Here is a 72,089-nt window from a genome sequence, read left to right as displayed (position 1 = left end):
TAATTAACTATCGAAACGTTAAAATTTTTCAATGAAACTTTAATACCACCTTAATGACACTCCATAGTTATTTATAAAAATATTTACGGCTCAGTTTATAGAAACAAGGTCCTGATACCTCATTTTTTAAAACTACTTGACCTTAGGGTCTTACCATTTGAACTTGATAAATCACTTATAAAACAAAAATCACTTTATCAAAAACCTTTTCAAAGTCACAATTAACTCGTAAATATTATATTTAATATTTACGAACTTACTCGTCGAATTTAGTGGCATCGAAACTACTATTTTCGACACCACTAAAAAACGAACTGTTACATAATCAATTACATATTCATTGCACAATCTCATCCTATTCCTAAATTGTTTAGAATAGGAAAGTAAGAATAACCAAGGGTAATTACCTTTTGGATGCAAATTTACTCAAAACTAAGCTTCCAAAGACATGATTCCATTTTTATCCTTGTTTGAAATATCAATATCCATCATTTCCTAATTTTCTACACACAAAGACGTAATTAAAAATTAGCATCTAAGCTCGCTAGGCCTTCTCATAACAATCCATGACAAATATAAAGTTAAGAAAGGTGGAGAACACCATTATTAACACTTATGAAACTTTCTCTCTACCTTCAATTTTTCTTTCTCAAGAACCATCAAAACCCTTGCTAAAAATGATGCATTTGAAGGTGGATTTAAGCTTATTAAGGAGTTTTCTTGTAGGTTTTAGCAAAAATTCAAAATGGGTGTTGAGACTTTTGAAGATATTTAGAGAAAATTGCAAGAAAATGGAGAATGGAAGAAAGCTTCCATGGAGAGAGAGCTGCCAATTGTAACAAGCTAGTCGTATGGGTTTTCTCATCCTTTTTTCCTTTTAACCGATTAAAAAAAATACAATGTTAAGCCAAAGTAACACTTTATTTTTAAATGTGTTGTCCACAACTCATCTCAGTCCATAATTCTCAACAAATTGTCCAATTAACTCCAAATGCAAAATATCTTATCAAAATAATATTTATAATATTTACTTCTTGAGGATTGACCAAAATGTCCCCTTAACTAACAAAATTATCAATTTATCCTATTTTACCCTTTTTGCTCAAATCTTCATAACGGATAGTCATATACCAATTCAAATATCATAATTCACATTTAATGCTTAATAATACATCTTGTATGGTGGAAATTAAACTTTTATTCTTTTCTCAACTAAATGAAAATTTTATTATTTAGTGTTTGTATTTTTCAATCTTTCCAATTTGGTCTCAAAAGTGATTTTCTTCACACCATTACATTTTTCAACTTTTTATTAAGCCAATTAATCAATACTAACTCACTTTTTCTCATTTTGGTCAAAATTTCACTTTAGTCCTCAAGCTTTTTGAAATATTTAATTGAGTCCTTTTTGCCACATTCTAACTTCTAAAATTCTTTTCATTAATTCTCATTTCCAAAATCAAGTTTGCTATGATAAGAATTATTTATATGGCTTATTTTCTAAATTTGCTTGCAATTTCACCATATCCAATTTAGGAGTAGTGTCATATGTCTTATTGAAATTTTTGGGGTGTTAAAAGAAAAGCCCTATTGAGTCAAATGTTTTTCTTACAAATCATCCACTGGCTAGATCCATAACTTGGGACTATAATAAGATACTAGAGCCACGCCAGACTTTCAGAATTTCACTCAACTTGTAACGCCCCAATTTTCGAGGATTCTGTGAATGTTGGCATAGGTTTAATTATGTTAGTGGGCCTCTAGAAGGCCCAAGCTTAAGATAGAACCCATCAATTTTAGTTAACTTTTGTTCCATAAGAAAAAGGGGGTGAAATTATGAAATAGGACCTATGTGAAAATGTTTGAAAATGCTATAGGCTAAATTGAAGTGGCCAAATAAATAGGAGTGCAAAATAGGAGGATTTGCATGACAAACCTCCCATTTTACATGTAGTGGCTGGTCATCATGTTGTTGTAGACAAAATGTGCACTTGATATCCATAATTTATGGTACAAATTGATACAAATTGATAATGGGTTAGGTAAATGTTCCATGATAATAGGTTAGGTAAATGTTTCATGATAATGGGTTACGTAAATGTTCCATGATAATGGTTTAGGTAAATGTTCCATGATAATGGTTTAGGTAAATGTTCCATGATGGGAATTTCATGTCTTTTGTATTAAAGAATTAAATGGATGAAATAGGAAATTTTATTAAAAAAAAAAGGGGTGAAAATAACAAAGTTTTGTCCATCTTTGTTCATCATAGCCTAAAGTTAGAGAAGAGAAAGGAGAAGAGAAAGCTCTTGAATGTTCGGTCACTTGGGGAAGAAAATTGAAGGTAAGTTCATGGTAGTTTGCTTTTATTTTGAGGTTCATGAGTTCATCTTGATTCTACCTTAACTCTTGAAGCATATTTTGGTTTTTAGTTGTGTTGTGAGCATTTAGTGATGAATTAAAATGAAGGAAATGGTTGTTGTTTCATGTTCTTTTGATGAAAAATGGAAGATAGGTGAAGTTGAGCCAAACAAATGAGCATGCATGAGCCTTAGATGTTAAGGGGAAAATCGGCTAACATGTTGTGCTTTAAAATGATGAAATGGAGATTATACTTAAGTAAAATCATAGATATGTAATGATTGATTGGTGATATACATGTTTAAATAACAAGCATGCAAGTTAGGTGTGAAAGAGTGATTTGGTAATAAATCTGCTTGGGACAGCCGCAGTAATGTGACTTTGGAAAATCACCATAAATTGTGGGAGATGAGTTAGAAGTTGCATAAATTATGCATTAAAGCTTAATGAGTCTAGTTTCAAATGGAATAAACGAGAACATATTTTGAGTTCTGTACAATGAGAAATTTGATTCGTAATAAAGAGTGGTCAGATTAGTCAAACAGTGAAACGTGAGAAACTTTAAGAAAAATCTGGTATTGATTGGCCATACCAAAAATTCTGAAAATTTAATGCATAGAAGATATATGAGTCTATTTTCAGGGAAAATTAATGGCACTTGATTTGGAATTTCGTAGCTCGAGTTATAAATAATTTAGTGACTGTTGCTCAGGAAGACAGCTTGCAGTGAAATTATGATTATGTGGTAAACATTGACAAAAATTTGTTAATGAGTTGCTTATTGATTTCTTATAAGCTTACTATGATCTGTAGGTGTGGTTGGCCGAATATTGTAAGGGGTTAATACGTAGTTTGTATTTGAATAGTTAGATTAACGTGTTAGTAATCCAATTGTAGGCGGTTCGTGTATGGATCTCGCCGATATCGTCGCAAGCATGTGTGTAACTAACACCCTCTTTCTTAGTCTGGATCGGCAAAAGTCGAAAAGCGAAATCTTCAAAACCGGTATTTTGTAGATTTGCGAGTGTGCAAATGCTCGTGAGGTAAATCGATTAATGTTTTTGGTAAGCTGCAAAATTTGGACCGCAAAGTGCATGATTTACGTGCCTCAATATTTTTGGGCTTAATGGGCCAAAATTGGAATGATGGGCCAAGGGCCCAATTCGTAAGAACCCTCGAGACGTGATTACGTTAGTACGTAAAAAGTAGGAATATGCATAAAAAACCCTAAAATAGATAAATTATGAAATACCTTTAAAAGTGGAAAATTTACGTTTTACCCCTAGTAGATAAATTACCAAATACCCTTAGGGTTAAATTGACTTAAATGCATGTTTGATGTTGTTATTTATCGCATGCCATGTTGTTATTATTTGATGCATGGGATGGGATATTGACGGAGGAAGTACTGAAAGTGGCTTGTCCACGATTGGAGGCTTTGCCTCAATTTATCGTTAATCGAGCGAGAAGGTCAAGAATCGTGGAGTGTTCAATTTGGGTGGGTTGAGCTATTCCCCACATGGAGTGTATGGGTGGTACGGTGGAGTGTAGTGGTTGGTGGGTTGAGTAGTCTCCCAAATGGGCTTGCATATGTTTCTTGATGTTGCATGTATTTTGAAATGGGCCTATGGGCCATCTTGTTATCTGAATAAGGGCTAAGGCCCGTTTATTGTGTCTGAAAAGGGCTTTCCTTGATATCCTTTATTACTGAATGGGCTTAGGCCCAATGGGCTTGAGTGACTTGGGCTTTGAATGGGTTTTCTTTACACTGAGTTTCCCCAAATTCACCCTTCTTTAACCTTGCAGTGAGCCTTGATGTGGGTGACTTGGAGCCGGAGGGGATTGAGTGGCCACAGTGAATACTTTTGGGTTTGAAAAAGAGACTGGTTTTCTTAAGTTATTTTTAATTACTATTTAATTTTGGGTTGTAAAAGGCCATTTTAACTTTATTTTCTTCTTTGATTTTCTGGGATTATATTATTTTAAACAACTTTAAATTGATGGATACTAATTCAAATGGGCTAGACTTAGGGCGTGATTTCAAAACGATACTTTTTTTTTTTAAATAACACGACGTCACGAATATTCGATTTGCCAAAGATAATCACTCAAAGAAATTTCAACTTGTTATAACCAAGTGTGGCAATGGATGTGGGCATGTTTAGGATTGGATCCAATCGGCGAGCTTGGTACTTAAGCAGCCTTCATGGCTTACCTCCTCTGTTATGGATACCTACCTGGTGCCCAGCTTCTATTCACTTTAACCTATAATGAAATTATCTTTTAAAACACTAAGTAGGTTTTTCTGGATCAACAATATAAAATGTTTTAAACGCTTCGATGTGGCATGTCAGATCCGGCCATAACTTCTGGGCCGGGTTTGGGGTGTTACACAACTAAATGCCAATTTCCTTAAGCATGACAAGCAATCATATTACTTCAAATGTAGTGTTCATTATGCTATTATACTTAGCCTTTGTAATAGACCTAGCTATCATTTTCTTTTTTTGCTTCTTAGAACTCCATTACACAAGTTTGTTATCAAAATAAACATATTAGCTTGACATTGACCTATGGTTACTCCCCAGTCAACATTAAAGAAAACCATCAAATTTAATGATTGTGTTGGCATGAACATAAGTCAACCATCAACAGTTCCCTTTAAATACCTTAGAATCCTTTTGATTGCTTTCTAATGTGTGATCAAAGGTGCCTGCATGAGCAACCTTATTAACACTAAATGAGATATCGTGTTGATGATGATTCACTTAACTAACTAAAATCACAACAAAGGCAAGTGCACCTATCGAATAATAGTATATCTATGGTGAGTCGGGAATATTGTATCCATGAGGACTACAAGTACTAGTACTTACTATCTTTCTATTATCTAGCCAGAAAATTGAAGAAGTTTGTTTTTAATCTAAAATTATCTAAACTAATTATTAAGAACTCGACAGATAATAAAGTAAGAAAATAATCAAATAAACCAATATGAGAGAGAACACCCAGGAAAGACTCCACCTAGACTTCACTTATTATTCTGAATCTGAATTAAATGATTTATTCAATTGCTTTGATTCGTAGAAATCCCTAAATTATATTAATATCTCTTTCGAGAGCTAAAATAATTGACTCTAGGTTGATTAATTGAAATATCTTTCTAATTAAAACCCCTATTGTCGTATTAACTTGATCTATGGATTCCCCTATTAGATTTGACTCTAATCCAGTAGATTTATGTCGTCCTATTTCTAAGATTGCATACAGCTCCACTCAATTATGCCAGATCTACTATTAAACAGAGACTTTTGCTCCATTGAATTAAGCACATCAATCATGAATTAATATCCTGAAAACATTAAAACATGGAATAAGTACACATAATTGAGATCAAGAAATCAAGTATTTATCATGTAATTTAGAAAATTAAATAACAAGATCCATCATAGGTTTCATCTTCCCTAGGTATTTAGGGAGTTTAGTTCATAACTTGGGAAGAAAACATATTAAAATTAGGAAAACAACAAAACATAAACAAACCCAAAAACTTCTAGAGAAGTTGACTGGAGATCTTCAATCTTGAAGGAGATCTTGCTTCTGAGTTGATTCCGACAGCGTTCTTCAAGTAATTGCTTTGTTCTTCTCTGTATGCTTCTTTAGGTCCTTTTCTAGTGTCTTTATAGACTTTAGAATGCTCAGAAACCCTAAAAATTGGCTTTTTTCGAGTGTTTGGGAAACGGGGAGCGATATCCACATGGGTTGGCACATGGGCGTGTGCTCAGCCCGTATGGGAATGGCCAGGTAGTATGGATCCTAAAAGTATCTCATTTTGTCCAATTTTGCCCGGTTTTTTGCTCCTTTTGCTCCCCTATGCTCTCCTAAGTATAAAAACACGAAATTAAAGGATTAGGAGCATCAAATTCACTAAATTAAATAATAAATCATCCAAAAATGCATCAAGAATGGGATTAAAATACTTTTATGGCTTATCAAATATCTCCACACTTAAACGTTTGTTTGTCCTCAAGAAAAATCCTCAACTCACAATTAAAAATTAAACTTTCTCAATTCATAATTCTTATCGATAATGTTTTGTCATAATTTACAAATAATCATACATTAATAATTCAACTAGAAGAACACTAAAGATTCAGACAATTCAAGTCACACATTTTTAAAGCATGAAAACATAGGTATTTCCGCTTATCTAAGTAATTACCTTTAATTCAAAACCGACAAGAATTGACATCCTCAATAAAGATTCAATCAAATCGCTCAAAGTGTTTAAGATTCAAAGATAAGCACTTAATAGTCAAACATGAAAAGTTATTACCATAGGCTTGCATGAAAATCAAATCTCCACCACTATAAAATGATATGATACACAAATCAAAAGGTCTTTAAAATGTTGTAATGTGGCTTAGATAAGGGGGTGGATAAAGGCTGAAAAAAAGGGTTAGAATTGAGATCAAATTTTGATAATTTACCTAACTAGAAAAAATAAACTAATACTAAAAAATTATATCCATTGAAAACTTATCAATAATAACACGAGCTTTTTCTCAAAATGTGAAATTAACCGTTTAAGCTCAAATAACATAGAACTAGTAATAATTAAAATAAATGTACATATTTTTTTCACTTTTTTTTTGAATTATGGATAATAAGAGATAATTTAACAATGGAAACAAAAGAACATAGTTAGGTAACTGACCAAATCAAATGTCAACAAAAAGGGAGTCAATACAATAGGAAAAATTCTCAATGAATGAAAAAGAATGAGTTATGGGTTAATATTAAAGGTAGATCAAGAAACAATTTACTAGACTCAAAGGGGTTCACTAAGGGTTAGTTATGAAGGTAGGCTTTTTGGGATAAGTGGGTTAAAACCTAGGTGCCTTTATCATCTCAGTATACCAAATCAAAGGTGTGGTCTCGACATGTATAATTGAAGCAAGTTCTAGAGTAACCAATCAATATTGACACACTCATAACCAATAATAAAGTGAGCAAGAAAAGTCTATGCTCTTAAGGCTCAAAATCTCACAAAAATTATGGTGTTTGATATCAATCTTGCAAATCTCAAACTTCAAGGTAATACCTCAATTTAGGGAAACAACCTAGCAATTTTTTTATTCTAAAAATAGACTTATCATGCTTGATTCTCTCATGTCTTAAAGTTTAAAAAATCAATGCACGATTACCTATGAATTTAATCTAAAACACATCAATGATAATCACAAATTGATAAGAATTCTGTAACACCCCAAACCTTACCCAGACGCTATGGCCGAATCTGGTATGTCACATTGAAGTGTTTTAGCGAAAACCGTGTTTTCATTGAAAACCCTTCTTAAAATAAAAGAACATCTTAAAAAATAAACACCTTTCAATCACTTGGTTGAAACATAAGGTTTGATGAAAACATGTCACTTAAAAATTTAGTTGCGGAACGTAGAAAACATACTATAATTTAAGAAATCCATGTTCAACTTCTCGTAATTACAATGAAAATAATAATAATAATTCGAGTAATAATAACATAATGAAAATCTTATTACAATCTGATCTGAACACACTTAAAAAGAAATAAAAACTTAAATGCTTAAAAAAACCAAGACCGAATTATCTTGCTAGTCGACCACCCAGAGTCCTTCCAAACATCGAACCTTCTACTGAGCATCACCTAAAAATAAAATAAAAAAGGGGGTGAGTTTTCGCAAACTCAGTGTGTACAACCCTCGAAGAAAAACAAGCATTCAAAGAGAAATCATCAAACATGCAATGCAATCCCATCCAAATTATCCATCTCTACACACCACTTCGTTCCCGTCACACCATGTGGGATATAAATATCGAACCACCACCTTACACACCAATGGTAGCCTGGTTGCAGAACTACCTTCATTTACATATTGAGCTTTAAAAGCTGTCGGTGGATCCATAATTGTCAGGCAACCATGCGATCCTCATATACTTTCTCCGTTCCATAGTTCCCACCCTATATGCAACCTAAGCAGAACATCGTATGTATGCATGTCACATCCATAAAGCTTACATTCAACACCTAGGGGTATTTTGGCCGTTTTCACCCTTAGGGGCATTTCGGTAATTTTCCCTTAATTATGGTTTTCACTTACCTTGACCCGTTAACAAGTCTCACGAGCTAAGGTGAACAAATACTATGCACCAGGTAGGATTCCAGAGAAGAGGAGGTGGGTCATTAAGACCGCTTAAGTACCAAGCTCTCCCTAGATCTAGTCTTAGACATGCATATACCCATTGCCATACCTTAACCCTTTGACTCGTCCAAGGTCGCAATATATTAATTAAGTCTTATGTAGTTATCATATACTAGGCCTAAAACCCCTTACAACGCCCAAACAAATTCACATACCTGTATCTAGCCCATTAAGCCCAATCATATTCATATGGCCCATTAGGCCCAAATCACCTGTATATGGCCCATTAGGCCCAAATCACATTTATATGGCCCGTTAGGCCTAGTCACATTCATATTGATGCTCACATACAAATTCCTATCACATAGCATCAATTTTTAGTTTTTCCTATTATGGGCCCAATAGACCATCGGGCCCATTTAGCCCATTTTGGCCCGTATGACCAAATCATAGCCTAAGTCCACGGAATCACCCTTGGGTCTCAGGAAACCTATTGGTCTCCCCCTTATGAGTGTTCGTGCACTCGTAAGACTACCGTAGCCAAACTTTCGGCTTTTCGGCATTTCGACTTTTGCTGATTCATAGTGCGTGTGCAGTGTATGTACACACCTGGTAAGCAAGCATGCCGCGATTCCCTTAGTCACCAACCTAAAATGATATCACCCTTCCATTAATCGTATGTTTAATCCATATTCTACCCAAAAACTGAAACCTCACCTTAACCTTACCTTGAACACCAATCCTTAATAGCTTTCTTTGATCACGTACTCCCTAGATCTGCATTAATCTTACTCATTAAAACCAGAATAATAGATGACTCGTATCCAACACAAGTCCCCTTACCTTAACTATGAACATTCGGCCACCTTAGCCAATGGGAGAGGAATACTTACCAATACCGCAACACCTAAGGAGCAATTCGACAATGAGCTAAGATCCGAGATCCGATACTAATTCCCTACCACAGTTGATTAGAAAGAGTGAGGGAAAAAATTCGATACTTAGCAAAGAAAATAGATTAGAAGAGTAACACTTACACTAGATTCAGTCAAAGAGTATTCGCCTCTAGAGATTTGAATGGCAACAATTGCTTATTCGGCACCAAGGGAGAGAGGAAGAAGAATCGGCTAAACCCAAAAGTGAGACAAAGAAATCGGCACAAGGAAAATAAAAAGGAGAACAAGGGTTTTCGACTTTTGGAGAAATTGGCAGAAAGAAAATGAAGAAAATAAAGGGGTTTTCAGCTTTTATAGAAGAGGGTTTCTGGCAACAAGGTGAGAAAAAGATTTCAGCATTAGCCTCATACCCTTGCATTCGACACCCTTATGACTGAACTCCTCAAGCCCAAGTTCCCATTTCGGCTCCACTTGCTCCTCATATCTCCTCGTTTTTCTCCCTGATAACCCCTTGATCTTTTCCTCAGATTTCTCTCCTGAATACTTCCCTTGGAGTCCATTTCCACGCCACTTCTAACCTTCTAGAAGGCCAAAATTAAACTTCTAAAAACACTAAGCTAGGATTCGAACCTTGGACCTTCTTGCTACCTTTTAACACCACCTCCCTACACTCTAAGTGGCATCACTTAGCCACTCCTCCACAAGGTTTTTTTATGCTATTTTTCCTTATTTTTATTTAAAAGCCCAACTACTCCCAACCCTATTCTTTTAATAATTAAATTAAAATTCCTCCACCTTAAAAATCGAACCAAGAACTTCTCCAAAATACCTAGACACTCCAAATTCCTTAAACCCTTATAGCCAACATGTCATTTGTCATTTTCTTTCTTATTTAAAAATTTTATGAGACCCAAAGCCCAAAGCCCAAAGCCCAATTCATCTAGGCCCAAAATTCGGGGCGTTACAAATTCATTCTAATAGTAATATTAGAAAATTACTTAAACACAAGGCATAATTCAGAGATTTTCAAATAATCATATAAATAACCTCCCCACACGTAAGATGTACATTGTCCTCAATGTACAAAAATATATAATCACAGTAGAAACAAAATATCATAAGAGAGGGAGAGAGTTGAAACTGCCCTGAATATTGGATGAACTTCCTAGAATAGTGAAAAATGAAATTGCAGATAAATGTAGATTTAGGGAATGATTCTGAGCACCTGATAAGAAAATAAACACAAAGCTGAAGAAGATAAAAGTGTTACTCAATTAGAAACAACCATAATAGATAAAATATAGTTCAAAATATAAAAGCAAAAAAGTTTAAGAAAATACAAATAAACAGAAAAATAAAAATAAAAACTAAAAATAAAAATAAAAATAAAATAAAATAAAATAAAATAAAATGGACTCAATGGTCCTCATCATCAGACAGATCAATATCGTGAGTCATCGGCTTTAAAAGAGCAATATGGGAATGCTGACAAATCTGTTGCAATGCCGCATCAATACTGTCGAACCTCTGAACATAGTATTGACGGAAGTTAGTGAACTCCTCGGATGCTAGCATCAGAAGAAATTGGTCGGTGACTTAAAGGGAGAGGCTGTGGTGGGTCCTCGTGATAAGGAGGAACATCATCAAGAAAGTCCTCGGGTTCATTCTGAGCGTCAGAATGAAACAATCAGTACTGAGGAGGATCCACTCTACGACACCGCTTGATCATCCTCATGTATACCATGCTCGAGATGCCTTGAGGTGACATCTAGCTGACTAGTGTGAGTGTAGAGGACTGCTCCAGTGTGTCAAGGAGACTGAAGTGTCGAGTGAGGCGAGTCACGTATAGGCCTAAGCAGATAGGGCCCTTCCTGTAGCGGTTAGTCTCATGGCAGAGGTATAGAGTGATGAAGTATGCCAAATCAATGATATGGCCGGTGGCCATGCTATATAATAAGTAAGCGTCGTGAGTGCTAACGACTCTAATGCTCTCTCACCAACCTGTCAAAGTGTGAGCTAAAAGGGCATGAATATACCCTAAGGCCAGAGAGAGAAGTTGCCTTCGAGTGACTCACGTCATATGGTGTCTGACTCCCTGTAAGCTCAGTCTAACATCGTGATGGCGAGTGATGGATGTGCCTATGAAGTCTAAGAAAGTCCTCGACGCTCATAAATTCCTCCATGTAAAGTCCTATAGCCGCACCGAACTTGGGGATACTCATATGTCGCACTAAACCACCAAGTTTAAAACTAATGGTGCCTGGCTCGTCATGCACTATCATGACCTGCTGTAACAAAAATGTCCCGCAAAACTCAAAGGTTAGCTCTATGTAGGTGGGCTTGATAATGGAAAAGAATTTGTCCTATGGAGCTATGGCGATAATGGTGCACACATCATCAGCGAGTCAGATCTGCTCCAACGCGGCCCAATCAATGCAGCAGCCTAGGCCGAGTAGACGTACTCAAAGGAGCTGATATAAATCCTCCTAAGGGCCTACCGAGAATCAAAGATAGAGGTGGTGGGCCTTGGCGGAAGCACTCGACGAGGAAGTCGCGCTAGGGCCCTTCCGCTTTTTCAAAGCGGGGACAGCGGTCTTAGTCTTTCCACGAGTGTTCGTCATGGTGTGCCTGAAAAAATAGAACAATCCAATATCAGTAAACAGGAATGACAAAATCACCAATCAAACATATTGAGAAGCCTATGAATAAACATGTGAATAAGACAAAAGTATGACTTGAAGGACTTTAGTGTGATAAAATAAAAGTGGCTAAGATGTAGAATTTATTCCTATATGTAAAAACTAACAATATATTAATCTAAACCAACAGAATACGAACTAACTAGCTATAATAATAGCAAAAAGAAATAGCAACTAAACTAACAGGAACAAGCCAATGCTTCTAATAATGAAAATAAGTAAATAATAACGAAAATCCTAAGAAGACTAATCAAATCCACAGAACTACTAAAAGGAACTATAATCAGCAGCGAAAAGAATGAATGACAAGATGCAGCATGGCAAAATGATTAATTAAGTAGAATTCAATACTATTCCTAACAAAGGTAGAATAATAGTAAGAACAAGAAGCAGAAGATTACCAATAAAATAGAATAATAATAAATCTAAAACTAACAAAATAATAAAAAAAATCAATGGAAAATGGCAAGAATCAAAGGAATAAATAAAATAAAATAAAAGAAAAGAAAATAAAGAAAGTAAAGAAAATGCGGAAAACTAATTTATCGATCGAGGGTGATTGGAGGGAAGGTCAAAGGGTGGGTCAACGGAGCTGTAAGGGGCTTGGTGGTTGGTTGGTTTAGATCGGTGTAAAGGATAAAGGTCAGGGGACGAGACTGGTGCGGGTGTGTAGGAGTGGAAAAAGGGAAGGGAAGGGGAGTCAGGGAAAAAGATGGGGAGGGACGAGAGGTTTGAGGGTTGTGGGCTTGGGCGTGGGTGTGGGCGTTTGGGACCGGTGTGCGGAGGAAAGGCGAATCAGGTGTATGTGTCGGGGCTTGGGTGGCTGGTCAGGGCTAGGTGTGTGTGTGTACGACATAGGTTTTTTTCAAGGGGAGGGGGAAAAAGGGAAAGGGGAATTGAAGAAGGTGGGGGATGGTTGTGAAGGGAAGGAAGGAGAGGAAAAGGGAAGGTCGGGACTGCGTGTTATGTATGAGTGAACGGTGACCGTGAAAAGGGGCGGTTAGAGGGTGCGGCGGCTAGGGTTTGTTAGTAGGATTTTAGTAGGAAGAAGACAAACTAAAAAAAAAAATTAAAATATGGGTTAGAGATTTATGGGTTGACAAGGTCGTGTAAAGGCTCGTGTTGGGCCACACGACCGTGTCACACGCCCATGTACCTTCTGTTTAGCCCATGTCGATTAATAATTAAAGCCCAGTCTTCACACGACCTTGGACATGCCCGTGTGTCCAGGCTGTGTGGTTCATACGGTCGTGTCGCACGGCCGTATGCAATCTCCTTTGCTTCTCCCACGCCCGTGTGGCACGGTCGTGTCTCGCACATGGCTGTGTGCCTTGCTCATGTAACTCTTTGACTTGTTTTAAAATTTAAAAATTTAGCTTTAGGTTTAACACAACCTAGGACAAGCCCGTGTGTCTAGGCCGTATGGTCCACACGGTCATGTCACACACTCATGTGGACTGTTTTAGGCCGTGTATCTATCGATTTTTAGAAAAATTAAGTCCCATAACCCTCATGGCCAAGGACACGCCCGTGTGTCCAGGCCGTGTGGGTTACATGGACATGTTGCCAAGCCGTGTAACCCACTGTCGAATTTTTTCAAATTTTAAAACTAAGTCAAAGGATCCACATGGCCAAGGACACGCCTGTATGTCCAGGTCGTGTGGGTTTTTTAAAAACCTATTTTTTTAATTAACTTAATTTTAAAAATAAAATAAAATTAAGAAAATTAGCAATGTTAGCACTCGGGTTGCGTCCCGAGAAGCGCTTATTTAAAGTCTAAGCTCGACTTACCTCATTATTTGCACGGTCACAGTGGTTCGTAAAGTCGAGACTCCTCTTTCTCGCTGTCAATTCTTTTATTCAAATAAGGTTTAAGTCGAGTAATATTTACATTAAAAGTTTTGAAATTAGAATGAGTTACCTCGATTGTACTGTATGGGAAGACATTGAGTACCGTAAAAGGAGTTGCTCCGTTTGCACTAAGCTCTGAAGTGGTAATATGAGGGTCTGTTTCATCTAACAGTACCTGGTCCCCAACCTTGAAGTGGTTCATTCTATCCTTAAGCTTGTCATGGAGTGGCTACAGTTTTTCATTGTGTATTCTTGGTTTCTCCTTGACATGTGACCGCCATTCATCTAGTTCATTGATCTGCAACATTCGTTCTTCACGATTCATTCTATTTTTGTCGCATAAGCTAGAACATGGCTCTATCGCGTTTTTTCGAGGGATTTCCTGCAACGAAGGTTGAACCACAAGGTTACTTACACTAATAGAACTCATATAATTATCTTGATTACTAGATAACTTAGCAAAATCATGAGCTTGGAGTTTAATCATGTCATCACCTACACAAAGTATTAATTCACTTATACTAACCTCAATAATGGCTCTAGCAGTTGCTAAAAAGGGTCATCCTAAAATTAAAGGTATGCCACTATCCTAATCCATGTCTAAGACAACAAAGTCGATTAGGAATATGAATTTATCAATTTTAACAAGCACATCTTCAACAATGCCTATAAGAAATCTAATGGTTCTATCTGCCAATTTAATGCTTATCCTAGTTTGTTTAGGTTTCCCAAGACCTAGTTGTTTAAACATTTTATAGGGCATGACATTAATACTCGCCCCTAAATCAACTAAAGAATTATTAACATTTAAACTACCAATTAAACAAGGAATACTAAAACTCCTTGGATCTTTCAATTTGTTGTGTAGTTTATTCTACAAGATAGCTGAGTAAACTGCATTTAGCTCTACATGCGACAAATCATCTAACTTATGCTTGTTTGCTAAAAGCTCCTTTAAAAATTTAGCTAAATTTGGCATCTGGGAAAGAGCTTCAATAAATGGTAAGTTAATATGTAACTTTTTCAATAGTTTAAGGAATTTAAAGAATTGTTCGCTTGTATGGTCTTTCCTTGTCGCATCTGGATATGGCACACGAGGTTTATACTCCTTACTTATTGGCTTTTGTACACTATGGCTCACCTCAACCTTACCTTGACTTACCCTTCTACATCTCGAACAGTAATTGCATGAAGCTGCTCTCTTGTGTTAGTTTCGGTGTTGCTTAGCAAGCTACCTTGTAGTCGTTCTGAAATGATCTTTGCCAATTGACCAATTTGATTCTCAAGCCCTTGAATCGACACTTGTTGATTTTTAAGTACAATTTTGGTGTTTTGGACACAGGTTTCTGACACCAAAATAAACTTCGTCAGCATCTCTTCAAGGTTTAGGTAAGGTTGTTGTTGGAAGCCTGGAGGGGGTTGTGGTCTCTAATTTCCTTGACCACCCCAAGAGAAATTCAAATGGTTCCTCCAACCTGCATTATAAGTGTTACTATAGGGATTATTTTGAGATTTAGTGTAACACCCTAACCCGTATCCGTCTCCAGAATGGGTTACCTCGTATTACTAGAAGAGACATAGCTTTTAGGCAATCACAAACATACTCAAACATGTAATTCAAATTCAAATCAATTATAAACTTAAATAATCAATTTAAGCTTTTTAAGAAAAAAATTATAACATTTTAATCAACTTGTATCTAATATTAAATCATAAACAAATAATGTCAACTATATCATTTTGACACAAATCATATGCGCATATCAAAGTCTTTATAAAATAATTTAAATAAATTATTATAAGCATGAAATATCAAGGAGCAAAAAAACCAAATTTGCATGCAAACCATTAAAACCTTATAATGCTAAAATCACTATTCATTTGGTCACTTTTATAAGCATTAGCCGATTACCATATGCTTTCCTATACAAGGCATTTCATTATTAAACCAAAAACAAATACAATGCAATTTATTCAATCAAGGATTTCATACACGAAAATTATAAAGCATACATATTTGAGATACATACCATGTTTACCCTACTTCATTCGACGTAAATTTTAATTACAAGAAATGTCAAAATTTTCCATTTCAAACATAAATAATCTACTATTCATATGATCATTTTATAAGGTTTTTGCCAAATATGATCACGCCTAATACATGTGTTTCATTCAATGACCATTTCTTTACTAAACCAATTTCTATTATTCAATTTGCATGAAAACTTTTCAAAGAATCACATTTTCATGATTATTGAATTAGCAAATATCACATGACAAATAATAATCAAATTTTCGTACTAATTGCCGAATACCAACATTCATGACTTCAAAAGGTCAAAATTTAATTACCAACAATTTTGCATTGAATCGAAAGACTTATATAAAACAAACTTAATGATCATACATTCGATTATATACTTATAATCACAAGTCAAAACAAACATATCAAATGCCCATATAAAAAAAAAATTTGCCGAATTAAAAAAAATCACTCATGATATATACTTATAACATTGCATATAACTTGACCAAACCAACTTTTTAATGTATAAATCATTGACACAAGTTAACCAAATATTTATCAAAATCTATACCATTTCAATAAGCAAACCGAATCATCAATCTATATGCAAGTGTTAACCACAATAAGTGATACACCTTTCCAAACAAATCAAATCATGTACATTTATAAGTCCAATTCACATCTCAAATATCAAATATATATATATATATATATATATAAACATCACTCAAGACAAACAATATTTATACCACATCTCATGATCAAATTCACAAGCCATTCACCATTCACCAACCACTACAAGCAATAATCACATCTAACTATACACATATATATATCATTACTGAATATGCCAAACACATCCAAAATTTCAACCACATCATTTAATCAAACCATAAACCCATATTTAGCAAATGAACAAGCCATTTTCGCATGGCTTTTAAATGTATACACATCCCAAAATCAATAATTTCAAAATAATACCCAGCCTATACATGCCATAGCTCGTAACTTGACTCCAAAATAAATAAAACAAAGGAAAACATATACACACATAATAAGCTATCATAGCTTAGTAAGTTATAAGCAAGTAAACAACTCAATGATAAGATTAACTCATTTTAACTAGACCAAATTATAATATCAATATCACATTATCTCGAACTTACCATTTCATAAATAATATATATACTTTCATACATAAATGTTACCTTGGCCGAATGTTCATATAATTATATTCACATATTCAAAAATTAAGTTATTACAAAAATATTCATATTATTTGTTCCAAAGGCGAATACACTTTCAATGTACACATACATTTTTCATTTACCTCATACATAATTTGCAACAAATATCAAGTAACTTACTTACCTTATTTCAAGTAGGTAATAAGCTAACTCATACCTAGTCATCTTAGCTTGTTTTGCACATTCAATAAAACTTATTGTTGCCCGTTGAACCGTTCGGAATTGGATAGGACACTCAGATAATCACACATGTCGTACAATGCCAACGTCCCAAACGTGGTCTTACATGTAATCACATATCGATGCCACTGTCCCAGACAGGGTCTTAGTCACACACATATATCAGAGTCACATATCGGTGCCATGGTCTTACTCGCACACATAAATCTGAATCCTATTTCATGACATATGTATCCTAACTATTCCTAAGGTTCATACGGGGCTTTCGAACGTCGTATCTCGGTCGAAACGAATTCGAAAATGTAGTAATCAAGCTTTTTCATATTTTGCCATAATAAATATAAATCCATACATTTCATAACAGCATATATATCTAGTATTTAATTACAATTAAACACGTCTATTTGCTTATAAACTTACCTCGGACGATGAAAAACCGGTACGGATCGGCTAGTCGACAACTTTAGTTTTCCTTCGATCTAAATCCAATTTTCTCTTTTCTTGATATAAATTAATATAAATTAAACTTATTAAATCAAATATTCAATGAAATTCATCCAAAAACACACAAATGAACAAATTACACTTTTACCCCTGATATTTCACATTTTTCACAATTTAGTCCCTATTGCACAAAACACAAAATATGCAAAATATCACAACAACATAGCTAGGCCGAATCTTTCTTATATTCATACTAGTCCATATATTTCATTTATTCCACATTTTAGTCCCTCAATTTATTATTTTAGCAATTTAGTCCTAATTTCTAAAAATCATCAAAAATTCCAATACAAAACATGTTAATCTAAAATATATATTTCATATTTCATCATCAAACAACAAAAATCACAAGATCTCGTCAATTACCTAGCTCAAAACATTCATCAAAATAAAAAATTCAAGCATGGGTCAGATAATATTTGAAGCAACGATCTGAAAAACGTAAAAATTATCAAAAACCGAAGTAAAAACATACCTTGATTTAGCTTGAGAAGTAGCCGAATGCCTAACTCTTTTATTTTATTTTATTTTTGGTATTTTTAGTTCTTAAAGATGAATACTAATATGGTTTCTTTATTATATGTTTTATAATATATTAACTAAACAATTACTTTACCGATTTGACCTTACAAGTAAAATATACAACCATTATCATGCATGGTTATAACCATCCACCCCTATTTCGTTTGGCTAAATTGCAACATAAAACCTCCACATTAAAAAGGCATAGCAATTAGGCTTTTTACAAAGTAGCATGCTTAATTTTCATTTGATGCAATTAAATCCTTTTTAATAATCGAGCACTGAAACATTAAAATTAAAACACGAAAATTCTATGGATATCAATTCACACATAATAAACACAGAAAATAATGTTAAAATATTTTTCTAACTCAAATTCTGGTCCCGAAACTACTGTTCCTATTAAGGTCTAAATTGAGCTGTTACATTTAGAACTATTATCCATATAGTTGACATGTTCACTCTCTGTGCTAGGGCTCAAGGATAGACATTCTGGAGTTTTCATCCCTCAACCATTTGTATCACATTGCATCATCAAATATACCTGCGTAGAACCATATAAACCATCAATATTTTTACTCAAGAGTTCTACCTGGTTTGATAACATGGTGACCGCATCAATGTTAAAAACACCGGCTACTTTCACCGGCTTAGTCCTCATGACTTACCACTAATAATTATTCAATGACATCTCTTCTATAAACTCATAAGCTGCTTCAGGTTTTTTATTATTCAAAGTCCCACCGACGGATGCATCGATTAATTGCCTAGTTGAGGGGTTCAAATCGTTGTAAAAAGTTTGAACTTGTAGACATAGAAGTAACCCATGGTGAGGGCACCTTCTCAATAAGTCCTTATACCTCTCCCATGCATCATATAGAGTCTCTAAATCCATTTGCACGAAGGCAGAGATATCATTTCTTAGCTTGGCTGTGTTAGTCGGTGGAAAATATTTTAACAAAAATTTTTCAGTCATTTGCTTTCATTTTGTAACAGTTCGATTTTGGGGCTGATCAGAACAATGGTTTCAGAACCACTAATATGAGGTCGGATAATTATTTTTCATATTATTTTATGTGTTATAGTATGATTATATAAGTGCATGAAAATTTGGATGAGCTAATTTTAGCGATTATGAGCTTAATTGCGAAAAAGGACTAAATCGCATAAAGTACAAAAGTCCTATTTTGATAGCTAAAAGTGTTAAATAGATAGAGAACCAAAATTTAGGGTCTTTAAAGGGCAAATAGACTCTTTAGTAGCTGATGGCCGGCCATAGGGGACAATAAATTAGAATGGTCAATGGTTAGGTGACTTATTACATAGTAAAATATTACCCTAGTGTCTGGCCATCATCTTTTTCATTTTTCCCTTCTTCTCTGTTGAATTTTTCAAAAAAAAATGGGGTTTTTGGAAGCTTGAAATTTCAGCAACTTGTAGCCCTCACAAGTAAGTGATTTTGATGGTCTTTCTTGATGATTTTTACATTTTTAGAACCCTTGTGACATGAGCTTTCAAATGAAGGGACTATATTGGAAAATGGTTGAAAGTCTAGGATTTTACTATGAGAGCATTTATATTGTTTTCTGAAGTCTTATGGAAGGAAATGAATCATAGTGGTGAAATGAACAACTTTGGTGAAAGGATTTCTCATGAAAACCCTAATAAGACCATTTTGCAAAGTTTGTAAAATAGATGGTAATGTTGTGAAATATTTGAAATTGGGGGTTGTCATAAGAGATAAAAATGGTCGGTTAGGCTTGGCTAATAAGGAAATTTGATAAAAAATCAAATTTTGGACCTAGGGGTAAAATGGTCATTTTGTAAAGGGGCAAAATGGTCAATTTGCCAAGAATGTGAATTGTTGATTATGCGAACTTATCTAGTGAATTTTTATCCTTTTATATCAAGAAAAAAGAGGAGCAAACCTTGATTGGGGGAAAAATAATGTGTACAAAGACTAGACTCGTTTTTACAAATTTTGTACCGATGTAAGTGCACATATAAATAATGCAATGTGAATCATGTATAAATGCTTAATTGGTGCATGAATTTTAATTTCTACGCTTGAAGGTAAGTTACATTACTCTTTTTATTATTATACGGGATTTTGTGGTAACCCTTTTATCATGAAAATATGTAACTGCTTATGTGATTGAATTTGTTGAAGGTAAGTCTACGAGAAAAATCCCGTTTGAACTTTAGGAATAAAATTAGGATACAAAGTGACATGTCACTAGGAACTATGTGGTTATGAGCTCATTTGTACATGTGATGTGTGATTTTATAAATCTGGGCGCTAGTCATGTACGTTCTACTGGTGGCTGGGTAACCTGGCATGTGTTGCGGGTACTTGTCAGCTTGTATGAGCAGCCCGTGTAGTTACGTCTTGATTGTCAGGTTGTGTGAGCGAGCTTGTGATTAGCTCGAAAACGAGCAACATGTGGTGTATTAAATAAGGTAGCATGTGGCTACATATAATGCGTTATGTGTAAGATTCCGAGTATCCAATAATATTCCTAGTGTTCAACGAGTAAGTTAGTAGTTATTCAGTGATTAAGCCAATATTGAGAATTATGCAATTGTATTACGAGTATGGTACAGGTATGTACTTAAAACTCTTCAGAAGAGAATTCGATATGTTAAATACTTGTGGTAAGAGTGTGTATAAGAAAGTTAAGCTTATGAAACTTTGCCTTATTTTAATTTATAGGTTATGTTGTTTATTATTTGCATGTGAGCTTACTAAGCTTTATGCTTTCCCCCTTCTTTTCCATTTTCTTATAGTACCGTCAAGCTAGTATCGGGGATTAAGAGGCGTCAGAGACAGTGATCACACTATCACTTGAAGCTTTTGGTATAGCTAGTTCAAATGTTTTAGTTTTTGGCATGTATAGGGACTCGAATCTTTAGGTTATGTCTTGTTAGATTAGCCACATGTGTTGGCTCATAATATAGATGTAATATTCATTTTGTATAGGCCATTATTGTTGGCTAATATTAATTACTATTATTACATTCATTTGATGCAAATTTCAAATGGTTGTGGTTGAATTTGTTATATATATATATATATATATATATATATATATATATATATATAATGCTTGTATTGGTTTGGTTGATCTTGTGTAGGTTAGTGTTAGTAAGGGTGACAAAGAGGCTTGATAAATAGCCTTATTTTGTCCACACGGGTATGTGTCTAGGCCGTGTGTGACACACGGCAGCCCCATGGGCGTGTTGTCTAGCCGTGTGTCCCCTGCACGTAAAATTTCAAGTCAGAATGCATGGTAGTAAACACACGGGCAGAGACACAGTTATGTGTCTTAGCCGTGTAGAGGACACGGCCTCTGGCCATGTACGTGTGCCTTGGCTATGTGTCCCTTATTGGATGCTGACGTCTGAAACAAAATTTCAAGGTTTTTAGACAAGGGATAGGGCACGGGTGTGTCATGGCCATCTGAGAGACACGAGCCATAGACACGAGCGTGTGTCAGGCCATGTGAAAACCCCTGTAGGTTTGAATTTAGAATTTAATTCACACGAGCGTGGGACACGGACGTGTGCCCAGAGGCTTAGGCCGTGTGTGTCACATGGGCCATCAGCACGGCCATGTCAAAATGAACACAAGGGCGCGTTGCCCTTCCACACGGGCATATGCCCCGTTTCAAGGGTAAATTTTTTTAAGTCGGTTAAGGACCCGAGCAGTCCTGGGTGGTTTCTAATAGACGTTTGAGGCCTCGTAGGCCTTTGTTAAGGAGTTTAGTTAAAGTTTTAAATTTGATTAACTCTTGATAATTCGAAAATGTTGGAATGCATGTGTTTAAGTGTGGTAACGCTTCGTATCTCGTCTCGGTGTAGGACTTGGGTGTGGGGTGTTACATTTAGTGGTATCAGTGCTACGATTTAGTCAGTTCTCGGACTAATGTGGCATGTATTTGAGTCTAGCTATACATGCCATATATATATTGTGATAGTGTGATCACTCCTAACAAGTTTAAATTGTGTTTTTCATATAGTAATGGATCCCGATTGAATAATGGCAGACGATGTTGAGAGTAATGCACTGGCTCTCACTGAAGGTGTGGTGCTGACTGATAACCGAACTCCCACAGTTAGTCAAGGAGGAGGAGAAGGGGCTCAGGAGGCCTTTCTTAGCAACCCAAGGTATGGATTTTGTGAGGTTGAATAGACCGCCAGTAGACAAGAACCGGAAGTATGGAGCGGAGGAGTTCCATGCTAATGAAGATGACGATCCCGAAAGGGTAGAGTTTTGGCTTGAGAATACCATCAAGGTATTTGATGAATTGTCATGCACACCGGATGAGTGCATGAAGTGTGTCGTATCATTTCTAAGAGACTCAGCATACTAGTGGTGGAGCACTCTTGTGTCGGTTGTACCAAGGGAGAGAGTCACTTGGGAATTCTTCCAAGAGGAGTTTCGGAAGAAGTATATTAGCCAACGGTTCATCGACCAAAAACAAAAGGTAATTTCAAGTTAAAACAAGGCTGGATGACAGTGAAGGATTATGAACATGAGTTTGTGAGACTTAGTAAGTACACTCGAGAATGTGTATTAACTGAGGCCATCATGTGTAAGGGATTTGAGGACAAATTAAATGAAGACATCTGATTAATTGTGGGTGTCCTTGAGCTGAGATAATTTGTGGTACTGGTAGAGAGAGCTTGTAAGGCCAAAGAATTGGCCAAGGAAAAAAGGAAGGCTGAAATGGAGTTTTGTGACTCAAAAAAGAGACAAATGGGTAAATCATTTCAGTCTTCATCTAAGAAACGTAAAAAACTTAACACTCGATCGAGTGCTTCTGTTGGATTCTCAAGTAGAAACCAAGGGAAACAGTCTTCAGGACATAAGGCTCAGACTACTTTGGTAGCGAGTATAGGCAATGCTCGACCTAATAGGCCTGAGTGTCAACATTGTGGCTGACGCCACCTCGGTGAGTGCTGGATGAATAGCTGGGCATGTTTCAAATGTGGATCCTACGATCATTTTATTAAAGATTGTCCAAAGATGGTTCGAAAGGAGAAATCCCAGAGTGCAAAGTACGACAACACTGCTCCTAGAGGAAGGCTATAGATGAATTCGGGGAGTGGAGCAAATAGTAAGAATGCCCAACTGGGAGGCCTGAAAATAGAGCACTGGCGAGGACATATGCCATTTGCGCTCGTGATGAGGCTTCATCTCCCGATGTGATTACGGGTACCTTTTCTATCCATGATATACCTATGGTTGCTTTAATTGATTCGGGGTCCACCCCGTCATATATTTGCATGAAATTAGTACCCAATATGAACATGCTAGTTGAGTCTACTACATTTGTGGCAAAAGTATCTAACCCGTTAGGCAAACATGTGTTAGTTGACCGAGTATGTAGAAATTGTCCCTTGACAATTAGGGACCATTGTTTTCCAGCTGATCCCATGATATTGCCATTTGATAAGTTTGATGTAATCCTTGGTATGGATTGGTTAACCTCTCATGGTGTTGTAGTGGATTGTGGAAGTAAATCTATTAAGTTGAAATGTGAAGACGGGGATACTTTTCGAGTTGAACCGAGTGAACTGGATAACTTGTCGGTAGTGATATCGTCGATGATTGCAAAAAGATATTTGAGAAAAGGGTGTGAAGCTTATCTCACTTTTGTGTTGAATACCCAAGTATTCGAATCGAAGATTGAGTCAGTGCCAGTGGTATGTGAGTATTCGGATGTGTTTTCAAAAGAATTGCCCGTATTACCTCCAACTAGGGAAGTTGAGTTTGGTATCGAGTTAGTCCCTGATATGACGGCTATTTCGATTGCTCCATATAGGATGGCTCCAACGGAGTTAAAGGAGTTGAAAGTGCAGTTGCAAGAATTAACCGACAAGGGTTTTGCCAGGTTGGGTTATTCACTATAGGGTGCTCCAGTGTTGCTCGTAAAGAAAAAGAATGGATCGATGAGACTATGTATAGACTACCGACAGCTCAACAAGGTTACAGTTAAGAACAAGTATCTTTTACCAAGAATCAACGATTTGTTTGACCAATTGAAGGGAGCCACTGTGTTTTCCAAGATAGATTTGAGGTCTGGCTATTATTAGTTGAGAGTTAAGGACTCAGACGTGCCAAAGATTGCCTCGCTATACTCAGTTCAGCTCCAATTAAATTGGGCTTGGTATAATCATACATAGTACAAGGTGCAGGATTCAGATTTACAAGATTTGCAGCAACCACAAGAGGTAGCTGATTATTATGATTATCAGCCATCTCCTCAGTAATAATTATAATGTCCTCTTGCTCTTCCATTGTATTCTGTCGACTCTGCCTTGCTTCTCTACGGTTTCTGCGAGCTGTGCTTTCAATTTTGCTATTGAATACTAGAGGTCCTCACAGGTTTTTTCTAGTCATACACTAAAGGAACCTGCTAAAAATAAATAAAAGAAAAATTAGTAAACAAAAATTTGAAATAAAAACAAAAATAAAATGCAATAAAAATAAAAATGGCTAAAGTAATAAAAATTAAGTGTTCCTAATATCTTAGTCCCCGGCAATGGCGCCAAAAACTTGATGATGATTCACTTAACTAACTAAAATCATGACAAAGGCAAGCCACCTATCGAATAATAGTATAGCTATGGCGAGTTGGGAATATCGTATCTACGAGGACTAAAAGTACTAGTACTTACCATCTTTCTGTTATCTAGCCAGTAAATTGAAGAAGTTTGTTTTTAATCTAAAATTATCTAAACTAATTATTAAGAACTCGACAGAGAATAAAGTAAGAAAATAATCGAATAAACCAATATGAGAGAGAACACCTAGGAAAGAATCCACCTAGACATCACTTATTATTCTAAATCTGAATTAAACGATTTGTTCATTTGCCTTGATTCATAGAAATCCCTAGATTATATTAATATCTTTTTCGAGAGCAAAAATAACTGACTTTAGGTTGATTAATTAAAATCTCTTTCTAATTAAAACCCCTATTGTCGTATTAACTCGATCTATGGATTCCCGTATTAGATTTGACTCCAATCCGGTAGATTTATTTCATCCTACTTCTAGGATTGCATGCAACTCCACTCAATTATGCCAGATCTACTCTTAAACAGGGACTTTTGCTCCACTGAATTAAGCACATCAATCATTAATTAATATCCTGAAAATATTAAAACATGGAATAAGCACACATAATTGAGATCAAGAAATCAAGTATTTATCATGTAATTCAGAAAATTAAATAATAAGATCCGTCATAAGTTTTATCTTCCCTAGGTATTTAGGGAATTTAGTTCATAACTTGGGAAGAAAACATCTCAAAATTAGGAAAACAACAAAACATAAAGAAACCCAAAAACTTCTAGAGAAGTTGACTGGAGATCTTCAATCTTAAAGGAGATCCTACTTCTGAGTTGATTTCAACGATGTTCTTTGAGTAATTTCTTCATTCTTCTCTGCGTGCTCCCTTAGGTCCTCTTTTAGTGTGTATTTATTTAAAATGCTCAAAACCCTAAAAATTGGCTTTTTTCGCGTGTTTGGGAAATAGGGAGCGATATCGACACGGGCTGGCACATGGGCATGTGGCCAGCTCGTGTGGATCACAGGGGCGTGTGGCCAGCTCGTGTGAATCACACGGGTGTGTGCTCAGCCCGTGTAGGAATGGCCAGGCCGTGTAGATCCTGAAAGTAGCTCATCTTGTCTGATTTTGTCCCGTTTTCTGCTCCTTTTGCTCCCCTTTGCTCTCCTAAGTATAAAAACATGATATTAAATGATTAGGAGCATCAAATTCACTAAATTAAATAATAAATCATCCAAAAACACATCAAGAATGGGATTAAAATATCTTTCTTTTATGGCTTATCACATGTCTTGTATGACATATGTATTGTAAAGCTCCCACACTACTTTTTATAGCCTATGATATCTTCAATGGGTGCTCCCTCATGCTTATTAAGCCTAGTCGTTGTCACTATTGGTGTGGAGGCAGATTTTGACCCTTTTCAATTCTTTTTATCTTCATGACCAAGTATGAGTTGAAATCGTGGAAAAGTCATATAAAAACATAAATAGATGAAATTAGAGGGTTTTTAGGTTTTTCTAGTTTTACTTTATTTTTATAGTTTTGTAGCTATTTAGATTTTTAGTTCTTTTCTTTTTGAGAGTGATTATGTTGAAGATTTTCTTGTGAATTCAATTAACTCTTGGATTAGATTATTGAATAGACTCTCATTCCAATCAAATAAGATTTAATTTCTTTTTCTTTATTTTTTAGTTTTGTGCTGATTATGTTCTTATTTATGTTTGGCTTTAATTTGAATTTCACTATAAACTAATTACTCTAAGTGGTGAAGAAATTGTAAGTTAATGGATTAATATTTGAAATAGGTTAAATAAGGTTTTAGATTGTGACTAGATTAATTATCCAATTTGTTTTTCATAATTAACCTAGGTGACAGATAGGTTAAAAAAATAAACAGGGCGAGAGAGTAAGGAGATGTTGGCCTAACTTTAACAATCTAATCAGATAGTTGCCCAACTCACTATTATCTATGAGGCTACTTATAAGAAATACAATAACTTAGGTAGTGGGGGATTGATGACGACAAACAATTTAGTTAGTTCCTTTAAGCTATACACCAACTTAGGAATTCTCTAGATGCTTGTAAGCTATACACCAACTCAAAATACTTGCACAATGATGACCATATTAATTATGAACCCTAGATTTGTTGATGACTGAAATAGATTATTAAGTTGCATTAACTGAAGATTTCTTCACTACTACATCTCTATGAAGTTTCTTTAGCAGTTACCTTTGTTTTGCTTTCATTATTTTAGTTCAATTATTAATTTAAATTAGATTACTTTGGTGAAAGTTCTTTTTATTTAATTTGGTTAATCTTAGTTTTATATTTAGTAATTAATTTAATTCCTAAGTTGTGATAGTTATTTATTTGATTAGATTTTTAATCTCTATAGGTTTATTTCTCGAAATACTTCCTTCAATGGAATTATTTTATTGTAATATTTTTTTTCTTATTTTCCAGCGATTTCATATACTTGCAAGTAGTTACGGAAAGTGGTAACATTTTTGAGCTTTAAAATTACTTATTTTGTTATTATTTTCATCACCACTTCTAGGCATATTTACGAAAATGGGCCAATTACAGAATTATTTACTAGAAAGGGTCGATTTTGGCAAAACGCTCCTATGTAGATGCATTTTAGGGGGAAAATGTTAGCAAATTGCACCCCTGGGGGAGCCTTTTTGCCACATCAACCAAAAAAGCGCTGACGAGGATGCGCTTTGCTAACGTAGCAAAAACGCTTCCCTAGGGGCGCGTTTTGCTCTGTGTTTTTATAGGTTAGGGGTTTTTGCTTGTCTAGTCCCTAAGTTTTTTTAGGGTTAGGGTTTTGTTAAAATAAGTTAGGGTTTAGGGTTTAGGTTTTTGTTAAAATAAGTTAAGGTTTAAGGTTTTAGTAGATTTAAAAAATAAATCAGGATTTATTGTTATTTTATAAAAATTATTTAAATTAGGGTTTATGGTTTTTCTACATTAGTTCCTGAAAAAATAATTTTGAGAAGACTTTTCTGAACAAATAGTGTCAAAAAGGTTCAAGGATGATGCAATGTCAGCAAAATTTATGAAAAAAGCTCCCACGTAGACGTTCTTTTTCTACAATAGTTCCTGAAAAAATAATTTTGAGAAGATGTTTCTGAACATATAGTGTCAAAAACGCTTCAAGCAGGATGCAGTGTCAGCAAAATTTCTGAAAAAAACTCCCACGTGGATACTGTTCATCTATAGTAGTTCCTAAAAAAATAATTTCAAGAAGACTTTTCTGAACAAATAGTGCAAAAAAATGCTTCAAGCAGGAAGCAATGTCAGCAAAATTTTTGAAAAAAGCTCCCACGTGGACGCTCTTTTTCTACAGTAGTTCATGCTTGGCCTTAGGCTATAAACGAGGCAAATTTCATTCTCAGGTTGCATGAGTTACAGCAAGAAAAATCAGAGAGGCTAAGCAAAATAGAAGTTGAAGATGAGTGAATGTATTACTGTTTTTATTTACTATGACGGTGAGGTCCGTGACACTGAGAATGGCATTTTTTTTTATCAGAGAACACAACGCGAATGGTTTTTAACCAGAGTCTAGATTTTACAGAATTTCGTAAAAAAATTAGGTGAAAAATCTTCGAAACAACGCCCATAGGTTTCTTCTATTAAGTGTCGATTTTGTGCTTCGATTGATCCTGTGACATATGAATCATTTGATATCAAAGGTGTTCGTAGCTTTAAGGCGATGGTGCAGACTCATCTTGCTAGTGGATCACCCTATCTTGAGTTATATGTTCAATTTTCATCGCCAAATGAAACATTTGTGACTTCAACATCAACTGTTGTTCAAGAGGAATACACGACCCCTAGTCGACACTCCGTTAGTGGGAGGCAGAACACGAAAGCGCCCGTTTTTTGGTGGCAGTATGGAAAACACAACTCCTGCACAACACTCAGTTAGTGAATGGGACATGTACTTCGATGGGTCGATGTTTGATGCTGGAAATACGTATTGGGTAATGTCATTAACTTCTAATGGTTAGCAGTCCACATCTGATTGGGGACGTTATGAAACATCCACAAGAAGGAATGATGTACTCCCTACGACATCCACCGATGAGGGGACCTCGTACGTTGCAGATGATGGTGGGTTGGATGATGAGTCCGATGTGGATCCACCTTGAGAGCCTAGCCCCGATGGTGCAAAAGTTATATTATTTTCTGAACCGGAGCCTGTTCCATCTGAACCTGAAGACGTTGAAAGGGGTTCAGATGAAGAAGAAGAAAATCCACGATTCAGGGCATATTCGCCTCTAGTCCACATGCATAATGTCGATATATTGACAGATGATGCGTTGGAGTTTCTAGATCTACCACACAGAACACGTGACCGTATAGGTTCGCCATTGGATTCGGGTGAATTGGAAGTTGGTAAGGAGTTTTTCGGTAAGAATAGTTTTCTTGGTGCTTTGAAACAACATAGCATCAATCACGAGGTTAACTACAATGTGGATAAATCCAAATCTGAGAAATTCAAGGCCAAATGTGCAATGCAAGACGATACATGTTCATGGAAAATCATGCCTTCTTTTAGGAAAAAGACAGGCTTGTAGGAGATAAAAAAGTACAAAGGTCTACATACCTATGTTGCTGGTTCAGTATCACTAGGTGTTTAAGGCTTTGAATAATAATGTTATTACTTAATGTTGCATTATTTAACGTACTTCATTGATAGGTGTTTCACAATAACATCCCAAGATGGATTCAGGTAAGATAGTTAGCTTAGCACTACCGATGTTGAAGGCGGATCCCAGGACTTCTATGTCATGCATAATTGCTAATATTCGTAGCCAATTGAGGTACACGCCTTCTTATCGCAAGGCTTGGATAGCTAAGCAAAAAGCATTGGAAAAGTTGCATAGTGGGTGGGACGCTTCATATAATGAGGTTTGGCAGTGGTATCAGGTGCTGGAGAGGTACGTCCCAGGTTGCATAACAGACCTTGAAACGGTCCCTGCGTACTATAACAACCAATTGCTTTGCGAATGCTAAGTGTTCAAGCGTCTGTTTTGGAGCTTTAAGCAATGTCGGGACGCATTTGTGTACTGCATGCCATTGGTACAAATTGATGGTACCTTTATGTATGGTAGATATACCCATCGGCTATTGCTAGCTATGGCACAGGATAGCGGTGGTAGAATCCTTTCAATTGCATTTGCAGTAACATCGGGGGAGTTAGGTGATGATTGGGATTTCTTTCTTTTTAGGTTAAGGCGGCATGTATGCCCCCAACCTGATATCTGCGTTATATCAGACCAGGGCATTGGAATACTAGCTGCAATTGAGTGACAAGGAAGCCTGTGGGATCGCACACACCATCGGTATTGTCTAAGGCACGTTACGTCTAACTACTATGGGCAATATCAGTCTATGATTGAACGACGACAAGTGACCAACATGGGTATTTAATCTTTATTAATATGCTTTCGTTTGTAATATTCAATTTATTCTGAATGGAATATTGGTATGTAATTTTCGCTGTCAACTTATATTGGCAGGGAACGAGATCAATAAGGACCGTTTTCATGAGATGTTGGGAATTTCGCATTCAGTTAATGATGAAGGTGCAAACTACCTCTGTAACATACATTTCGAATAATGGACTCAAGCATACAACGTGGCCTATGATATGGTCATATGACCACAAACCTGGCTGAACGCATAAATTATGTTATAAAAGGAACGCATCATTTGTCGATAACCTCGGTTGTGCGAGAGACATATTTTTTTTTGGAGGCACTATTTCCAAAGCTAGCAGTGAGTTATAAAGGCCAAATGCAGGGAGGCCATGTATGGTTCTAGAAGGTTTTGCAAGAAATTAACAAGGCGAAGGCGCAGGCCAACACGATGCACACAGTGTGTCATGATCGCGGCAACCTATGGTTTCGTGTGACGGAGTTTGACAGGCCGAGCCAATGTATTACCGATGGGAAATATCATGTACACCTGACAAATAAGACTTGCGACTGTAGGACGTTTGACGCACTTTGTTATACATGCGCTCATGCAATTGCAGCTTGTCAAAATCTCCGTTTGGATCCTATGAGATATGTCGACCAAGTGTACAAAATAAAATACATGTACAATGTGTGGAGACACATATTCCCACCGATCTCAGATGAACTTAAGTGGCTATTTATATTGCTTGCTCTGTTTAAGTTGTTACCGGATAGAGAATTGCGTCGCAAACTAAAAGGTCGACCTTACTGGAGTGGAATATGTAATAATATGGATATCTGGGAAAGAACGAACCAACAAAATTTGTGTGGATGGTGTAGGAACCCACGTCATACAATTCGATGATGTCCAAACCGAAAGAGATGATAACTGCTGTAATGAAACTATGTTGCATTATTTCTATTTCGTCTTATTCAAAAGAACTTTTATTTTATTAAAAATATAAAATTAATTTACTATTAAAATGTTAAAAACAACTTTTATTTTATTAAATGAAACAATATAGAAATAGTTTGTACAAATATATTAAAAAAATCAATGTATATGCCAGTCGAAATCAGTGCCACATGGGGGTGGTTGATGATTACGTGCTGGATTCATTCTTGGTTACTTCGGTTGGGGTTGTGGTTAATTTGACGGGGGTTGTGGTTGCTCCGGCAGGGATTGTGGTTGCTCTGGTTGTGAGTGCTGGGAGGATGACCCACCTTGGTAGAATAAAGAATATGGAGGTTTTTGCATGACCCACGGCGAAGGTGTTTGAATCCCATAAGCCGATAAGGAATGGTAATGAGATGAGCTCGCCAATGGTGCCTCGTACGATCCCTCCTGCAACGATGGCTTATATATCATCGATTGAGTCGGAGTCATTGGGAAAAGAGATGCACCAGGCCATGCATTCCAACCTGGCATAGGACTGGGAAAAAGAAACATATAAGGGTTAGGATACATATAAGGGCTAGGATACGCGCCTGGCATAATCTGACGGGGCTGTGCTGTGGGTGTCGTTAGTTGAGGCATTGGACCCGGTGATTGTGTGGGCGCTGTTGATGGGTCCATCCCGTCATCCCTTCTCCTTGGATTTAAAGGGCCCTGTCATTCCCTTTAGACAAGGATTTGCCGATGCCTCTGCTCTTTCGACAGCAAATATGGCTTGCCATGGATCCTAAACCATGGTATGTAATCCGGCGTGTACGTTAACTCTGGGATGATGATCGGTTCGCGATCAGGTATATGATCATACCAGTTTTCCCAAATTTTGATATATTTGAACCAGAATACAAGCCAATTCGTATTCGTTTGCCGTAAGTCGATCTGTGCTGGTCATTGAACACCTCAGGTTCCTCAGGAATCAGTTGTCAGAATCCAAATTACCGCAACACTCTATCAATCTGGTTCATCTTGACAATAGCATAGTTGACCAATGCGACCTTAACGTGCCAAATGTTTAGATTTTGAAAGAATTCTTCAGGAATTACTGCCCGTATTGCCGGATCCTTGTATAGTGTCCATTGAAACTATATGAACGAGATAAAATATTAGTTATATACATAATACTAAATACTAAATACTAAATATGAAACAAGTATTTTATGTATATATATTTTATTTAATACTTACTTGCGCTTCCGACTGTTGGTCTAATAGAAGTCGTATATCTTCAAGAGTGGTAGGTATTCTAACATAACTCGCCGGATGGTCCCACCTAATTAAATAAATTTTCAGCATACAAATTTATTTTAAATCTATGAAATAATTGTAAAATCAAATAAAAAATTTAACTCGTTATGAGTGGGAAAGTATATGGGTGGTTCACTCGAGGACATAAAAATGGAAAGCGAAACCTAGCCCATGATTGTAGTAATGATAGGCAACCTCCAATTTTTTCTTTATTTGGTGGTGTCGCCCCGCACATCTCCCGGTACAAGTTGCCAATACGGTGGACTCCTAACTAAGTTCGTTAACTACTCTAAAATCAACGAGTTTCCACAGCCACCTCAAATGTATGAGGTTTGTGACAAGTCCGACATCAGATAACCTCCAATCATCTCAAGGATGTATACTTGAGCATATCGTATTCTTTTTACTTCAGTCGAATCATTCCCCATCTCCGAGAATGTGTCTCGTAACCAGTCCATCTCGATCCAACCTCCGTAAATATTATCCAGAATCATACCCAAAAGATCGTAGCATATGGCTCCCCAATTAGCAGATTAAAAGGACTCAGTGAGTGTGGACCCATCCACCAGCAATCCTAATTGTAACTGGACGTCCTCTAAAGTGATAGTACACTCTCCGTATGGAAGATGGAATGTGTGAGTCTTGGATCTCCACCTCTCTATTAACGCGCTAATGAGTTTCGAGTCCAACTTGCACACTTGGCCTATAGTGGTCGCATGCCAAAAACCCGCTTCCCTCAAGTAATTAATGGTGATGGCAGACCAAACATATTCTTAATATAACATTGTAATACCCGATCTACAGACTATTATAAAAAATTATAAAATAAAAATTAATTAAAATTATGTAAATGAAAAAATATTAAATAATATTCAAAAATTAAAATTAACCTTACCATTTTCATTTGTTCGACGGAGATATGTTTATGATCGAGACGAATTAATTATCCGACCATTGCTAACACGATCAAATATTTTTGAAATTATAAACAAATTAATACTAATTTAGAAAAAAAATTAAAGTAAATAACTAATTAAAAAGAGCTTTGAGAAATTTGAGAGGTTTAGGGAGAAATTTTAGAGTTTTTTTTGCTAAAATGTGAAGAAATAATGTGTGAAATAATAGGAGGAAGGGTTTTATACTCTTTCTTTTAACTGTTGGACCCCCAATGGTAAAAAAATAGTCATTGGGTTTAAAAAACACAGAGCAAAACACGCCCCTAGGGGAGCGTTTTTGCCACGTCATCAAAGTGCGTCCCCGTTAGCGCGTTTTTGGCTAACGTGGCAAAAACGCTCCCCCAGGGGCATGATTTCCTGGCATTTTCCCCCTAAAATGCATCCACGTAAGAGCGTTTTTCCAAAACCGGCTCTTTCCGGTAAATAATTTTGTAATTGACCCATTTCTATAAATATGCTTGGAAATACACCTTTTTAGGTAAATTAGTCCCACTTTTCACATATTAAGGAAGAAAAAAATCAATTAAAAATTTTTCCATATGTCACAATTTGATTCATCCAAAGTGACACATGTTTTTAACAAAGTTGTAGTCTAGGGATCAAAATGTGAAGAAATGAAAGGTTAAATTATGCTATTTGTCCTTGTACTTTATGAAAGTTGTTGATTTAGTTCATGTGCTTTAATTTGGTAATTTTTAGTCTCTAAAAAGTTAAAAATTTCAATCCTTACCAAATAATAGTTGTTAAATTCAATAAAGTTTTGTTGTTTCTAAAATTTGGTGCGTCAAACATATTATTATGTGCGTAATCAGCTTGCTATTTCCACATATTACTCACTAAAAATTTAGTTAATGGATTAATAACTTTCATTTGTGTCAAGACTAGAATTTCAAAATTCGAAAAGGATAGGGACTTAGAATATTCCAATTGAAGAATTTTGGAAAAGTACAAGACTAGTAACTAAAAATTTTAAAGTTCAAAAGTACGAGTAAATTTGATAATTCAAAAACAAAAATTGATCATCTTAAAGTAAAGGAACTAAATCTATAAATTTTACAAAGTACAAATACTAATAATAGAATTTTAACTTTAAAACATAAAAAAGGAAAACTACCGACTGTATGCATAGTGTTATACTCTCATTCATTTCCTTTCCCATACATTAAAAAAAAGGAAAACTATTTAAAGTCGTGTTTTAGAAAAAAATTGATGGCATTTGATCCGTAATAGCAGATTTAATGAAAAGTTTGTGTAAAAAGCATAGATTATATGACAAGAATGCAATTTCCTTACCTAGAACAATTCTCGTTTAATGCTCTCTCTCTCGCCATTAGAATGATGTCAAAAATGTAATATATTACAATTTTCAGTTCACTCCTCTTTTTTTTAATTTTATTTTTCTGGTTCTATTCACTTACAAAAAAAAAATCATGGCGTCGGTGACTTTCTTTCACCTTCACGACCCAGAAGACGACCTCGTTCAGGAAAAACATCATCACCACCACTACAAACAAACACTCACCCTTGATTCCCTCCCTTATTGGTCTTGTGATTTCCACTTCTTCTCTTCCTCCGATGCCAATCTCCCTCACCCAGACGACAACGCTTCGCTCCCCAATTCTGTCATTGTCAACGGCTCCGATCTCTTTGACCTTCACGAGAACCAAGTCAACTTCGTCATCAATCTCTTCCACCAACGCGTTGAACAATCTCAGGTTAATTCTAGTAATGCCCCCAATAATAATTCCAATTCTGATAACGAAAATGGTAATAATACTAGCAATAATGATGTCGCCGAATTGGTTTCTGATGTTTTGAGCGAATCTGATTTTGGTGTTATTGAGGGAAATCATGAGTTGGATTTAGGGTTGGCGTTAGGTTTTGATTCCATGGATACTAATTCGAGTGATGTTGAGATTGATATTTGTGGCAGTGAATATGAGACGACCTTTCTTTGTGGAAAGGAGGGTTTCAGGGTTGAGTGCTAGTGAGGCCACTTCTAATTTTAGTGGCATTGACAGGTTTGGGGATAGCATGTGAATTGTTGGGTTTAGATCAGATTCAGAGGATGGTGATGAGAATGAGAATGATAACCGGATGCTCACAATTGATTTTAATTCTAGGGATGATTATGGTATTGATGATCATGTTAACGATTATTATAATGTTGGTGCTGATGGTGATGTGAGTGTTAGTATTCTACTTTTCTGGTATTCACTTCAGTTGGAGGATCTTTGGGAGACCATTGAAGATTTCGAGTGGGAGGAAGTGGATGGTAGTGTAACAACCCAATTTAGACCCTATTCAGAACGGTGGTTTTGGGACCACGAATCCGAGTCAAAAAATATTTTAAAATTATTTTCTATGTTTATTATGTTTGAATTTATATCTGTGAAATTTTTGGGATTTAATTTTATCTTTTGAGTGTCGATCTAATAAAAAAGACTTAATCGCGTAAAAATGAAATTTTGATGGTTAATTTTAAAAGGGTCGAATTGATGGTGTCTTTATTGCATGAGGTATTTATGTTGAAATTAGACCATAATTATATATTATGGACAGTAGAGACCTTATGTTATAATGGTTTTATATTTATGTTTAAAGGTTAATATGGTAATTTATGGAATAATATATATTATAATAAAACATAAAATAAAAACATAAGTGTTCATCTTCTTTTGCATAACCGAAACTAAAGAAAAGAAAAAGAAATAAGGGTTTCAAAGGTTCGGCCATTGTTAAGCTTAATCAAGGTATGTAACTAGCTCAGTTTTTGATAATTTTTACGTTTTTGAGATCGTTGCAGTGTAATGTACAAAGCCCATGCTTGAATTTATGGTTTTGATGAATATTTTGAGTTATGTCATTGATGACTAATTTAGCTTTGTGATGTTAGTTGATGAAATATGAAAGATATGTTTTGGATTAACATGTTTTGTATTGGAATTTTTTATGATTTTGAGTAATTAGGACTAAATTGAAAAAATGATAATTTAAGGGACTAAAATATAAAATAAATGAAATGTATGTACTTGTATGAACATAAGGAAGACTCGGCCTAAGCATGGTGTAATCAAATTTTGCATGTTTTGTGTTTTGTGCAATTTGGACTGAATTGTAAAAAGTGTAAAATTTAGGGGTAAAATGGTAATTTGCCTATTTATGTGTTTTTGGACTAAATTGAGTGAAAATATGTTTGAATGATTTTAATTTGAATATGTATAGATCAAGAACCAAAGAAATCGGATTTGGATCGGGGGAAAACCAAAGTTGTCGAATAGTCATCCCGTTTCGATTACCGTTGTCTGAGGTAAGTTTATAAGGAAATAAATGTTGTTAATTTTAAATAAATACGAGCTTTATATGCTGATATGAATTATGTGAAGTATATATGTTTTTCGTCGAATGTGTATATGCTTGGGAGCTATGTTTACAAATTCGTTTTGACCGAGTTACGACGTCCAAAAGCCCCGTACGAACCTTAGGAATAGCTAGGATACATATGCCATGACATAGGGTTTTCGATATGTGTTCTTATGTAAGACCACGTCTGGGACATTGGAATCGATATGTGATTACGTGTAAGACCATGTCTGGGACATCGACATCGTATTTGACTCGTGTAAGACCCTGTCTAGGACAGTGGCATCGATATGAGATAGCATGTAAGACCACGTCTGGGATACTTTCATTGTACAATATATGTGATGATCCAAGTATCCTATTAAATTCCGAATGGTTCAATGGGCAATGATAAGTTGTGACCAAATGTGAAACGAACTAAAACGATCAGGTATGAGTTATTTGATTACCTATTTGAAAATAAGGTAAGTTTGGGATTTGATATGTAATGCAAATTATACATGATACTAATGTAAATTTATGTACATTTGTGCGGTATATTCGGCCATATGCTATGTATAAGTATGTGATATTAAAGTTTGATTCATGAGTATATACATATAAGTTTATATATATTCGGTTATATAATGATATTATGGCTTTGAAATGGAATGATACTTTGATAATATATATATGTACATCCGCCAAGATAAAGTTTATATATGAAAGTATATGTTATATATGAAATAGTAAGCTTGAGACTAAATGTGATTATGATAGTATAATTTGGTGTGGTCAAAATGAGTTGATAATGTCTTTGAGTTGTTATTTGCTTATAAATTACTAAGCTATGATAGCTTACTCTGTGTGTATGTTTGTCTATGTTTTATAAATTTTGGAATCAAGTTATGAGCTCAGGGATCGTCAGCAAAGTCTATCACACTATCGGCTATTTTTGGTACTTTATAAGTTGAACTCGAACTTATGGCATGTATAGGCTAGTATTTGTGTTAGTTATTTTGAATGTGTATACATTTAGCCATGCGAAAATGGATTAAACTTGATATTAATGCTTATATGCATTCGGTCTTGACATAGGCTTGTTAATAAAGTATATTTCATGGTGCATATATGTGTGGTATTTGGCTAAATGGTATGGCTTGATTATTAGGTTAATTGATGATTTAGAAATTTGACATTAGATAAGCATATTTTGGTAAGCATGTTCTTAGTAAATATGTTTGTGATGTTTAGTTACATGATTTGACAATAAGAAGTAGAAATTATAATGTATAATCGGTTTAACAATTAGCTCATTTTGGTAAGTTTGTTTTATGGCATAGTTTGCATTTGTGGATGGTTATGAATTGGTTTGTGCAATGATAATGTAGTGAAGGATGTGGCTTCGATTGTGACAAGTTTATATAAGTTATGTTATGAATATATTATTGCTTGTGTAATTTGTCTATTTAGTACGATCTGTGATAGAAAAATATGACTATGATCTATGGATGATGAGTCGGTCATTTGAGTAAGCAAATTGTATTTAGTTAATAATGTTAATTAACTACGAAATGGTATACCTAGTTGATATTTCGTTGTGATAATGGTATGATCTTTTGAGGTTAAATTTGATGACCGAATATATGGCTAATTGATTGGTTGTATATACGTATTTTGGGTATGAAAATTAGCATGCGATTTGAGTGTACTTTGATTTGTTAATTGTATCAAAAATGTTAATGTTACTATAGAGCAATACACATAACTTGATGATAATGACAATTATGTTTGACTATTTTTTAGTGTTTGATAATGACTCTTATATGGGTAAGTAATAAGTTGTATAATATGGATTGTTTAAGATTTGATATGCGAATACACATAAGCATAGTAATAAGCATGCAAAATAAGTGTAATTATGGTTGATATTTGTACTCAAAATGGTTCATTTTGGTTTGGTAATATGGTATAATATCCAAATGTAAATTGATTATATTTTCAAAAGCCAATGCCGCATATGTTATTATTAAATTAATTTTGTTGTATGATATGCTTGGATATTAAGCACATGTATATAAATGAGATGTTAAATGCTGAAATTTTTCTCGAGGTATTTGGTTTCTTTAATGATAATAATACATGAATTTTGTATGTATTAAAAAGTATATTATAAATGACTTTGAATTTTTCATTGATATTTGTGTTATGATTTTAAATTATGTGTTTAACATTTTAAACAGATTCATGTTTTAGTTATGTGAATATAACATATATGTATATGTGAATGTTCGGAATTTGTGTATTGTCCGGTAATGCCTCGTAACCCCATTCTGATGACGGATAGGGTTAGGGGTGTTACAGATAGGGTTGATTACAGGGCTGAAATGGAATAAAGTTGTAATGGAATAGAGTTGTAATCAATAATTCAATTGTTTGATTGAATATCATGGAATAAAACTGAAATAGTATTCTTGTGTTTGGTTGAATGGAATAAATATTTTATAGCATAAGAAAAAAAACTAAAATGGTCATATTACCCAGGGATGTAAATAGCGGTCGAGTAGTGAAATAGCAGCCATTATATAGCGATAGCGGCATCGTTTGAAACTGCTACTGCTAAAAATAGCGGTGTGAAGCGGAGCCACACCAATACCGGTGGATCGCGACAACAATTTAACGAGTAACGACCAATTGTGACAATAACAGGCCGTCATTCCTGTTATTTTTTCGCTATTCTCGTTGATATCTTCATCATCTTCAAAGCTATGAATAAATATTGAAGATATCTCTCAGGTCTGAATTTTCAATTATTTTATCTATAAAAACTTTCAAATTTATTAAATATGATAAATATTTAATATTTCCTATTTCTTTACTTTGTTATTAGTTATTAGTGTGTGAATTTAAAAAAAAATTAATGACCGCGATACCCGCAGTGATCACAATAGCATCCATTATGTCTGCAACTGCGATAAATGCAATGCGATCGAAAACGTGGCCGCAATCGTAATTTAAATCCTTGATAGTACCCTTACTAGGTAGATGCTTATTGTTGTTAAATTTTAATAACATTATTATTAAATAAAATTTAATAAAATAAAAATAAATTATTTAATCATATTTTAATATAATTTAAAAATAATATATAATTTAATAACATTCTTAATATAATTACTTTTATATTAAATTATATTAAAAGATTTTAATTTTATATTAAATTATATTTAATTTTTTATTTACTACCTTTTAAAATAATACACTCTTATTTGAATCGGAAACAAAAAATGTTTGTTTGTCTACATTATAGAATTGGAAAAGTTGATGTTAATGAGACAACTTTGCATTAATGATTACTTTAAAAGAAATGGTTAAACAAATTATACCGAATGATATAACCCCTAAAGGCCTAAGATTTGGCTTCTTTTCATTTATTCTAACAAATGAATAATTTTCCAAAATAATAGATCACAAACAAATAAACAAAAGGTCCATTAGAAAATAAAAACTCTATTCTCAGTCTGATTTCCAAATCAAACTCTATCTTTATCTTTGTTGCTCCAATCCATTCATTACTTCAACCCCAAACACTCAAATGCACACGCCACTATGAAAACTATTAAAGAATAAAAAAAGAACAATTGCTCATTAGAAGCTTCAGTGATGAATTTAAACTTTGGAAATAGTTTTGGATCCCAATTGTGGAGTATTAGATGCATGTGATCCACTTCAAAAGTTCTAAGAGCAAAAGGGATTCACATAAATTTTAATTGAGGAAAATCAATTCAACATTGAAAAGATGCATAAAAGATTAAAAATTACAGCCATGAGCAATTTGCAGCTAGTTATATAAATATGTTGGACAGGGATGTAAGATAATATGTATTGGATACAATAAGGAAAATAAATAAGAGGAGCAAGCTAAATATAGTCCATACCTAACTAATCTCCAGCTCTTTCTTTGTCCTAGATGGAGTTTTAAGGAAAAAACACGCTTTTTCTTACACAAAAAAATACATTCCAAAAAGACAACACAAGATATGTCATCTTTACTCTCTTTTAACTGCTTTCACAATTAATTGTTTGAAGCTTTTTGTGGGTCTTTAAAATTTTTTGCAATATTAGTGGCCTCTTGATTATTCATCACCTGGATTAAGCATATGTAAAAGGAAAAATACATCCTATAAAACTATTTCTAACTCAATAAGGAGACATCAAAGTAAAGTGTTTTACCTTCCAAAGACCATCACCTGGAAGAATTAAAATATCTGTTTTGTTATCTATGTTGGTCCATTGAATATGGGGATCTGATTGTAGATGCGATTTAAGGATATTGTCACCAGAAACACGTGAAACTGATAGTTGTCCATTAACTCTAGGAACATCTCCTGATAGCATGCAAAAACAACAAATTTAACAATCTCATCGTATTAGCAAATTAAAAATGCAGGGTCTACTTTACGCAAGGAATATGATGCATATATATAAACCAAATTAGAGCCAAGACCTTAATACCACTCAATAGTAGAAACCTGAATTTTTTAGGCTTCGATTTCTTTCTTAGTATGTCCACCATGTAAGGCTAACAAGCAAGAATCAAAATGATAAAACATATACAATATAATGGTGACAGGTAGTTTCCTTTTTGGTTAGTAAGACCAAGATTCTAAATGTAATGAAACAACACATTTCAAATTTGTAGTATTTTTAACATGCTTGATGCATTTGTACTTCATAACCAACAAAAAGACATGCCTTAAGAGACCATTAAGTTGTTATACAACAAGGAATAGAAACATAAAATAAAGTGCAGAACTTCACCAATGATTGATATGTGAAAAAGGAAAGACAAAACATATTATGGTTTACTACAATGTTAGAAAAGATGACAGAGATGATCTCTCCCTATGATTGCAAAGAGGCTAAGAGCTAAATACAAGCATTAAGTATTAGACGCTGCAAGGCCACTTAAAAACACTTAGTAGATATGACCAAAAACATTCGTTTTTGTTTGAAAACAATGAAACATCTCTAAAGTTGTTAGTCTAAAGATTACAATGAGCAATTCAAAACCATGAACCACCATAACATGTAAACATAAACAAACAGGAAACAAAAAGGTAAAATAAAAAAGCTTCCACCAAGATAAGGGAGATCAAAATTAAGATAAAGTGACCATAACCATATGCTGTAACCTCCCAAAATAGGGCCTAAACAGAACAGTGGTTGCAAAACCACAAATCCAAGATAAAAATTTTATTCCGATTAATTTTTATAATTTACCGAGTGATTAGATGCATGTGTTAGAGTATCGATGGAAAATTTTATAGATAGCATGCTTAATTTACCTACTAGGTTTTAATTGCAAAAGTTGATAATTATGAGTTTTAGATGCTAAAGTATTAAATTGAAGAGTATAATTTAAGTAGAGGTCCTTAAATGGTAATTAGACCATTAGGTTTTCATAGAAAAAAATGGACATACATAGATAAAAATAACTAAAATTTTAATGAAGGGTATTTTAGTCATTTGGTAATTAAAAGATTAAAAAAGGGAAAAAGATGGCAAAATGTGCCCATCTTCTTCAGTAGGCCGAAACTTCAAGGGTTCTTCATAGCTAGGGTTTTGTCAAGCTTCCAAGCTTCATAGTAAGTGATTCCAAGCCCCGTTTTTAATGTTCTTTACGTTTTTGAAGTCCCGGTAACTTGATTTATCTTATTCTAGCAATAATTTAACCTAGGGTTCATATTTGGAAAAATACCCATAGGTGAAATGTGTTTATTTTGATGTTTTATGGTAGAATATGAAGCTTGAAATTAAGTTAAACGACTTGAGCTAAGCTATTTTAAGCGGAAACGAGTAAAACGACATAATCGGTAAAAATACCTAATGGTTATAAGTACATGTTAGAGTGGGAATTTGATGTTACCGTAGGTAATAAATGATCAGCATGTCATAAAACATAAGAATTAGGGATAAAGTTTCATTTCCAAGCCTTGGGGTAAAAGTGTAAATATGCAAAAGTTTAGGGGCAAAATTATTATTTTGCCAAAGTTAGAGTTAAGGACTGTTTTGATAAATGTGAATATTAAATAAGTTAAATTTACTATTATAGATCAAGAAGAACGAAATTCGGGGTTAGACCAAGGAAAGAAAAAGGTCGAGGACTAAATCAAAATATTTGATCGTATTTTGTATCGAGGTAAGTTTGCGGTAAATAGATGCAATGTTTTATTACTTATAATTAATGATGTTATTTTCCAGCATCTATATATTTATTTTGTAAATTTATTCCTTGATGATTCAAGCAAGAATTAATGGAGAAATGATACTTAAAAGTCTCGGTTGAACCTTAGGAATGTGTAGGACACAAATGTCATGACATTAGGGCTTAATGATACCAAGTAAGACCATGCCAAGGCATGGCATTGGTAAGTTCTACAAGGCAGGGAAATCATGTAAGACCATGTCAAGACATGGCATTGATAAACTACTATAAGGCAAAGATCCCATGTAAGACCATGCCAAGGCATGGCAATGGTGAGTTCATAAGGCAAGGATACCACGTAAGACCATGTTAAGACATGGAAATGGTAAGTTTAAAGAGGAAAGGTACCCCTGTATCCTTAGAATTCCAAGTGGTTCAACGGAAAATTTAAAGAGTGTACCAAAGGGAAGGTAAGATAAGTCCATGTTCGAAAGGTTCAGGTTATCTTGATAATTCATTTAGAATGTTGTTATTTATTTACATGCAAACTTACTAAGCTTTATGCTTACTCCCTTTCTTTTCTCTCTTTTTTATAGTATCGCAAAGCCAACTTGGAAAATTGTAAGGACATCGGAGATTGCCTCACACTATCAACGAGCTATCTCGGTATTTTGTGACTAGAAATACTTTATGTCATGACATGTATAGGGACTTGGCTATTTTGTGTGTATGTCCTTATGATATGATTAAAGAATGGCATGTGAATGCTTGGTAATGATTAGCTTATGATATAACTAAATAAGAACATGTTTTGGTATTATGTATGCCTAAATGAGATTTAATGCAAAGAAATTATGGAGGAGTAAGAGTTGGCCATGGAACAGTTAGGAAATAGCAGTAGTGATGTGGTTTTGAAAAATCACTAAAAATTGTAGAAATGTTATTAAAGGGTGCATGAGATATATAATTAAATCTTATTAAGTCTATTTTTATAAGAAAGAAACAGAGCAAGCAAAGGAAGTCTATATTCTGAGATATTTAAATTTTTGTAAGACTGGTTCAGAGTGACTTCGTGATCCCCTATTCCAAATTTGGAAAATCACTAGAAATTGTAAAAAAATAAATATAAGTCATAGTTTATATGTCTATATTCCTTAGTGAGTCTATTTTCATTAAAAATAAACATATTTATCTGAATTCTGTATAATGAGATAATAAATTTTTAGTGAAGAGAGGTTAGGTCTGCTAAACTGCGAAATAGGAGAACATTTAATGAGTAAATTGTACTAACTGGAAAAACCAAAAATTCTGGAAAAATTATGGAAAGAATATATATGAGTTTAGTTTCAAAAAAAATTTACGGATTTAAATTTCAAGTTTCTTAACTTGTGTTATAATTAATTTAGTGATTGTTATGCAGATAGATATTTTATTATGAATAGTGAAATAAATTGTTTTGATTTATGTAAGTAATTGGAAAATTTTTAATGTTCCCGGTTTGGTCCCGAACCGTTCCAATTGCACGTTTTAGGGCTTTGAAGGCCTTTTTTATGGATTTATTGGATGAATGCGGGCGAATAAATTTAAAAAAAAATTTATGCCCTGAACAAGTAAGATAAGTCTAGTAACACCTCGTGCTCGACTCCAGCGACTGTCTCGGGTAAGGGATGTTACATTTATTAGTATCAGAGCAAGATTTTAGTCAATTCTCAGAATATTCAGTATGAGAAAGAGTCTAGCTATACATGCCATACTTATATTTCGATAGTGTGACGACTCTTGACAATTTTAAAATGTTTTTCTTTTATAGTTATGGATCCCGAACGAGTTGGTGCAGATGATGTAGAAAGTAACACGCCCGCTCCCATAGAAGGGACGGTGCCAACAAATAATAGTGAAAGGCTCGTTACAGTTAGTCAGAGAGGAGGGGCTCGAGAAGCCTTCTTCCAAGCTATGAATGAATGGTTTGCCGAGTTCGTTCATACGAATTCGGCCGTTAGACCTCCACCCCCTCATGATCCTTAGACTACCCATGTAACTTCCCCAGTCATAAATACAGTCAGAAGAGAGAAGCCACCAGTTGATAAAATTAGAAAATAAGGGGCTGAAGAGTTTCGGGCTACTAAAGATGACGATGCAGAGGAAGTTGAATTTTGGCTCGAGAATACTATCAGGGTTTTTGATGAGTTATTCTGCACACCTGAAGAGTGCATGAAGTGTGTTATATCACTTTTACGAGACTCGGCCTACCATTAGTGGAAGACAATTGTGTTAGTAGTACGTAAAGAGAGGGTTACTTGTAATTTCTTTCAGGAGGAGTTCCGTAAGAAATACATTAGTCAGAGGTTCATTGACTAGAAAAGAAAAGAATTCCTTGAACTAAAGCAGGGTAAGATAATAGTGACTGAATATGAATGTGAATTTTTCAGACTCGGTAATTATGCTCGAGAGTGTGTGTCTATTGAAGCTATTATGTGCAGGAGATTTGAAGATGGGCTCAATGATGATATTTGACTGTCAGTCGGTGATTTAAAAATAAAAGAGTTTGTTATTTTAGTTGAAAGAGCTTGTAAGGCAGAGGAGTTGCTGAAAGGAAAGGGTAAAGCTAAAATTCATGTGCAAGACAAGAAGAAAAGACAGATGAGCAAGTCGTTTCAGTCTACATCCAAGAGGCCTAGAGAGTTTTCTACGAGATCTAATTTTTCAGCAGGGTATTCTAGCCAAAACAAAGGTAGAAGATTTATGGGTCAGAAAGCTCAAACCACTTCAATTGTGAGTGTTGGCAGTATTAAGCCTGATAGACCCGAGTGTCCTTAATGTCGTCGACGTCATCCAGGTCAATGTCGAACAACTGAGACTAGTTGTTTCCGATGTGGTGCATCGGATCATTTCATTCGGGAGTGTCCTGAGTTGGTTAAAAGAGAGGTAATACCGAGTGGAAGATCAGGCAATGCCCCCGTTAGAGGAAGACCTCAGATAAGTTCGGGAATAGGGGTAGGTAGAGGTGCATCTAAAGATTCAGCAGCGAAACCAGATGTTAGAGCCCCTGCAAGGACCTATGCTATCCGTGCTCGTGAAGAGGCATCCTCCCCTAATGTAATTACGGGTACATTTTCTCTTCATGATGTTAATATTATTGCTTTGATTGATCCGGGTTTGACCTATTCCTATGTTGCATGAAATTGATGCCTAGTATGAACATGTCCATAGAGTCTACGAGATTTGTGATTAAAGTATCGAATCTATTGGGTCAGATGTATTAGTAGACAAAGTATGTAAAAATTGCCCTTTGATGATTAGAGGTTACTGTTTTTCGGCCGATCTCATGCTATTTCCATTTGATGAGTTTGATGTGATTCTTGGTATGAATTGGTTGACTGCGCATGACGTGATAGTGAATTGTGGGAAGAAATTCATTAAGTTGAAATACGAAAATGGTGAAATTCTTCGAGTTAATTCAGATGAGTCAGATAGTTCAATTGCCATGATTTCTGTTATGTCTGCTCAAAAATGCTTGAGAAAAGGATATGAAGCTTATCTTGCTTTTGTGTTGAATACTAAAGATCCAGAGTTGAAAATTGAATCAGTGCCCGTGGTATGTGAGTTTCCTGATGTGTTTCCGAAAGAACTACCAGGTTTGCCTCCTATCAGAGAAGTTGAGTTTGGTATTAAATTGGTTCCAGGTACAATACCCATTTCTATTGCTCCTTATAGAATGGCTCCAATGGAATTGAGAGAATTGAAAGTTCTATTGCAGGAACTAATAGAGAAAGGCTTTGCAAGACCTAGTTGTTCACTATGGGGTGTACTAGTGCTCTTTATGAAAAAGAAAGATGGTTTGATAATATTGTGCATAAGTTATCGGTAGCTTAACAAGATGAATATTAAGAACAAGTATCCACTACCTAGAATTGATGATTTTTTTGATCAATTGAAGGGAGCTACTGTGTTCTCTAAGATAGATTTGAGATCCGGATATTATTAGTTGTGAGTTAAAGAGTCAGATGTTCCGAAGACTGCTTTCCGGACTAGATAAGGCTATTATGAGTTCCTTGTGATGCCATTTGGCTTGACTAATGCTCCTGCCATTTTCATGGACTTAATGAATCGAATTTTCAGACTTTACTTGGATAAATTTGTAGTTGTGTTCATTGATGATATCTTGATTTATTCTCATGATAAGACTGAGCATTCAGAGCATTTGAGAACAGTTTTACAGACTTTAAGAGATAATCAGCTTTATGCCAAGTTTAGCAAAAGTGAGTTCTGGTTACGAAAAGTTGGTTTTCTTGGACATATAGTCTCAGGTGAAGGTATTAGAGTTAATCCGAGCAAGATTTCAGCCATTATTGAATAGAAGCCTCTCAAGAATGTATAAGAGGTCAAAAGTTTTCTTGGTCTCACCGGTTATTATAGACGATTTGTAGAGGGTCCATGATAGCTACTCTATTGACAAGATTGCTACAGACAGATGTCAAGTTTAAATGGATTGAAAAGTGTCAGCAGAGTTTTGGTAAGTTAAAGGCATTTTTGACTAAAGCTCCTGTCTTAGTACAACCAGAACCAGGTAAAGAGTTTGTGATTTACAGTGATGTGTCTTGAATGGATTAAGCTGTGTACTTATGCAGGAAGGAAAGGTAATTGCTTATGCCTCTAAACAGTTAAAGTCACATGAGAAAAATTAACCGATACATGATTTAGAACTAGCTGCCATTGTATTTGCGTTGAAAATTTGGAGACATCACTTGTATGGTGAGAAGTGTCGAATATTTACTGATCATAAAAGTTTGAAATACTTGGTGACTCAGAAAGATTTGAACTTGAGGCAAAGAAGATGACTAGAGTTGATTAAAGATTAGGAACTAGTGATCGATTATCACTCGGGTAAGGCAAACGTAGTTGCTGATGCTTTGAGTAGAAAATCTTTATTTGCATTAAGAGCTTTGAACACTAGTTTAACCTTATCGGGTGATGGTTCTATCTTAGCCGAATTAAGAGCTAAGCCAATGTTTCTTAAAGAAATTTGTGAAAGTTATCAGAGATTGCTTAAAAGTAGCTTCAAATAGACAGAAGTCTTATGCAGACTTGAAAAGAAAAGAGATTGAGTATCAAGTTGGTGACAAAGTGTTCTTGAAAGTATCCCGTGGAAGAACGTCTTTAGATTTGGCAAGAAAGGCAAACTAAGTCCACGTTTTATTGGAACGTCTGAAGTGACTGAAGAGTTAGACCATTAGCATATCGATTAGCTTTGTCGCCAGAGTTAGAGAAGATTCGATGTGTTCCATGTGTCCATGTTATGTCGTAACCATTCTGATCCTTCACATGTGATTTCACAGATAGAGGTTGAGATTCAGCAAGATATGACTTATGGTGAAGAACCGATAAAGATTTTAGCTCGAGAGGTCAAGAAATTAAGGAACAAAAGTATTGCACTTGTGAAAGTATAATGGAATAGGCATGGGGTAGACGAGGCTACATGGGAGCCTGAAGAGGTTATGTGAAAACAATACCCCAATCTTTTCACAGGTAAGATTTTCGAGGACGAAAATCCTTAAAGAGGGGAGAAATGAAACATCCCAAAGCCTAAACGGAATAGTAGTTGCAAAACCATGAATCTGAGATAGAAAATTTTATTCCGATTAATTTTTATAATTTACCGAGTGATTAGATGCATGTGTTAGAGTATCGATGGAAAATTTTGTAGATAGCATGCTTAATTTACCTACTAGGGCTTAATTGAAAAAGTTGATGAATATGAGTTTTAGATGCTAAAGGATTAAATTGAAGAGTATAATTGAAGTAGAGGTCCTTAAATGGTAATTAGACCATTAGGTTTTCATGGACAAAAATGGACATACATAGATAAAAATAACTAAAATTTTAATGAAGAGTATTTTAGTCATTTGGTAATTAAAAGATTAAAAAAGGGAAAAAGATGGCAAAATGTGCCCATCTTCTTCATTAGGCCGAAACTTCAAGGGTTCTTCATAGCTAGGGTTTTGTCAAGCTTCCAAGCTTCATAGTAAGTGATTCCAAGCCCCGTTTTTAATGTTTTTTACTATTTTGAAGTCCCGGTAACTTGATTTAGCTTATTCTAACAATAATTTAACCTAGGGTTCATATTTGGAAAAATATTCATAGGTGAAATGTGTTTATTTTTATGTTTTATGGTATAATATGAAGCTTGAAATTATGTTAAACGACTTGAGCTAAGCGATTTTAAGCGAAAACGAGTAAAACGACATAATCGGTAAAAATACCTAATGGTCATAAGTACATGTTAGAGTGGGAATTTGATGTTGTCGTAGGTAAATAAATAATCAGCATGTCATAAAACATAAGAATTAGGGATAAAGTTTCATTTCAGAGCCTTGGGGAAAAAGTGTAAATATACAAAAGTTTAGGGGTAAAATTGTAACTTTACCAAAGTTAGAGTTAAGGACTGTTTTGATAAATGTGAATATTAAATAAGCTAAATTTGCTATTATAGATCAAGAAGAAAAAAATTCAGGGTTAGACTGAGGAAAGAAAAAGGTTGAGGACTAAATCAAAATATTTGATCGTATTTTGTATCGAGGTAAGTTTGCGATAAATAAATGCAATATTTTATTATTTATAATTAATGATGTTATTTTTCAGCATCTATATTTATTTTGTAAATTTATTCCTTGATGATTCAAGCAAGAATTGACAGAGAAGTGATACTTAAAAGTCTCAGTTGAACCTTAGGAATGTGTAGGATACAAATGTCATGGCATGACATTGGTAAGTTCTACAAGGCAAGGAAATCATGTAAGACCATTCAAGACATGGCATTGATAAACTACTGTAAGGCAAAGATCCCATGTAAGACCATGCCAAGGTATGGCAATGGTGAGTTCAAAAGGCAAGGATACCACGTAAGACCATGTCAAGACATGGCAATGGTAAGTTTAAAAAGGAAAGGTACCCCTGTATCCTTAGTGTTCCAAGTGGTTTAACGGAAAATTTAAAAAGTGTACCAAAAGGAAGGTAAGATAAGTCCATGTTCGAAAGGTTCAGGTTATCTTGATAATTCATTTAGAATATTGTTATTTATTTACATGCAAACTTACTAAGCTTTATGCTTACTCCCTTTCTTTTCTCTCTTTTTTATAGTATCACAAAGCCAACTCGAAAAATTGTAAGGACGTCGGAGATCGCCTTACACTATCAACGAGCTATCTCGGTATTTTGTGACTAGAAATACTTTAAGTCATGGCATGTATAAGGACTTGGCTATTTTGTGTGTATGTCTTTATGATATGATTAAATAATGGCATGTGAATACTTGGTAATGATTAGCTTATGATATAGCTAAATAAGAACATGTTTTGGTATTATGTATGCCTAAATGAGGTTTGATGCAAAGAAATTATGAAGGAGTAAGAGTTGGCCATGGAACAGTTAGGAAACAGCAGCAGTGATGTGGATTTGAAAAATCACTAAAAATTTTAGAAATGGAATTAAATGGTTAATGAGATATAGAATTAAATCTTATTGAGCCTATTTTCATAGGAAAGAAATAGAGCAAGCAAAGGAAGTCTATATTCTGAGATATTTAAATTTTTGTAAGACTGGTTTAGAGTGACTTCATGATCCTCTATTCCAACTTTGGAAAATCACTAGAAATTTTAAAAAAAATAACTATAAGTCATAGTTTATATGTATAGATTTATTAGTGAGTCTATTTTCATTAGAAACAAACAAAAACATTATTCAAATTTTTTATAATGAGATAATCAATTTTTAGTGAAGAGAGATCAGGTCCACTAAACTGCAAAACAGGGGAAAATTTAATGAATAAACTGTACTAATTGGCCAAACCAAAAATTTTGAAAAAAATATGGGAAGAAGATATATGAGTCTAGTTTGAGGGAAAATTTACATATTTAAATTTTGAGTTTCGTAACTCGAGTTATAATTAATTTAGTGACTGTTATGCAGATGGACAATTTTATTATGAATAGTGAAATAAATTGTTTTGATTTGTGTAAGTAATTGGAAAAATTTTTAATGTTCCTGGTTTAGTCCCGAACTGTTTCAATTGCATGTTTTAGGGCCTTGAAGGCCCATTTTTGGGATTTATTGGATGAATGTGAGCGAATAAATTTAAAAAAAATTATGCCCCGAACAAGTAAGATAAGTCTGGTAACGCCCGTGCTCGACTCCGGCGACGGTCTCGGATAAGGGGTGTTACATATGCCATGTAGATTTGTTCTTGTTTAAAATTAAAATTTGCCAGAATATAAAGGTCTTTTCCCTTTTAAGCGTATGAGAAAAGGCATCATTCAATCAAGAAGATAAAAGATGTGCAACTTTACACCACTATTATTAAATTGTTTATTTTCATGACTATGCAAATTGATGTTTGTGAATGCAAATGCAAAAGGTAGTAGATTTTTTTTTGCAACCTTACCACAATCAGAAACTATTAACCATGATATTAAACTAATATACAAGAAATTTAAAAAAAAAACCAACACATTATAAACAAATAAACAAAATATAAACAAACTATCTACTCTCTTTGAAATTATTGAATTACAGAATACTTTAACAAAAAAAAAACATATTGTGCAGAATAATGTGCCATCTTTGGCTACAAAAGAAAAGAGAAAGAAGCTTCATGAATGCAAAATTTGCCAAACGAAAATGAAAATATGATTTTTAGTAAAAAAAAAGTATATGCTTTAAACTTCTTGATGTTGGTCTTTGAAAAATTAGGATTTATAAATTACACCTCACGAAGTTTACATGAAATCACCATAAAAATATCATTGTCATAGTAGAAATCCTTATTTATTAAATAATTACCATCAGAAAGCAAAGATATTAAACCCAAAAAAACTTTCATAAACTAAAAATAAGAAAAACCCACAAGCACAATTATACAATTATTTCATTGAAATCAACTTTAAAAGCAGTACATCCATATACACAATAAAAAAAAAAAGCAATAATGAAATTAGAAATTTGGGTTGGAATTAAACTTACCAAATCTTGGATCCTGCGAGACCACCCAAAAAATGCTTCACTTCTTTTTTTCAATGTATTAAACTATCAGGAGTTTTGTAAAATTATTGAAGAGAAAAAGAGTTTTGGTGTGTGACACATGTAGAAGCCCAATTTTGTCCGGGCCCTAACAGCAACCAAAAATAAAAACAAAAATCAAAATTAACAGTCCCAAAGTCCAATTACAGGTCAGGCTCAATACACTACCCAAATAGCCCAAAACAAAAAACCCTAACCCAAAGCTACAAGCCTAATAGCCTAAACTATTTTCAGAAAAAAAAAAAAACCTAACAGCGCACCCTAGCCTGCCACCACCAACTACTCTGCCATCTTCGTCAACCACCACCTGCAAAAAAGACAAAGAACATGCAAGGAACACTAGAGAAAAAAATAAAAAATGTAACGAACAATGAAACATATGGCTATAAAAGCCATAACCAGATTGTAATTTTTTTACTGAAAAATATACACACACAAAAAAAAAAGAAAAACAATCGAAATATAAAAATAAAAAAAACTTCAAAAGGTGATATTTTTATTTTTCTCTTTTCGAGTCTATTATTACATATATATAATAAAATAAAAAAGAAACGCACCTGCCGTTCTACCTTCTACTCCCGTAGTCGGTGACCCTCGCTAACATTTAAGGCGGTTGAATCCTAAAGGATTCGCCTGAAACCGCGTCAAAGAGAGCGAGAAACGAATGGTCCCTTCGGGTTTTTGGTCAAACGGCGACTCTTTTGCATGTTACAACCCCGGATCCACGTTCTATTCAATGAGAGGGACTAAAAAGGGGTTTTTAGGGTTTTTCGGCCACCGGGAATGACGGAGTCGACGTCGGTGATCGGTGGCCACCGTGGTGGTCCATGACAGCGCCGATGGTCGGACCCTAAGGCGATTTCAGAGAAAAAATAAAAGGGTTTCAGTTTTTTTTTAAACAGTTTAAAAATGAATTTTTAAATTTTTTTTAACTTAAATAGGGGTAGGAAATGGCGTCAATTTGGCCTGTTTCCTCAAACCCCAAAACGACGTCGTTTTAGGCCAAAACCGATCAGACCTAACCCGATCGATCAGACCTGACTTGACCTAGTAGGATTCGCTTAGTTTTTAAAGAGGGTCTAATTGCGCCTTTAGTCCTTCCGCTTTTTAATTATTTTTCAATATAGTCTTTTTTTGTTTTTTAATTTCTACCCTATGATTTTGATTTTATTTCAATTTGGTCCCTTAAGGAACAACGAGTTTTGGGACAGGGAATATTTTCCCATTTGGCCCCTTTCTTTTTTTCACGTGTTACAATTTAGTCCCTTATTTTTATTTTTATCCCGATTTCCCCCTAAAATTCAACTTAAGTTTCGATTTAGTCCTTCTTATATTTATGCACTTATTTTATTATAATTTAGACTCTTAATTTCATTTCAATGTTGATTTAATCCTTATTTATTTAATTTCAACCTTGTCTAATTTTTTATGTATTATTTTTATTTTATTTATTTATTTACTTATTATTTCTTCTATTTATATTTAAAATTGATTTGTTTTTGTATTTATTGTGCATTTTAATTTTATTTTATTTTTTCTTTATCTTTTTCTCTTTTGCCTTTATTATCGTTATTATTTATTTATTACTTTTTATCGTTCAAAAATTAGATTATTTACGTTTTTACTTGCACATTTATTGTTCATGTTATTGTTGTTGTTGTTGTTATTGTTGTTGTTATTATTATTATTATTATTATTATTATTATTATTATTATTATTATTATTATTATTATCATTATCATTATCATTATACTTTCATATTTTGTTATACATATTATTATCATGCCATTATTACTACAAATTGATGTTGCATTGTCATTTACTATCACGACATTTTTATTTTTCGTATACCATCATTTTATTTTTTTATACTTCCATTTAATTTTATTATGGCTACGATCATGTCACGAATCGTGTTCAAATACATTTACCCGTTTCTATAGTATGCTTGCATAAGCTAAATATACATTATTTTAAGTATCAAATTCGTCTTTGCACAAGGCACAAAAAAGAATTTTTAAAAATTGAGGTAATGTTCATTATTTTGGAATTAGAAAAGTTGTGCTCTTAACTTACGGAATATGGCTTCTTTCTAAAACTGAGATAGCCTAACATTTACTCTAAAATGAATAAAAATAAACGAGATTTAAGTGATGATCAAATGGCGTTCGTGCTTGTTCTCGAGGATCTAAGGCATTGTGTCCTAACTTACGGGACATGATCCTTTCTTCTCGATTAACTTGAAATAAACCCCTTTTTGTAAAAATTAATTTAGTTAAGTAATGTATCAAAAAGGGAGCGTGTTTTAAATTCTCTTCAAATTTTTAATTCCTGACAATAAGACATCAATTAATCAACTAGGTACCAATTTTGGGCATTAAGAGGGTGCTAATCCTTCCTCATGCATAACCGACTCCCGAACCCATTTCCTAGATTTTGTAGACCAAAAATCATAGTTTTAGTAAATCTAAACTTTTATTAAAATGATCATATTTCTAGGTGATCCGATCACACCTAATAAAAAAGATTTGCGATGACTCCATTTTCATTTTTTTTCCAAATAAAAGACGATTTCAAAACAAAAGGTCTCGACAACTTGGCAACTCCACCAGGGAAACCAAAAATAAGAGAGTCAAGCCGCGAGTTGGTTACTTTTTGGTCTTTTTGTCGAAAATTGATAATTTAGTTTAAATTTATGATCCCTTTATTACATTTCATCCTTCATGCCTTGATATCTCGAGTTGTCGCGTTCTAGAATATCTGTTTTATTTGGTTTGAAAGTTTCTTTTTGTGTGTTTTCCGTATATTGCATTGCATGATCATTCAATTTTGCCCTTCTTAAGTGGGAGTAAGAAACTATTCCTTCGTGAGGTCTTCACCTCCGTATAGAATAGTGGATCGCTTTCAGGATACATCTGTATCTATGTCTTCGTGAGATCTTCATCTCCGTATAGCCATAGGGAAATGTATTCCCCTGAACTAAACTCGGTTCGTATAAGCCTATAATGGGTGAGGATTGAAGAATCTTCTGGTTCAGGTAGACTTACTTTAGAACCAAACTGTAAGAGCCCATTTTCGGTGAGATCAAAATAGTGGATTCAAGACCACAAATCCGAGCCAAAAAATAAAAATTTATTTTATTTTATTTTATTTTTAGGTTGGTAACATGATAGGAAGATAACATGAAAATTTTGATACAAAAATTTTACCAATTGTGAGTTTAATTAGGGAAAAGACTAAATTGCATAAAATATAAAAGTAGGGTTCTAGTAGCTATATGTATCAAATAGCTATGGAATTCAAAACTTAAGGTCCTTATATGGTAATTAGACCATTGAAGAGTAGTTAGTAGATATTTTAATGACTCATCCATGGAAAAATTAGAAAAAGGTAGGGACTAAATTGGAAATCGTTAAAATTAATAAATGATAATTAATTAAAAAGAAAAAAATCATCTATTTTCATATCATCTTCCCCAATTTTTCTATGGAAACCTTAGGAGAGAGGAAGAAAATTTTTCAAGCTTAATAAGGTATGAAATCAAGTCTTGTTTTTAGTAATTTCTATATTTTTTGGAATCGGGATAATCTAATCTTTCTATTTAGGGGATTTATTTGAAAAGTTATCAAGGCATGAAATTTGGGTCATGGATAAATATGCTGGAAATTAGAAATTTATGGTAGAAAATGAAAATTTATTCATAGATAAACAACTTTTACAAAGCAATTTTTGATGAAAACTTGATTTAAGGACTAAAATGAAAAAGTGGTAAAGCCCATGGAAAATTCTAAAATTTTTGAAATTTATGTGTTGTAGATGTAGTCTATAAATTTTGGCTCGGCTTGGAAAGAGGGTTAAATTTCATGAATTTCATTTTTCGAATCTAGGGACAAAATTAGAATTTTTAAAAAAGATAGGGGCAAAATGGTAATTTTGCCTAGGATATCATAGGATGCAAATGTATATGAAATGTGATAGATTAATAGTTAAATTTACCCATATAGATCCGGAAAGACCAACCATGGAACTAGATCAAGGAAAGTAATGTTTCGGATTAGTTGAAATTCAAATACGAACAATTTTCAAGGTAAGTTCGTGTAACTTAAATATGTATGTTAATATGCTTGAATTGAATTGTATGATTGTGTTGATATGTGTGAGATTATATATACATAATGGAATAGTCCTAAGTTGTGAAATATGGACACATTGTCATGTTCCGGTTGAATGTTGAATTTCGATGGATTAAGGTGATTTCTTGAATAAGAATAATATTGCATATGTTGCAGATAGAATTTAGCCCGAACGGGTAATTCTAATGTAAGCCCTCTTGAGCTTTTGATAGAGATTGGATTTAGCTCGGACGGGTAATCCAATTTAAGCTCTCTAGAGCATATGCTACGGATAGGATTTAGCCTAGACTGATAATCCTGTTGTAAAATGTGTGGCTCAAGATTGTGCCTTTTTATTATGCACCCTAATGGGTACTTTTGTACATGAGTATACTAAACGAACATCCATCGAAATTTCAATAGTTCGACGGAAAAGACTCTTGAAGTATGGAAAGGTGAAATTAATGGAAGCTTGTAATTTGATGAGCTCATCTATGTTTACTTGATATTTATATGAGGCTATGTGATTAACTTGTTTGATTAAGTGTTTGTGTTTAGGTAAACTCATCCAAAATTATGGAAAATATGGCTATGTATGCTTGTATTGATAAATATGATTGGTAAGTTTATTTTCCATTATACGAACTTAATAAGCATAAAATGCTTACTCCGTTTAATTTTCCCTATTTTATAGTGCTCAAAGCTCGCGAAGGTTAGAAGTCTGTCGGAGCAATCATCACACTATCCACTATCTCATTTTGGTATAAATAAAAATCTCATTTTGGTATAATGACATGTATAAGCTTATTTGATCAATGATGTCTTGTAATTGTTGTTTTGTAATCTAGTCATTGGAGTGGCTAGTGATGGTTTAAGTTTGGCTATTTTTGAAGTAATATTTTGGTAATCACATAAGTGCTTATTATGTGTTAGTTGTTGGAATTATGTTAGCATATAAGTTTATGATAAGAGTAAGTTTATATCTTTTGATGTATGAGCTAACACTACATGATTGATGGTAAATTTTATGTGAATATGATGTTGGATTGGTGGATATATACTTGTGAGTTTTGGTGCAAGAAAATGGTAAGTTTTGGGTGACAAATGAGGCTAGGAAATGACTTTATTTTGTCCACACGGGTAGACACACGGGCGTGTGTCTTGGTCGTATGTGACACACGGCTCATCCTATGGGCATGTGGTTCGGCCTGTGTCCTCTGTATCTTAAAAATGAGAAATAGAATGCTCAGAATTGGGCGACACGGCCTTAACACTGGCGTGTTACATGGTCGTGTGAAAACTACACCTAAATTTTGAAAATAAAATTCACCACACGGGCTAGCACATTGGTGTGTGACTTGGCCGTGTGACTTCAATTTCTTCATGCCTTATAAGTTAGAGAGTTACATGGGTTAAAGACATGGGTGTGTGTAGTACACGGCCCGACCACATGGGCGTGTCCCTAGACTATACGGGCGTGTGAGCCTTGCACCTTGGAAAATTTTTGAAATGTTGCGAAAAAATTTATGAGTTTCTGATTAAGTCCCGACTTGATTCTAATGCTCGTATTGGACCTCGAGGGTCTAATTAAGGGATGTTTTGAATGATCTCGGTAAATGAATTGTAATCTACGTAAATTATTTATAAAATGTTCTGAATGTTCTAGTAATACTCTAAAATCCTATTTCGACGACAGATACGGGTTAGGGGTGTTACACAAACCGCATATAATGAGCTCTAAGAACCTACCCTAGATAGAACCATACCGAACCTCTAGTGGTCACCCGAATAGGTGCTTTATTTATTATTTCTTGCTTTATATGAAATATGCTGACTTCTTTCGTTTTGTTTTGGTTGTGATTGCATCGTATTTTCATCATAGAAAAGGGCGTTGATTCACGTTCAGTTGCTAAATAGAGAGCTTGTCATGGAAAAGGGATTTCTTGATAAAGTGGAAGACAATGCAGCCATCTGGATATGGTCCGAGAAGACACAGCAAGAGAAGGGTGACAGCCTGATGGAGGGATATATGTCAGAATTATTGGATTTCACTCGCACCAGTGTGACTCAGAATAATCTCCAAGAGTTGAAAAAGGTACGGGACCAATAGGATGATGAACCAGGTAGTTATTTTACTGTAACTATGGTGATTTGCCTTATTTACTCGATGTCAAAGTAGATAAGCACTTATTTTGAGCTTTGACCCAATAGTAGAATCCTGCCTATAGCTCCTTTACTTTTGGGAAAATAAACTTGGTGCCCACCGTAGAAGAGCTCTATAACGTTGCCTGAGGATCCAAGCCGACAAAGCTTATTCTAAAGCCACTACCGTCTCGACTTTCTTGAAGAAGCTAATGAGTATAACACGGATGAGTGAGCAATATGTCACAGTCCGGATTAAAAAAAAGAAGATAGTAAATTCATCTCTTGGAAAAGTTTGCGAGATTTGATCTTGGCACATTCGAATACGAAGAAAAAGGTCAATGTATTCACTTTGAGTATTTATAGGTTGGTTATTTTCCCCAAAGCGTTAAGGCACATAGATGATGCAGTTTCAGATCTATTCGACCAGCTTGACAAAAGGGTCACACCCATCCTAGAAATTTTGGCTGAAACTTTTAGATCTTTGAATGCATACCAGAGAGTGGGTGAAGGAAGATTTATCCGATGTGCACAACTCTTGCTAGCTTGGTTTCATAGCCACTTTTAAAAGGTAGAAAATGTCTCTTATTGAGTATTCTTTGAGAACTACTCTCCGTTGAAAGAATTCGTGGCTATGCCAAGACGAGACAACATTTTTGAAGAAAAGTGGATGGCAATTCTCTAGAGTCTCCAAGATCAAGACGTCGAATGGAGGGTCCCTTGGATGATCCCTGATGAGATTTTATACCGAAGTGGAGAATTCGACTGGGCCCCTTTACTTAGGATATGAGGAGCTATTGGATATACCTCTTTACTTGTATTGTGGCAGTATAAGTCAAAGCAGTTTATACCGACAATGCAAGGGTTGGCTTAGTGTGAGTTTGCGTATAAAGGTGATAATTACAAGAAGAAGGTTCGTGAAGTATCGAACACTTGGAACCAAACCCACAGAATGAATAGATTTACTACAAATCCCATGACGACCCCCAAGTATGGTTAGTGGTGGGTAAAAGAGTCAATGACAATATCCCTGTATCAAGTCAAGTAAACACCCGACTGATAGAAGAGCACTTACAAGTGATCCCGTCTGAGTTGGAAATTATAAAGCAAGACTTTGAAAAAAGGAGTTTGGAGTTGGGGAAAAAGATAGAATAGTTGGAAGAAGAGAGGAGTTTGGAGTTGGGGAAAAAGATAGAATAGTTGGAAGAAGAAACAATGCGTCTAGGATTAGATATCGACATCCAGAAGCTAGAAGCCAATAAAATGAGAAAAGGAATGAACAAGGTTGAGAAAGATTTGAACAATCTAAAAATAGATTATAAGAAGCTATGCTTGTAGATAAAGACTGCTGGATTGGGTAAAACATCAGAGCAATGGCAGCAAGAGATCAAAAAAGAAAAGATTAGAACTGATTAGTAGGAAAAGAAATTCCAAGATGCTCGAGTTCGAGAAGATGCTCTAGAAAGGGATTTGTTAGAAAGCTAAAATGAAAATGTTAGATTAAAAGCCCGGGTAACAGAGTTAGAAAGGTCACTACATCAATATTGTAGTCGCAACTCTGTAATTGAGTTGAAAGCTAGCCTAAATAAGATAGAAGAGCTGAAGAGAAAGATAGAAGAGCTCAAGACCACATTGCAAAATTGTGAACTTCGAGTTGAGCTTCTTGAAACAAATAATGAACACTGGAAAGAACAACTCCAATGCTCTCAAGGTCAGATCAGGGATAGAGATCACATCATGGGCGAAGCTGTGGCTTAATTACAGGAAGTAGCTGACCATTTGCAAACCCTAGTGGTTCAAGCCAACATATTGAGCTTAAAATATGAATCAGAATCAGATCGAGGTCAAGAATTATCTTGACTTCTTAGGAAGGTCAAGGCTTTGAGTATTAGGGCAAGGTCATAAATATAACATGTATCTATTTGATGTAGAGACAATCGTTTTCTAAAAGTTATTCTAATAGAATTAAATCAGAATCGATGCCTCTTTTTTGCATTCATTTCATTCATCAGCATTACATTTCATTATATGCATTAAATTTCATAAAAGACCCTAATTAAGCAAAGTTCTGACAATTACCCTGGAAACCAACAAGAATTTGCCAACCGAATATCGTTACGGTACCCGCGGTAAAACCAGAGACATGTATCAAAGGTTAGAGAGATTGGAACAAATTCAGAAAGACATGAAAGATCAGATGCAAGTGCAGCTGCAAGAAAAATTAGCTAAGGTATAGCAAGACATGAAGGATCAAATACAAGAGTCCCAACGAAGCATGATAAGCTAGTTGACCCAATTGTTGGCCGAAGGGACTGAAAAAGGGAAAAGTACTATAAATAACTCTAGGAATGATAATAAAGACCCTATATACCCCTAGGCTTTACCCCAGTAAATGTCTAAACTCAACTAGATACATATCCACGAAGGGTACCCATTACCATAAGACCTTAACAATATCAAGCCGGCACTTCAGCACTGGTGAATTACCCAACAAGTTCAGGTTCCAACCCCGAGGATAATCTAACCAACCCAGTTGTTCTTGATTTGGATGACATGGCCGAAATGGATAGGGTAAAGGTAGAATTTCCAAAACTACTAGAAGATCGGTGCAAGTGGTTGGAAGAGAAATTCTGAGCTATGGAGAATGTTGATTACCTTTGCGAGGTTGATGCTAAAGAGTTGAGCTTAGTCATTGATCTCGTACTCCCACCAAAATTCAAAACTCTAGAATTTGAAAAATATAATGGGACTAGTTGTCCTGAAGCCCATATCACAATATTCTGCTAAAGAATGACGAGATACGTCAATAATGATCAATTGTTAATTCACTGCTTATAGGATAGTTTGATTGGGTCGGCAGCCAAGTGGTACAACCAATTAAGCCGTGCCAAAGTCAACTTATAAAAAGACCTAGGACAGGCTTTTCATGAAACAATAAAGCCATGTGACCTATATGACACTCGATAGAATTACATTGCAAAACATGGAGAAGAAGTAAAGTGAAAACTTTAGGCAGTATGCTTAGAGATGGAGAGAGGTGGCAACGCAAGTCCAACCACTTCTTCTGGAGAAGAAGGCAACAATGCTTTTCATAAACACTCTAAAATCCCAAGATGGAGAGAGGTGGCAACGCAAGTCCAACCACCTCTTGTGGAGAAGGAGACAACAATGTTTTTCATAAACACTCTAAAATCCAAATTCATTAACCATATGTTGGGAAGTGCCACTAAGAGCTTCTCAGATATAGTAATGTTCAGAAAGATGGTTGAAAATGTAGTAAGGAGTGGGAAAATAGATGCGAGGGAAAGCGCTAAAAGGCCTACCTCGAGAAAGAAAGAAAATAAAGTGAATACCACAAGTGTGTATAATAAGAGCTACTCAAAACCGATCATTGTGGGCCAACCAAGGACCATAACAACAAGTCATCAAGGCCCTTCAAGGCAAGAATCTAACTTAAGGCCAAACATAGAAAACCCTAGTTCACAGCTATCACGATGACATATAAGGAGTTATATAAGAATTTATTCGATGCGCATGTGGTATCCCCATTTTACTTAAAACCCGTGCAACCTTTGTTCCCAAAATGGTATGATGCGAATGCTCAATGCGAGTACCATGCAAGAATAACGGGACACTCAATTGAGAACTGCACTGCATTTAAAAAGTTAATTGAAAGGTTCATCAAGATGGGGATTGTAAGGTTCGATGATCCATCGGGACCTAATGTGGCAGGAAATCCATTACCTAGTCATTCAGACCAAGGGGTAAACACGATAATTGAGAGTGGGGGAAAAAAACCAAAATTGATGTTGCGGAAGTAAGATCCTCATTAAAATGGGTTTGGTAAGAAATGATAAACATGGGATTAGTCGCTTAAGATTTGGAGGAGATATATAAAGGGATGATGAGCTACTGTGAGTTCCATGTTGAAGAAGGTTATGAGATCCAGGAGTGTACTGAATTCAGAACTTTGGTACAAAGTCTAATGGATAACAAAGAGTTAGAATTCTTTAAAGATGTCAAAGGCTCAGAAGGAGGCGACATTTGTGCCTTAGAAGAAGAATCAACAGAGAAGGTATCCAGGTCAATCATCCGGTGGTGATTATTTCACAGCCAAGAAATAATGAAGCTGGAACACAAGCTGCACCAAGAGTTATAATTTAGAAACCCATGGCTTTTTCCTATAAGGATAGCAAAAGGGTTTCATGGAATTATGATTGCAACGTGATGATCCTAGGAGAGGAGAATTTGATTGGCACTTTAGAAGAGGGCCAGGATATTGGTTTCTATGTGCTAGTGGGAAGTGCTATGACCTTGCAAATGCAAGAACTGAGCTTGTTAAAGAGAAAACCCTAGCAGTAGAACATAAGAAAGAAAAGATGGCTTGGCTTGAATCACCAGTTAACAAGCTACTAACTGAGAATAAGGCTAAGTAATTCTTGGAATTCTTAAAGCATAGTGAGTATAGTGTTGTAAAATAGCTACATAAACAACCATCTCACATATCAGTACTAGCTTTGCTCTTGAGCTTAGAGATATATTGTAGTATGCTAATGAAGATGATAGATGAAACTTATGTCGCTAATGATATCTCTGTGAATAAGTTAGACTGCCTAGTTAACAATATAAGTGCCGACAATTTCATCTTTTTCAATGATGATGAAATACCTCCAGGGGGCATGGGATGCACGGAGGCCCTACATACCACTACCCGCTGCAAAGGATATACATTACCAGGGGTGTTAATCGACAATGGATCTGCACTGAACGACTTGCCTCTATCGACGTTGAATAGATTACCAGTAGATAACTCTTACATGAAGACGTGTCAAAATATAGTGAGAGCATTCGATGGTACAAAAACAAGGGTGAGGGGAAAGATTGACATACCTCTCTTAATTGGTCCAAACACATATGAGGTAGACTTTCTAGTGATGGATATCAAGCCTTCTTATAATTGTTTGTTGGGTAGACCTTGGATTCATTCAGCTGGAGCTGTGCCATCATCAGTACACCAAAAACTGAAGCTAGTAACAGAGGGTAGACTGGTGACAATAAACACTAAAGAGGATATCATTGTATCTGTAACTAGTGACGCACCATACATAGGAGCGAATGAAGAGGCAATAGAATGTTCCTTCCCATCACTGGAATTTGTTAATGCAACTTTCATTGTCGAAGGAAACAAGATCCCAGTGCCCAAAATATCCAAAACTACAAGGATTGATTGTTGGGAAAGGAGCCTTACTCAGAAGAGGATTCGAGAAATACCTCCAAGGAAGAGTCGAGGCACCAATGCTGATGAACAAATGAGATCGGTTTGGCTTAGGATACAAGTTAGATGTGAGGTAAAAGAAGAAAGAGACGGAGAAGAGACAAGAAAGAAGAAGAGCGTGACTGAGTAGGGGAGAAGTCAAATGGGAACTGATGTCCTTTCCCCATATATCCAAAACATTCGTGTCAGGAGAAATCATTTATCCAGAACGAAGAATGGTAGAAAAAGAAAGCCCGAAAGGAATGTTGGGAAATTTGAGCATCAATGTCATATTCGAATAAGGAATTGGGGAAAACTTGTCAGGCATTCATCCTTATATCCTCGAAAGTGTTCTAAAAATTAGATTGTGGAAGAGATCCCTATAATTTTTAGAACTAATTCAGAGTAATGTTCAAAACATACTTATTGCTCCAAGCCTCAAAGCAATAAGAATCTTTTTTGTAAAAAATGCATATGTCTATTATTTTTATTTTAATAAAATGCATTTTTGTGTCTTATTTTGGCAAATATTCTTTTGTTCTTTCCATTTCATTTATACTCATACCACATAGATAATTCTTCTTAGATTAATTTTTTCTTTGGGTCTTCCTTCATCCTATAACAAGTCTCCAAATATCAACGATATAAGCGATGCTCCTACTGGCTCAGAATCTCCTTTTGAACAAAATATGTGTCTAGAGGAACCTCAGGACTTTGAAGATGATCGAGACCTATCTCTTGATTTGTTAAGGGTGGTAGAACAAGAGGAGAAATATATTCTACCTCACAAAGAGTCAATAGAAATTGTGAGCTTAGGAGATGGATAAGAAAAAAACGAAGTGAAGATTAGAGCTTGCATCACCGTGGAGACAAAACGAGACCTCATTGAGTTACTCCAAGAATTCAAAGATGTCTTCGCATGGTCATATCAAGACATGCTTGGTTTAAGTACTGATATCGTGGTACACCAGCTTTTCATAAAGGAAGAATGAAAGCTAGTTCAATAGAAACTTTGAAGGATGAGGCCCGACGTCCTATTGAAAATAAAAGAAGAGGTCAAAAAGCAATTTGACGCTGGTTTCCTTCAAGTGGTTAAATACTTATAATGGGTAGCCAATATAGTCTCCGTCCCTAAGAAATATGGGAAAGTGCGAATGTGTGTGGACTATAGATATTTAAACAAAGCCAGCCTGAAGGATAATTTCCCATTGCCTCACATCGACGACTTAGTAGACAACATGACAGGTTATTTACTGTTATCCTTCATGGATGGCTTCTCTAGATACAACCAGATTAGGATGCATTGTGAAGATATGGAAAAGATCACATTCGTAATTGAGTGGTGAACATTTTGCTATAAAGTAATGCCATTCGTACTGAAAATGTGGGAACGACTTATCAAAGAGACATGGTAACTTTGTTTCATGATATGATGCATAAAGAAATCAAGGTTTATGTTGATGATATGATAAAAGAAGAGCATATACAAGTCCTGAGGAAATTGTTCTTGAGACTGAGGAAATTCCAGCTAAAGCTCAATCCGGTAAAATATACCTTCTGGGCTAAGTCGGGAAAATTACTAGGATTTATAGTCAGCGAAAAGGGGATCGAGGCTGACCCGGATAAAGTCAAGGCTATACAGGAGTTGCCTCCGCCGTACACTCAAAAAGAGGTCTAGGTTTTCTTAGGGAGATTAAATTACATCACCCAGTTCATTTCACAACTAATTGAGAAATGTGACCTTATATTTTGTCTTCTTAAGAAACATAATCCAGGTTTATGGAATGAAGAATGCCAAAAGGCTTTTGACAAGGTCAAACATTACTTGTCCAATGCACCAGTACTGATGCCACTTAGTCCAGATAAGCCACGATATTGTACTTGACAGTATTTGAGAATTCTATGGGATATGTGCTTGGCCAACATGATGAGTCGGGAAGGAAAGAAAGAGTAATATACTACCTCAGTAAGAAGTTCATTGAATCTAAGACAATATATTCTCCAATTGAGAAGTTGTGTTGCGTCTTAATTTATACAACCCGGAGGCTGAGATAGTACATGTTGTACCATACAATTTAGCTCATCTAAAAAATAGACCTTCTAAAGTACATGATGTAGTCAACTACTTTAAATGGAAGAATGGCTTGATGGTAGATTCTGCTTTCTGAATTTGATATAATTTATGTGAACCAAAAAGTAATAAAATGGAGTGCAATAGCATATTTTCTAGCTAGTAGAATTCTAGAAGATTACAAGCCTCTAAACTTTGATTTCCCAAACGAAGACCTAATGTATGTTGCAACCACTAAAGAAGGTGCTCAAGAAAAACATACCTAAAAACTAAATTTTGATGAAGCGTCAAACGCTATGGGTAATGGAATCGGGGTAGTCCTGGTATCCCCAATTAAGATTATTATCCCTTTACTAGTAAATTGGATTTTGATTGCACAAACAATATGGCAAAATACGAAGCATGTATCATGGGTATCCGTGCAACCATAGAACGCAAGCTCAAAGTACGAGAGGTATATGGGGATTCTGCACTAGTGATCGATCAACCCAAAGGTGAATGGGAGACAAGAGATCCCAAGTTGATCGAGTATAGAAGGTTGGTCCTAGAATTAATTAAAGAGTTTGATGACATCACCTTCTGCTACCTTTCGCGAGATGAAAATCAGATTGCTGATACTCTAGCTACCTTAGCTTCCATGGTCAACCTGAACAAACAAGAGGATGTAAAACCTATCTCAATGAGTATTTATGAAGCTCCGACTTATTGTTACAATATAGAGGATGAGGAAAAGGATGATCACCCTTGGTACTACGATATACTGCGATATGTAAAGAATCGTGAATACCCTGATTAGGCAACCGGGAATGATAACAGGATGTTGAGGAGGCTGGCTAATGACTATGTCTTAGATAGGGATATCCTGTATAAAAAAAGGAAAAGATCATATGCTACTAAGATGTGTGGAGGCCATTGAGGCCAAGGAGATTTTGGAAGAAGTCCATGAGGGCATTTGTGAAACGCATGCTAATGGCTTTAAAATGGCCAGACAAATTATGAGATTCATGTATTATTAGTCAACCATGGAAGGTGATTATATCAGGTATGCCAAGAGATGTCATAAGTGCCAAATTAATGGAGACAAAATTCATGTCCTTCATTCACCTCATTATGTTATGACTTCTCCATGGTCTTTCTCTATATGAGGCATAGATGTCATTGGGTCGATCTCGCCAAAAGCTTCGAATGGGCAACGATTCATCTTCGTAATCATTGATTACTTCACCAAGTAGGTAGAGGCCACTTCTTACGCCAATGTCACAAAGTCGACAGTCAGCAAATTCTTGAAGAAAGAGATTATATGTCAGTATGAGATACTAGAAAGGACTATATCTGACAATGCATTAAACTTGAACAACAACACTATAGCGGAGGTCTGTAGTCAATTCAAGATCAAACACCACAACTCGTCACCATATCGCCCAAAAATGAATGGTGCGGTGGAGGCAGCCAATAAGAATAGTAAGAAGATTGTAGGGAAAGTGACTGAAACTTATAAAGGATGGCATGAGAAGCTACCATTTGCCCTCTATGCTTATAGAACGTCTACCAGGACCTTTACCGGGGCAACGCCTTTCTCATTGGTTTATGAAATGGAGGTGGTTTTGCCCATTGAAGTTGAGATTCCTTCTCTCCGAGTTTTGTCAAAGTTGAAGTTAGATGAAGTAGAATGGATCCAATCCCGGTATGATCAGCTGGACTTGATTGAAGAGAAGAGGTTGAAAGCTATCCATCGTGGTCAGATATACCAAAGTGAATGATGCGAGCTTATTACAAAAATGTTCGCCCTAGAGAATTCCATGAGGGGGACCTAGTATTGAAAAAGATCCTTCCCATACAAAGGGACTTCAAAGGAAAGTGGATGCTAAACTAGGAAGTACCTTATGTGGTAAAGAAAGCCTTTTCTGGGGGGGCACTGATTTTAACCGAGATGGATGGCAAGAACCTGTCTAATCCTATGAATTCAGACTTGGTAAAGAAATATTTCACTTAAAAAAAGAGAGGCCAAGGTGAAAACTAGCAAAGGGCACCTTGAGACCAATGCGGTTTTGAGTTGAAAGCCCAGGAAAAGGCAGCTCAAATTTGGATTGAACATGTGATGGTTTGGTTTTCTCAGAAGAAAGCACGTTACATCTTGGGGCAGCAACAAAGTACCTTAGATCTCCTAAACACATATCAAGCTTAAAATGGTCCTCAAGAAGTTTGTGCAGAGAAGCTCATGCTGCGATATTTAGGGCACCTATTCTCATCTTACTCATTTTGTATTTTTAGCAACGTTTGCTATCTTCAATTAATCTATTTATTTCGAGCTCTACTCCCAATAAATTTCAATCTTATCCATTGTTATGATCTTTTTCAAGCATTTTTCATTAAAATAATGATTAATGGACCAATAATATTCAAGTAAAAAGATTTTTGCATATTGCTCTGAAAGGTTTTTTAAATAGTCCAAGGACTTTAAACATGACCACTAGTTAGAACTAACCAAATCTAAAAGTTGGAAATGTTTGGGAACGAATAATTTAAATTGTGATTATTTCATCGAGCTTTCTATAAAAATACCAACTAAAAAAGAAGGCAGGGTAATGCGTCAGTGATAGAACCTTGATAAACAATGAGCAATATCAACCTAAGTATTAAAAGGGGAATCATTCTCGAAAAATGACATTCTGCATTCATGCGAATATCATTCATACACATCTAGTTAGGAGCATTTCATTCATTCTGATCATAACATCCTAATCGCCTAGCATAAATATAAGCCCATGAAATGGATTTCATAGGTCATGTTCCCTAGAGAACAGCGTAACAGATCAGTGAAATCACAAATCTTATCTCCCTAAAGTTGCAGTGGAGCAGATTGAAGATAGTAAATCTTATCTCTCTGAAGTTATAGTAGAGCAAATTAAAGCTACAAACCTTATCTCCCTCAAGTTGCACTGGAGTAGATTGCAGATACCAGTCTCATCTCCTTAAAGTTACAGTGGAGCAAATTGAAGATAGCGAATCTTATTTCCCTGAAGTTACAATGGAACAGATTAAAGCTGTAAGTTACAAATCTTATCTCCTTGAAGTTGTAGTGGAGTAGATTGAAGATAGCAAATCTTATCTCTCTAAAGTTGCAGTACAGCAGATTAAAGCTACAAACCTTATCTCCCTGAAGTTGCAGTGGAGTAGATTGAAGTTACAAATCCCATCTCTCTGAAGTTGCAGTAGAGCAGATTGAAGATAACAAATCTAATCTCCTTGAAGTTGCAGTGGACCTGATTGAAGATAGCAAATCTTATATCTCTGAAGTTGCAATAGAGCATATTAAAGCTACAAAATTTATCTCTCTGAAGTTGCAATAGAGTAAATTGAAGTTACAAATCTCATCTCCCTGAAGTTACAGTGGAGCAGATTGAAGATAGCGAATCTTATTTTCCTGAAGTTGCAGTGGAACAGATTAAAGCTACAAGTTATAAATCTTATCTCCTTGAAGTTGCAGTGGAGCAGATTGAAGATAGCAAATCTTATATATCTAAAGTTACAGTAGAGCAAATTAAAGTTACAAATCTTATCTCCTTGAAGTTACAGTGGAGCAGATTGAAGATACGATTCTCATCTCTCTGAAGTTGTAGTGGAGTAGATTGAAGTTACAAGTCTTATCTTTCTGAAGTTGCAGTGGAGCAAATTAAAGATACAAATCTCATCTCCCTAAAGTTGCAGTACAGCAGATTGAAGCGATACCTTTGAAGTTGCAGTGGGTTAGAATGAAGCTACTTGAAAAAGAGGAGTACTAAAGAAGTCGAGATTCGGCAAGACCACAAAAAATTGGTCTTTCTTAAAGTCTTTGCTCTATTCTTGTTACACAACAATGAGCAAAGAGGGGCAGCTGCAGAAGCCCAATTTTGTCTGGGCCCTAAATAACAACCAAAAATAAAAAAAATAAAAATTAACAATCCCAAAGTCCAATTACATGTCAGGCCCAATACACTACCTAAATAGCCCAAAACAAAAAACCCTAAACCAAAGTTACAAGCCCAACAGCCTAAACTATTTTCAGAAAAAAAACCTAGTGCCACACCCTAGCCTGCCACCACTAACTGCTCTGCCACTGTCGTCAATCATCACCTGCAAAAAAGCCAAAGAACATGCAAGGAATAGTAGAGAAAAAAATAAAAAATGTAACGAGCAGTGAAACATATGGCTATAAAAGCCATAACCAGATTGTAATGAATTTTTTACTAAAAAATATACAAAAAAAGAAAGAAAAACAGTCGAAGTACAAAAATAAAAAAAACTTCAAAAGGCGATCTTTTTATTTTTCTATTTTCGAGTTTGTTATTGCATATATATATAAAATAATAAAATAAAAAAGAAACGCACCTGCCGTTCTACCTTTCACCGCCGTAGTCAGTGACCCTCACTGCCATATAAGGCAGTTGAATCCTTAGGGATTCACCTGAAATTGTGTCAAAGAGAGCGAGAAACTGAACGGTCCCTCTGGGTTTTGGTCGAACGGTGGCTCTTTTCGGTGTTACAACCCTGGATCTGTGTTCTATTCGAAGAGTGGGGCTAAAAAAAGGTTTTTTAGGGTTTTTCGGCCACCGAGAACGGTGAAGCCATTGTCGGTGATTGGTGGCCACTGCGGCAGTCCATGATGGCGCCGATGGCCAGACCCTAGGCGATTTTAGAGAGAAAATAAAATGGTTTCAGTTTTTTTTTTAAACAGTTTAAAAATGAAAATTTGAAAACTTTTTAACTTAAATAGGGTTAGGAAACAGTGTCGTTTTGGCATGTTTCCTTAAACCCCAAAACGGTGTCGTTTTGGGTCGAAACCGATCCAACCTAACCCAGTAGGATCTGCGTGTTTTTTTAAAGGAGGGTCTAATTGCGCCTTTAGACCTTCGATTTTTTTAATTATTTTTCAATCATTTTTTTAAAAATTTCTAATGATTTTGATTTTGTTTCAATTTGGTCCCTTAAGGAACGACGTGTTTTGGGACAGGGAATATTTTTGCATTTGGTCCCTCTTTTATTTCGTGTGTTACGATTTAGTGCCTTATTTTTATTTTTATCCCAATTTTCCCCCTAAAATTCTACTTAAGTTTCTATTTAGTCCTTATATTTATGCACTTATTTTATTACAATTTAGACTCTTAATTTCATTTCAATGTTGATTTAATCATTATTTATTTAATTTCTACTGTCTAAATTTTTTATGTATTATTTTTATTTTATTTATTTATTTACTTATTATTTCATCTGTTTATATTTAAAATTGATTTGTTTTTGTATTTATTGTGCGTTTTTATTTTATTTTCTTCATCTTTTTTTCTTTTGGCTTTATTATCATTATTATTTGTTTATTTATTACTTTTTATACTTTCAAAAATTAGATTATTTACGTTTTTTACTTGCACATTATTGTTCATGTTATTATTATTATTATTATTATTATTATTATTATATTTTATTATGCGTATGATTATCATGCCATTATTACTACAAATTGATGTTGCATTGTCATTTACTAGCACGATATTTTTTTCAGTATACCATCATTTTATTTTTTTATACTTCCATTTAATTTTATTATGGCTACAATTATGTCACGAACCATGTTCAAATATATTTACCCGTTTATATACTATGCCTGCATAAGCTAAATATACATTATTTTAAGTATTAAATTCGTCTTTGCACAAGGCACAAAAAAGAATTTTTAAAAATCGAGGTGATATTCATTATTTTGGAATTAGAAAAGTCGTGTTTTTAACTTACGGAATATGACTTCTTTCTAAAACCAAGATAGCCGAACATTTACTCTAAAATAAATAAAAATAAACAAGATTTAAGTGATGATCAAATGGCGTTCATTCTTATTCTCGAGGATCTAAGGCATTGTGTCCTAACTTACGGGACATGATCCTTTCTTCTCGATTAACTTGAAATAAGCCCCTTTTTGTAAAAATTAATTTAGTTAAGTAATGTATCAAAAAGGGATCGTGTTTTAAATTATTTTCAAATTTTCAATTCTCGACAATAAGAGATCAATTAGTCAACTAGGTACCAATTTTGGGTGTTACGAGGGTGTTAATTCTTCCTTATGCGTAACCGACTCCTCCTGGATTTTGTAGACCAAAAATCATAGTTTTAGTAAATCTAAACTTTTATTAAAATAATCATATTTCTAGGTGACCTGATCACATCTTATAAAAAA

At 34.9% G+C, this 72,089-nt stretch overlaps 2 protein-coding genes and 1 non-coding gene across 3 annotated transcripts; all 3 read left to right on the top strand.

Moving 5' to 3' along the window:
• The first annotated feature begins 19,295 nt into the window (after positions 1-19,295).
• Positions 19,296-19,402, top strand: LOC128281999 (small nucleolar RNA R71). Its single transcript, XR_008272312.1, has one exon. It is a non-coding gene; the product is annotated as a small nucleolar RNA R71 (small nucleolar RNA).
• A 15,711-nt stretch (positions 19,403-35,113) lies between these two features.
• Positions 35,114-58,527, top strand: LOC108471581 (uncharacterized). Its single transcript, XM_053018319.1, has 3 exons — positions 35,114-35,651; positions 35,743-35,963; positions 58,354-58,527. The coding sequence occupies exons 1-3, from the start codon at positions 35,114-35,116 to the stop codon at positions 58,525-58,527; spliced, it is 933 nt and encodes a 310-aa protein (XP_052874279.1).
• A 7,766-nt stretch (positions 58,528-66,293) lies between these two features.
• Positions 66,294-66,680, top strand: LOC108471580 (uncharacterized). The gene has a single exon (XM_017773179.1). The coding sequence runs from the start codon at positions 66,294-66,296 to the stop codon at positions 66,678-66,680; it is 387 nt and encodes a 128-aa protein (XP_017628668.1).
• Positions 66,681-72,089: the final 5,409 nt, after the last annotated feature.

This window comes from Gossypium arboreum, chromosome 1, assembly GCF_025698485.1.
Source record: "Gossypium arboreum isolate Shixiya-1 chromosome 1, ASM2569848v2, whole genome shotgun sequence".
Lineage (NCBI taxonomy): Eukaryota > Viridiplantae > Streptophyta > Magnoliopsida > Malvales > Malvaceae > Gossypium > Gossypium arboreum.
Note: the sequence above shows the minus strand (reverse complement) of the source record. Positions and strands in the feature narration are given on the sequence as shown.

What these genes read in the sequence shown, in the direction of transcription:
- LOC108471581 (XM_053018319.1), top strand. Translation starts at nt 35,114, where the DNA reads ATGGCGTCGGTGACTTTCTTTCACCTTCACGACCCAGAAGACGACCTC. An exon ending in CTTTCTTTGTGGAAAGGAGG is followed by an intron (nt 35,652 to 35,742) that starts GTTTCAGGGTTG and finishes GGTTTAGATCAG; the next exon opens with ATTCAGAGGATGGTGATGAG. An exon ending in GGGAGGAAGTGGATGGTAGT is followed by an intron (nt 35,964 to 58,353) that starts GTAACAACCCAA and finishes GTCATGGAAAAG; the next exon opens with GGATTTCTTGATAAAGTGGA.
- LOC108471580 (XM_017773179.1), top strand. Translation starts at nt 66,294, where the DNA reads ATGGGTATCCGTGCAACCATAGAACGCAAGCTCAAAGTACGAGAGGTA.